This window comes from Cupressus sempervirens, chromosome 8 (assembly GCF_028749045.1).
Source record: "Cupressus sempervirens isolate cs-2001-9-10 chromosome 8, ASM2874904v1, whole genome shotgun sequence".
NCBI lineage: Eukaryota > Viridiplantae > Streptophyta > Pinopsida > Cupressales > Cupressaceae > Cupressus > Cupressus sempervirens.
This window is the reverse complement of record NC_143125.1, coordinates 84,959,804-85,031,892: the sequence shown is the minus strand read 5'-3', so window position 1 is coordinate 85,031,892 and position 72,089 is coordinate 84,959,804. Positions and strand designations below refer to the sequence as shown.

General features: G+C 33.0%; 2 protein-coding genes, 1 long non-coding RNA gene and 1 other non-coding gene across 4 annotated transcripts; 1 reads left to right on the top strand and 3 right to left on the bottom strand.

Moving 5' to 3' along the window:
- Positions 1 to 27,953: 27,953 nt before the first annotated feature.
- Positions 27,954 to 31,160, top strand: LOC149541749 (galactan beta-1,4-galactosyltransferase GALS1-like). The gene is made up of 2 exons (XM_089796865.1): positions 27,954 to 29,964; positions 30,354 to 31,160. The coding sequence occupies exons 1-2, from the start codon at positions 28,817 to 28,819 to the stop codon at positions 30,706 to 30,708; spliced, it is 1,503 nt and encodes a 500-aa protein (XP_089652991.1). The 5' UTR covers positions 27,954 to 28,816; the 3' UTR covers positions 30,709 to 31,160.
- Positions 31,161 to 32,843: 1,683 nt separating this feature from the next.
- Positions 32,844 to 35,465, bottom strand: LOC149541748 (uncharacterized). The gene is made up of 3 exons (XR_016355159.1): positions 35,251 to 35,465; positions 33,233 to 33,408; positions 32,844 to 33,100 (listed from the first exon to the last, which is right to left on the bottom strand). It is a non-coding gene; the product is annotated as an uncharacterized LOC149541748 (long non-coding RNA).
- A 4,737-nt stretch (positions 35,466 to 40,202) lies between these two features.
- On the bottom strand, positions 40,203 to 40,276 carry TRNAV-AAC (transfer RNA valine (anticodon AAC)). Its single transcript has one exon. It is a non-coding gene; the product is annotated as a tRNA-Val (tRNA).
- A 17,048-nt stretch (positions 40,277 to 57,324) lies between these two features.
- LOC149541746 (galactan beta-1,4-galactosyltransferase GALS1-like) lies at positions 57,325 to 59,488 on the bottom strand. The gene is made up of 2 exons (XM_089796118.1): positions 58,131 to 59,488; positions 57,325 to 57,893 (listed from the first exon to the last, which is right to left on the bottom strand). The coding sequence occupies exons 1-2, from the start codon at positions 59,270 to 59,272 to the stop codon at positions 57,536 to 57,538; spliced, it is 1,500 nt and encodes a 499-aa protein (XP_089652244.1). The 5' UTR covers positions 59,273 to 59,488; the 3' UTR covers positions 57,325 to 57,535.
- Between the last annotated feature and the right edge of the window lie 12,601 nt (positions 59,489 to 72,089).

Here is a 72,089-nt window from a genome sequence, read left to right as displayed (position 1 = left end):
TAGGGTGACCTATGAGCTTGTTCGACACATTCCATGATGACATATGTCCCTATGGGTCCTAGGACCCCTAGGGACATATTAGAATTGTTCTTATGTGGCGAAGGGGGTCATAGGGTGACCTATGACCCCCTTCAACCCATTACATGATGACATATATCCCTAGGGCTCTTAGGACCCCTAGGGACATATTTATATTCTATTTCATAATTCAAATTTATTCAAATTATATTATAGAACCATTAAATTCATATATTAAAGACCTTATAAAATTCAAGTATATTCAAATATAAAATTATTATTAGAATTTTATATTTTTAAACCACTCCAATTATTAAATTAAGATATAAAATATTGATTAAATTACATAATATTGGTTAAAACATAATTGAAATGACCTCTCAAACAACATGTAGTCACAAGCTAAGATTAAAAACATGTTTCTTATATTATCACAGTCTACAAAATCCAGAATAAGTTAAAAGATAGCTTATGAACAAGTGTTGAGAAAATTCAACAAATTTAACTATATAAATAATAATACTATTATAAAATCTTTTGTCTAATCTATCAAGAAATTTTGAACCATAAAAGGTCTAATGTCTCATTAAAAACCCTTTGGGTGACTGATAAATACATACACATGGGTTTTTAACAAATGAAGCCTAGCAACTGTGAAGGGAAGAAGTTTGATGCTAAAGTAGTCAACAAGATATCAATAAATAAACCAACCACACTTTATTTATTTACTACCAAAATTTCTCAATAATCAAGCATTTTACTTGCCTACAAATGGTTGTTGAGATTTTCAGTCAAAGTTAGTTGTGTAAGGCTTAAATTTTGGAATGCATGTCATAAAATAGAAATCTATAATGAAGCCTTGGATGGTATTTCCATTTAAACATAAAAATAAAATAAGGGAGATTGATTTTTGCATTGAGGTGCTTAAATTTCTACATGAATAGTAATGTTTTTTTTTTTTTTAAAGTTTAAAGAGGGGTAAACACTTTGACCTAGAGCTATGAACCAGTGAGGTCACAAATGGGGGACCTCATCACCATTAGATTTGAACATTCATGGCAAGGATAACAACTCAACAACTTAACCATCACAACATGCCACTATTGGCTACATGAATAGTAATGTTATTATAGTGGTATATATATATATATATATATATATATATATATATATATATATATATATATATATATATATATATATATATATATATATATATATATATATAGTGATTTATATATAGCAACCTTTGTTACATGTAATAGATATTTTGTTTTCAATATTAGTAGTAATTAAAACATTTGTTGTAATTTATTTTTGGCATGTCTTGATACAATAAATCTTGTTAATCTATATTTCCATAGATGTTATTTCATGTATGATTGAGATTATTTCACTATATTATTTTGCATCCAAAATTGATTTGGATCTTCTTTTCTATGCTTTAACTTTATATATCTAAATGATGTCATAAAGATCTTATGAATCTTACAAATTACACTTGTAAGCATCTGAAATCACACACTTTCTTTCATCCCTCTACTTTAAGCAAGGACTAGAGCTACAAGCATTAATTTTTATCTAAGATTTGAAATTGATATGCATGAAATTTCAGTTAATGACTGAGTCAGTTGGCCTTTGGGGGATATTGTTGGGAATGTGAAGTTCAACCATCATGTGACTATTCATTTTCATCTCTCTTCATTGATAGTTGCATATGTGTCTATAAATAAATCTGCAGTTCATGTACTAGATGTACTAGATATTTCATTAATGAAGAAATTCCCTGGTTGAGTGTGGATGTAGACGAGATTTACCAAACCATGTTAAACATTATGTTCTTGTATTGTGTTTGTCTTCTTTGTTTACTATATATTTCTCCACTTGGTTTATCTTTAAAATTTTAAATATAGGATCATCATCATGTATGCACATAAACTCATACAGTAATTGACATCAAATACAAAAATATCAGTATGTATCATTAAAGTATAACATCATCATCATGTATCAAATCAAGTATAATAAGTGTGATGACAGAAAACAAATTTACACACTCGAACAACATATAGACTACATGCCTAAGTTGAATAATATATCGACTTCAAGTCTACGTTGATCAACATGTTGACTTAGAGTCTAACTCAAAAAGACACATAGTCACAAATCAAGCTCCACTGACCAAGTCAACAAGGTCAAAAGTGGCATAAAACCTACAAAGTAAGAGTTACAAAAATAGGTCATGACAATGACTATCCTTTTGTGATTGACAATATTGATTGTAAGAGGTCGTGGGTTCAAAGCACAATGGTAGAACATTAATAAATGCTTCGCTAGGTCCTTTAAATGACAATAAGAAAATTGTTTCATGATTACAAGTGTTACATTAGAAGTTTGGCCTCCATAAGGATGAAACCAAATCCCAAACGTGTTAAACATCACACACTAAGCTTCATTCCAAAACTAAATGTGTTAAATAGTCAAAGTTGACTTAATTTTTCCAAGCTTAATTTTCTCCTTAGTATGTGATGTTTAAAGATGACACCCACCAATACCACCATGCTAGGATCATAAGTTTAATATCATTTTTAATCTAGGTTGCAACCTTTATTGATCTCGTCATCTAGTTGTGTGCACATGCCAAACAACCGAAAAATACTGAAATCCTTGAAATTTGGCTTTCTTCCACGCCAAGATTTCATAAGGTGTCTTCTTATGCTTTAGACAGCATAGCTGTAGAAACTGCCTTCGGTCAAAAAATATTAGATAAGCCACTACTCTTAAAGCATGCAGTGGATATAGCCACAATATTTTTCATTAAAAAATAGTGTTGAAAATGTTTCTAAGCATTAACAAAATAGCACAGGGAAGTTGTGACGAATCTTCTTTTATTTGTTCTTATATTATTTTCAGCTCAATTTAGTCAGACTTTCATGGAAATATTTAACTCTTGAGTTGGTTATACACTAGTGAAGCAAAATAATTCCATCCACGTGCTTAGAAAACAATGGTAGCTGCATTGCATGCCGCTAAAAGTGGGCTCTGTCAATGCATGTCCTTCATAATGAGCTACAGTCAATTTATCGTCTTTAACACAATACTGAGTAACAACGGGCAATGACGTTAGAGCGCGTCATGGGGAAGTTCATGAGAAATATTAAAAACATGGAATATTGACATTTAATAAATCTATTTCATGTTAGTTATTTTGAATAGGAGAAGACTTTGTATTTGAGGGATTCTAATAGTTGTGATAGTATTTCTTATATAATTTCTATGATATTGTTATTCTTGTTAAGAATTATAGATATGCATATTTATAAACTAACAAGAAATATGTGATGTTACATCAGTCTATTAATAAAACATAACTTATTTCATGTTTTAATGTACTCATTGAAGTACATTTTGTGCTTAAATTTAGTAATTTAAGTGTTTCTATAGAAATAAAATATTAGAAAAAGATAATCTAGTATCTTTTGTTATTTTAGTAGACCAAATATCTAGTAATTAAGTGTTTCCATAGAAATAAAATGTTACAAAAAGATGAGTTAGTATCTTTTGTTATTTTAGTAGACCAAATATTACTTAGGAAATTAAAAAATGCTTGGAAAAAGAGGTGGCGCTAGAAATAAGCTACCAAAACACTACCAGCTCCATAAATATTTTTCCCTTCTTTATTTTTTACAAATTTTTTTTTTTAAATTTTTTTTTTATTTTTTTATTTTTATGCACAATTTTTATTAAATTAACTAATTGAACTTTCAAATTTTCTTCTCAAATAAAAAAGCATACTGATAGAGCCACTAGCTCTAGAAATATCTTCCAAAAAAGCTGAGCAACTACTACTAGCCAAAACAAGTTAAACAATGGAATGGGAACATGTTCTTAGCCTACAAGTATGGATGGATCTCACTATTTTTTAGACATCTTTGGACACCTTGGCAAAATACATGGTGATGTCCTATTATAATTCATGTGAAGAGTGTGAAGTTAGGGTGCTCAAGATCCTCTTTCATATTTGTTTAGCTATAGGAAAAATGAGATTTTGAGATATTTAAATTTTAGATTATTTTTGTAAATGAAATGATTTGTAATAAGTTAAAATAAAAGTGATTGCATTTTTTTCTTTTGAAAAATATACATTGATATGAAATTACATCTCAAAATTACATGAATTGAATTATATATATACAAATAAAAATATGATTTAGAAAAAAATAGATGAATTGAAACATAATATTCATCTTTGAACATATTGTTAACAATGTGAAGCATGTAAGCAACAATAGATTAATGCTTATAGCCTTTATTCATATATGAATAAGTATAATAGAATCTGCAAATTTATCAAGTCTCCCTCTTAACATACATAAGAAATCAGTTTTTAATCATTAAATATAACAATATAAATGAAGTAACAAGAAGATCTAAGATAATGTGTATGGGAGATTTTAATACGCCCCTCTACCACTCAGAAAAGTTAGGGGGAAATAGAGACTACTCTGAAAGCTTGTAAGATCTTCATGATTTTATGGGAAAAATGGATTTAATTGATGTAGACTTGAGAGGTAACCCATTCACCTAGACTAATAATAGAAAAGGAAGTGATCTCATTCAAGTAGGATTGGATAGACTGATGGTGACAGGGAACTAGAATTAGCTGAGTGATTCCTTTTAGGAGAACCTCATTGAAACTGCTTCTAACCATTCCCCTTTAATCTTTCACTGGGAGGATGGTATAAAAGGAGGTCTGAAACCTTTTAGGTATGAAATAATGTGGGAATTCCACCCAAAATCTGAGGATCGAATCCAAGAATGGTGTAACATAAGGATAGATAGTACTACAATGTATAGACTAACTCAAAAATCAGATAATATAAGGAGAAATGTTAAGGGCTGGGCTAAGAGTTCCTTTGGAGATTTGTTCAAAGTCAAAAGAGAAGTGGAGGAGAAACATAAAAAATTGCAGGGGGAAATTGCTGAGGGTAATAATTCGAAAGAATCCATGCAAGAAGAAGAAGAGTATAGAAAAAAATGGAAGGATATCATTTTGAGAGAGGAAATATTTTGGAAGCAAAGATCAAGAGTTCAACGGTTAACTAAAGGTGATAGGAACACTACCTTTTTCCACAGGTCGGCCTTGAACCATAAAAGAAGAAACACGATCAACATGTTGGAAGGAGAAGGGGGAGAAGAATATAAAGACCAGAAGGAGATGGGAAGACATGTAGTGGATTACTTTAGTGAAGCTTATAAAAAAATAAAATAAAATAGGAAATCAGGTAATAAGAAGAATTTTGATAAACACAATCCCAAAGTGCTTGGAGAAGTGGAAAATAATAGCATTCTAGGAAACATCATAGAGGAGGAAGTGAAATAGGTAGTGTTTTCTATGAAAGCTTACAAAGCCCCAGGACCTGATGGTTTCCCCCTAGCATTTTTCTAGCAATTCTGAGAGGTTATTAAAAATGAGTTGATTTGGGCAACCAGGGATTTCTTTAAAATGAGGAAGATACTAAAAAGGATAAACAAGAATTCCCTACGACTCCAACACCCATGAGTCTCCTTGATTTTAGACCTATAAGCCTTTATAACACAATTTATAAGGTTTTACCAAAGTAATGGTCAATAGGATTAAGCCCTTCCTAGAGAACATTATAGGAACACCACAAAGGGGGTTTGTGCTGGGAAGACAATTACTAGATGTTGCAATAACCACTCATGAGATCATACATTCAATGGAGAGAAATAAAAATCCTGGTATGGCCTTCAAACTGGATATCTCTAAGGCATATGATAAGGTAAGATGGGACTTCCTTTATGATGTTCTTGAAAGAGTGGGGTTTAATGAACAGGTCATAAACATTATTAGGATGATGGTGAGTATTGTCCAATATGTAGTCCTACTAAACGACTCTCCTTGGGGTAACTTTGAAGCAGGGAGAGGATTAAGGCAAAGAGACGCGTTATCTCCCTACCTCTTCATTATGGTGGTAGAGGTATTGGGGAGATTATTCTCCAAGCTGGTAAATATAGGCTATGTTAAAGATATTAAACCTACCACTGCTACTGAAACTGAAGTGTTACAACAATTTGTTGATGACACTTTTCTTTTTGGAGAATCCTCTATAATGGAAGTTGGAGCATGGAAGAGTATCCTTAGAAACTATGAAGGCAACTCAGGTTAGCAAATAAACTACTCTAAAAGTAAACTCTATTTTTTTAACACTGATGTTATTATGTAGAGGAAGATCAAGAACATTTTAGGTTGTCAATCAGCTAACCTCCCGAATACTTATCTTGGTTTACCTTTAACCTTCATGTTTTAATGTACTCATTGAAGTATATTTTGTGCTTAAATTTAGTAATATAAGTGTTTCCATAGAAATAAAATGTTAGAAGAAGATAATTTAGTATCTTTTGTTATTTTAGTCGACCAAATATTTAGTAATTAAGTGTTTCTATAGAAATAAAATGTTAGGAAAAGATAAGTTAGTATCTTTTTGTAACACCCCGCTCCGGAACCCAAGAGAAATAAACCTAACATGTTACAATGTTTACTGAACTATTTTTTTTTTTTAAGTTTAAACAACATCAAGATAACATTAATGCGGAAGCAATAAGAACATACACATCAAATACACATAATCAATTATAGATATAGTTTCAATTCCTCAAGGATTCCTTTACTTTGAGTCACATTTAATAATTTTAAATTAATTAGTTTAAGTTCCAAGTACAATGTCTCAAGATCATAAAGAAATAACAAATACATAATCGCATAAGCACATGCATAAGTATAAAAAATAAAATGAAAGTACATCCAATCAATAACATCCATTGCACATGTCGCAGGGTATGTGAGAAAAGATACAATACATCAGAATACATGATAACATATATACATCATCTGAAAAGAAGTCTCTGCGATAAGAAATAAGAATGATAAAGGTACATCTTCTGCAACGAACATCCAACAGCTGGCAATGTGAAGGGGAACCCAAATGGTAAGAAGGCACTACCTCCCGACCACGTGGTTACCTAGTCAGGCTTCCACTCCCACCGTGCAGGGAAGATAATGAACAATCCACAAACGGCTATCAAATATAAAACATTCCTAGGCATGGAATACCTACTAGCCAAAACTATCTCAAAGGTAACACATACTACTCAAGAAGATAAAATAATCCAAAAGTAAGAACACTCAATCCAATACTGACACCACATAACCAAACATCATACACGAACCAAGTATAAACCAAATAACAAGATCATAAGATAAAGTCAACGAAAGATAATCATCTCAAGTCAAAAGCCACATGTCAAAAGTACATCATCCATGAATCACCAATCATCATCAATGAAAGTAATAACCACCATAAACACATCCAACAATAAATACACCACCAGAGGTACACAAATCTACAGAGGAGACTCAGGCTACATACTAGGGAGTGTCATCACATGGCTACTTGAGTTACCCTGGACTGATCTCTTAATAGACCCCGAACCCTCAAGTGTTGAGTTACCCTGGACTGGTTACTCTAAACCCCGGACCCTCAACATCACACATATGGAGAACTAGAAAGCCCTCTCAAGAAGACGAGGCACTCTTCTCATTCCCATCCTTAGTCTATACAAGCACTAAGGGCATGGGTAGATCAAATATCTCTAACTTATCTTTTTAGAGTGTTTTCCCCCAATAAATTTTAGTTACTAGATTATCACTTATTACATAACTTGCATTAGGTTACCCTGGCACTAACCACTTTGGGTCTCGGACCCCTATGCAAGCCACTCCCAAGTCACGTAGCTAGACAACCTCTCCTAAGCACATAAAAACGCAGTTGTGTCCCATACCACAACACCCATAAAGATCAAACTCGGTTCCTTAACAGGAAACCCGAAAGCAAATTGGTTCTCCAAACCCAAGTACACATAAATGTTCCATAGAGTAAACCTCATAAATATAACTTCAATTTGAATCACAAGACACATCATAACATCCAACCACAAAATGGTATCAAAGAAATTCCATAAAACCTCTGGTGTACGTTCTAGACTGGTCAACATCTAATCAACACCAAAATCCCAAAGCATAGACAGTATAAGCAAAACAATACAGTTTTTATAGTTTGGGTTTGCTTTGAAAGTACCCAATTGGGTTAAAAGTAAAGTTTCAGTTTTGTGTTCAATTTACGTTTTCAAGTGTATAAGATTCTCAGTATTACCCTTATAATTTAACCCGATTATTTATTCGAATAAAGTATAGAATTACCCCTAATCGATTCAAATCAATTTTCAGTAATAATTTAGTATAACTATTTACTTAAATGATTAAAGTGATACCTATTGATCTTTGAATAAAATAATTGTGATTTCAATAAAATCAATCCACATCTTCTTAAATAATTTCCATTATTTAAACAAACTCATATTCGATTTAATTAAGATAAAATAACAACTATATTACCATCATTAATTAATTATTATATTATTAAATGTTAATAAGATTTACCCCTAAATTTATTAACAAATAATAATTTAAATATAATCTAAACTTAATAATTTACATTTAATAATTTACAAATTTTTTTTTATATGATTTAAATTTAACAATTTAAATTTAATATAGTAACATTCAATAATTTAAAACTAATATAATATAAATTTGATAATTTAAAATAAATTAATATAATTAAAAATTAATAACATTAAACTATAATTAAAATAAAATTATTAAAAAAACAATGCATATCATATAATAAAGCGTTGGCTTTATATAGCCATGCACTTTATATAATAAAGTCGCTGGCTTTATTTAGCCATGCGGCCAACCTTAAAAAGGTTGCCGCAGGCTTTTCAAGCCACGTGACCATTAAAAATGGCGCGCAGGTACTGTGAAACGCAATATTAAAAGGTGCGCCCCCCCAAATCGCAGGCAGGTACGCTGCAATATGCAGGTACCCACAGGTAAGTGGTTAATTTATTAAATTTGTTTATTGTTATATTATTATTATTTTTATGTAATTTTATTTAAAAATTAACATGAATTATGTATTATTATATGTGAAATTTAAGAATTCTTTTATAAATTTATAATTTTTATTTTATTTACAATTTATGAAATACATTTCAATAATTCTATAATATATATATATATATATATATATATATATATATATATATATATATATATATATATATATATATATATATATATATATATATATATATATATATATATATATATATATATATATATATATATATAATATTTACATTATTACCTCGACAAGAAAACTAAGTCTGACCTATCAAATTTCAAATATCTAATTTTAAATCTTTCTTTTCCTTTAAACCCTACGTGATTTAATTAATTTCTTCTATGATTCTTCTGTATAAACAATGAGAAACTAATTTTAACCAATCAGATCTTGAAACAATCGAGATGATAAACATAATTTCAATCACCCAACAATCACGAAGCAAACAGATATTTCCAATTAAAATTGCATTCACGGGATTTCAAAACCCTACCTCGTACTGATGCTAAACTTTGACAATAAGATGAAAATTCCTACACAAAATCCTTCAAGCCATGAGAAATTCCTTTCTTTTGCAAACCCTCTGAGTTGCTCTCCAAAACCCTGTGTGTGCCCTAAAACCTGTGTCTGAAAACTTGTGTGTGTAATAATGACCCGAAAACCCCTCATATAGAATCTAATTACCTTTTAGGATTTATGTCTCCACAACTCTAAATTAGAATAATTATTTAATTTAATTAATTCTTTCATGCACAATTAATTTTCTTTTTAATTAAGATATTCTTTTATTATTCCTTTCATGCACGTTAAGTGAATTATTAAATTACTTTATTTAATCTTTCCACTAGACTTTAATAAATTTATAACTTTTTAAATCTTATGTGCACATAACAAAATATCTTAATCAAGTTCACATATTTTATCTTTTAATTAATTTCTTATATTTTAAACTCATTCATGCGAACTTAAATCTTTTCCATAAATTAATATCTTTTAACTTCTTAATTTATTTTTGAACATTTTAATTTGATAAATATTTATTAACTTAAATAACAATAATATTTAGCATTTATTTTAAAATGAACTCTAAATATATTATTATTAAATTAAATAAATATTATCTCGTTCTAAATTTATTCTTAAAACTTTTATCTTCAAATCCAATTCTTTATATTTAATTAATTTCTCAATTAATTAAAATGTCATAATAATTCTCCATTAAATTAAATCATTAATTTAATCTTTAAATTAGACTTAATTAATAGAAAATTCATCAAAGACTCACAAAACAACATACACACAAAATACACATGGGTTTTAAAAAGGGTAGACAATATGTTAAGAGTCCTCCTTGCAGGACAAGTATTATAGGTTATGGCTAGGATTGGACCTGATCATTATGTTCCCATTCTCACCATTTGAGTATTTGTAATAGGGCATGCTCATCTTGGCAATTCAGGGAAGTCGATGCCCGGTACCTGCATCCTGCATAAAAGACAAGCATGTACATGTATCTAATATATCTAAACTAAACAGACAATGGCAGGGAGTGGTTCATCATGTAGATCCCGACTAGCAAGTGACTACGACTCCCTCCCTTAACCACATCAAACACATCAGACAGAAAGATAAAATAAACACGCACACCATACACATGCAAGTATGGGGTAAGTATTGTAAAAATCACAAGTCTAACATCAAATGCGTACATGTAATAATGCATCTCTATCAATACAACATAATCATCATTAAAGACATCATGTTAACATTTCTATGAAAGAACCCACACTTACTAACTAGGAATCATCATTAACGTCATGTGAAATGAAATTAACTAAACAATTATAACCGATATATTTGTAATCAAAGTCATGAAATAATATCATAGTATTGTAAATCCAATATCTCTAAACTAATCAATGCATAAAATTAGCCTAAAGAATTTGACAATAATAACAGAAATGCGAACTAGGGGCAGGCACTACACTTTTGTTATTTTAGTAGACCAAATATTACTTAGGAAATTAAAAAATGCTTGGAAAAAGAGGTGGCACTAGAAATAAGCTGCCAAAACACTACCAGCTCCATAAATATTTTTCCCTTCTTTATTTTTTACAATTTTATTTATATTTTTTTATGCAAAAGTTTAATTAAATTAACTAATTGAACTTTCAAATTTTCTTCTCAAATAAAAAAGCATACTCATAGACCCACTAGCTCTAGAAATATCTTCCAAAAAAGCTGAGCAACTACTACTAGCCAAAACAAGTTAAACAATGGAATGGGAACATGTTCTTAGCCTACAAGTATGGATGGATCTCACTATTTTTTGGAGATCTTTGGACACCTTGGCAAAAGACATGTTGATGTCCTATTATAATTCATGTGAAGAGCATGAAGTTAGGGTGCTCAAGATCCTCTTCCATATACGAAAAATGAGATTTTGAGATATTTAAATGTTGGATTATTTTTTAAATGAAATGATTTGTAATTCATTTATTGATATTTTTGAAAATGATAAACTTATTCTATGGGAGGAGTTAAAAAGTAAATTTAACCTACCTAACTCTCAGAAGAAAACCTATAATATGATTATCAAAGCTAGTAAGGACATTCCCACTAATTGCCATGTTAATTCCAGCAGCTATCTAAAAATTAAATGGCCAGATGGGACCATCATCACCAAGCTAAAAGCTAAGAATATAAATTCTATTCTTAATCATAGTGAATCTATTATCAATCATGTTAATACAATATGGTACACTGATCTGGATGTTTCCTCACAGAAGAAATTATTTGATGAACTATGGAAAAGTTCAATTGATTCTAAAATTAAATTTTTTAAATGGCTTCTTATACTGGATAAGCTTCCTATTAGGAACAATTTCTCTAATATTAATTATTCTAGCATTTGCAGAACCCCGAAAATGAGAAGACATATATTCTTTGATTGCAGCTTTGCTAAAGAGGTTTGGTTGATGCTGAGTATCTCTATCCCTTCTAATATCAACATTTTTGAAATTATTAATGGTTTTATTATGAATGCTAAAAAGGATACTAACATGTTTTGGAACATTCTCTCATCTAACATTTTGTGGCAAATTTGGAAATGCAAAAATGAGGAAAGGTTTCAAAACATTCCCAGATTGCTTACTGAGTCTTTTTGAAGTCTCGCCCATTTTAAAATTTTCTCACAAGTTCTAGATACTATGAAAGCTAACAAAGTTAAATTCAAAAGACTCCTTAAAGATGGTCATGCCACTTTTTTTGCCAATGAGGTGAAGAATGGGTACTTCTAGAAACTACACATGGAAAACATTCAGACTTTCAATCACACTATTAACCTTCTCAGTTCAAGGAAATTAGAAGAAATAACCATGGTACCACCGGGAAAATGATCTATATGTGTAAACAGATTTAGGAACAAAAAAGCATATCTGGATGGAAGGCTCTTTGGGCTGGATTGCCTAGGTTGATACTTTTGAAGATGTACTCCACTAGCTATTGGGATTGTCTCTCTTTTTTGGTTCTTTGTAATTATTAGTTAGTTATCTCTAGTCTGAGGCTAGGCCTCTTGTGATTATGTTTTGATACTCTATGATTCCTTTTTATAATTTTGAACTCCTTATATTTAATATTAACAAATATATATTTAAAGAAAAAACTAAACTAATATAAAAAAATAAAAAATAAAATTTAAAAAGTAAAATCTAAATCAATTTAAAAAATCAAAAGTTAAATAAATAGAGATCACAAATAAGCTATAATGTGGAGAAGAAGTAATTTTTTTTAAAAATAAATAGAAAAAGAAAAACAATAGTTATAAGTGGAGATAACAAAGGAAAATGGCATCTAGGCAAGAATGCCATCCTCCAAGATGGAAGCCAAGGTTTGGTGGAGATGCCCTAACGGTGTCCTAGTTACGTAGAGATGGTAGAGTCAAAGGGAATAAGTTGTTTCAATCGAGGGCACAACGAAAAACTGGGTCTGATGGCGGGGTGTATGGAGGCTCAAGGTAATTTTTTAACTTCCCCCATGCTATACACAATAATAATAGGTGGCCTTCATGGTGGACTAGTAATCAATGGGGCTAGGTTTTTCAAAGTGATCAGAGGCCTGGGAGGAACAAGAATGGGGCTTCTCGGTGTTTTAATGGAGATTTGTTAATACCTCATCACTTTGATTTTGAGCAGATTGAACAGAAGTTTTGGCGACCGAAACATGTTCAAAAAGAGAACACGAAAGCAGTGGGTATGTCATCTTATGCTCCAAACAAAGATATATGTAGGGTTTCCACTCTCCGAATGCAAAATCCCTCCTAAAGCGAATCTGTAAAATGTCTTAAATGTAGGGCTTTTTTATGAAGTGTTTAGGACCTTGGCCTTCTATAAGGAAAATTTAGGAGTGGCTGAATGCTAATTGGGGTGAAAATATTGTGCTCAAGCCTTTAGCTAATGAATTTTTCTAAGTAATTTTTCCTACACCTGATGATAAGAGGCCATCTTAAATGGAGGCCCATATATGTTGGATGGGAAACATTTCTATGTTTGTGACTAGTGACCAAATTTTAATCCGGAGACTAAAAAGGTGAAGGAAGTTTTGATCTAGGTTAACCTAAAAAATTTACCATGGGAATACAAGGACGAGGAAACCCTAGAAATGATCGAGAATAGTTTAGGAGTTTTCATTAAATTAGAAGAATCATTGGAAAAGAATCATCTGTATCAGTATTCTAGGATTCTGATTAAGATGTGCAGGACTGCTATTCTGTGCCTAACCAAATTGCTATTCACACTCTGGAAGGGGAATTTGTAGTTGTCATTGATGTTGATTATGTTGATCATGTTACTCCTCAAGAGCATATTGGTAAAGGGAAAGGACAAGTGGAGAATTTTTTTTGGATTTGATGAAGTATATTGAGAGATAGAGGGAAATCATTCCCCCACGGTCTATTTCTTTTGAGGAGGAAATGATTTGCAGAGCTGAAATAAAAGTGGATTTCAATGATGGCTTGGAGAATGGCTCGCGTGATGGTGGTCATGGTCTAGGTGCAAATTCGAGTTGCGGGACTGTTGCCTAGTCTACACAAGTTGTGATAGAGACCCATTACTCCCAGCTATATAATATCTAGGGAGCCTCAAAAATTGTTCCTACCCCTTAGGGTCAAAATTTATATGTCCCAGATACCTTTGAGAAGAATTTTGGTGAGGGTGGTAAACAAGTTTTGGATGAGAGAGAGTTAGTGCCACAAAGGGAGTAGTGTGTCAATAAGGTGGTGGGGAAGGTTTCAAAACTGGTGGGCAAGGATTCAATGGAAGATGAAATCTTCAAAGATATACAAATATCCCCAATTAGAACTCTAGATTCTTTCTTGGATAGTGAGAAGGAATGAAGGTTGGATGCCTTGGCTTCTGAATCTAAATTTTCTTGTAATGAGGATACTGGGGCAGATGAGTGTGGGGTTATTGATTCATTGGTGATGGAACAAGAGCATTCAATTTGAATGACACCATTTGTAATTAGTAAACCTAAGGCCTCTAAGAAGGAAAAAAGGGGCCTAAAATCGGTGAGTGTCAAACTTGCCATTGTTGGTTGTGTAGCAGACCAGGCTAAACTATTGAGATCAAGAAGAGGATACACCTCTTCCTAGAAGCCATTAAGCTACTTTCGCAGAATGTTAGGGGTTGCAATGCCCCTAAAAAATTGTGCTTGGTCAAACATGTGGTTAATCAAGCTAATTCTAATTTTTTTTACAAGAGATGAAGTTAAGTGGTGAAGGTAGTGTTTTTCTTTCTAAGAAACTCTCATCATGGCAGTGTATGTTGGTAGATGCTGATGGTGCATCTAGTGGTTTAGTTTTCTTATGGAAAGAGGCATTAGTTTGTGTTTCTTTGGTGGATTCAGGTTCTTATTGGCAACTGGTGAATATTTCCTCTTTTCAGCTACATATGATTTTTTTAGCTTTTAACAAATATGGGTCATGTCAATAGACCCTTGAATCATAGTTGTGGTCACTCTTAATGGATAAATTAAGATAGTGGGATGAAAGGCTAGTAGTGTTGGGTGGTAACTTTAATGCAATTCTATCTTCGAGTGAGAAACTAAGCGGGTTGGTTAAATTTAATAAAAGTCATCAGGAGTTTTCTAATTTCATTTCAATGAATAATTTACAAGATTTACCTTTTTCTAATGGAGATTTTACATGGACTAATCGAAGGAAAGGATTCACCAATATTGCTAAGAAAATTAATCATTTTTTATTGGGTGGCAATTGGAGCAGCACAGAGTGGTTATGCCAAGCTAACATCTTGCCCCTTACAAGTTTTGATCACTTTCCTATTTGTTTAAATATAAGGAATGATTCAACGTCAGAGCATGCTCCTTTTAGGTTTGAAAAGATGTGGATGCATGAAGATGGTTTCTTTGATTTGATTAAAGGATGGTGGAGTATGGCTCTTAAACATAAAGGCACCTTTGCTTTTAAATTTTTTAAGAAATTGCAGTTTGTGAAGGAACAGCTAAAAGTGTGGAATAGGGTAGTGCTTGAGAATATCTTTGATGAAAAGTTCAAGTTAGAGAAACATTTGGCAGAAGTGAATGAGGTGGTGATGGCTGGGGGTATGGACGATGCTTTATATCAACAAGAGTTGAATTTGAAAAAAGAATATGATGTAGTTTTACAGGAGGAAATTTTTTGCAGGCAAAAGTCTTGAGAATCGTGGCTTAAGGAGGATGACCAAAATACTAAATACTTTCATAATTCAGTTAAGGAAAGGAGAACAGTCAATAAGATTTTCTCTATTAAGAACTTGGATGGGTTACTATTACAGATCAAGCATAGATTAATGGTGAGGCAGTAAGGTTTTTCAAGGATCTACTAGGTGCTCCACACAATGTAGTCTTAGAGGAGGATTGTCAAGGTTTGTTGGATGGTATTCCTAAATTGATTTTAGATGCCTAAAATAACATGTTGACTCGTCTGGTGTTGATGGAGGAAGTTAAAACTGCCCTTTTTAGTATGCGAAGGGATAAAATGCCTAGTCCAAATGGATTTCTAGCTCTTTTCTTTCAGGGAGCATGGGATTTTGTTGAGCAGGAACTTTGGGAGGTTGTAGAGGAATCTAGAAGGAAGGAATTTGTGTTTAAAGATTTGAACAATACATTTATCTCACTCATACCCAAAAAAGGGGAAAGAGAAACTTTTAATGACTTTAGGCCTATTTCCTTATGTAGCACAGTTTATAAGGTGATTTCTAAGGTAATGGCGAATAGGCTTAATTTGGTTTTACCCACAATTATTTCCTCAGAACATAGTGGCTTTGCTCCTAGAAAGTCTATCTTTGAAGGAATTATTATAGCCCATGAAGCCATACATTTGTTGAGATTGAACAAGGAGGCTAGGATGATGATTAAATTGGATATATAAAAGGCTTATGACAATGTGAACATGCCTTTTTTGTTAAAGGTTCTTGATAAGTTTGGTTTTAGTAGTTGTTGGTGTAAATGGATCTTCTCTTGTATTGATTCCGTCCACATCTCAGCTTTAGTTAATGGTAGCCCTCAAGATTTCTTTAAAATGGAGAGAGATATTCATCAAGGAGATCCTTTATCTCCTTTTCTTTTTATTATTTTGGAAAAAGTGCTAGGGAGAGCAATCTCAAAAGCAAAAAAGGATAGAAGGTGGAAAGGCTTGTACATTGCTAGAGGTATTGATTTGGTTACACATTTACAATTCATGGATGACAATTTTTTAATGGGTGAGGCAAGTGTTAGGGAGGCTTGTTGTATTATAAATGTTATAGAGGAGTATGGAAAAGTTTTGGGGCAGTTCATTAATTGGCAAAAATATGAGATCTTCTTTTTTAATACTGCAAGTAAGATTCAAGCTAAGATATGTCAAATTTTGGGGGTGAGGCATGGAAAGCTACCAAATAAGTACTTAGGTATACTGTTGTTTCAGGGTAGGAATAATTCTAATTTATGGAAAGAAATGATTGATAGTTGCATTAAGCACTTGGATGGTTGGAAAGGGAGGTGGTTGTCCTTTGTAGGAAGAATTTTACTTCTATAGATAGTAATTTCAGCTATTCCAACTTTCTCTATGAGCTGTTTGAAAATCCTGGTGGAGGTGTTAAGGTATATTGAATAGAGGATGAGGAAATTCCTTTGGAATGGTACTCAAAATGAGGAGAAAATTCCTTTGGTAGCATGGGAGTCTTTGTGCTAGTTAAAGAAATAGGGGGGAGTGGACCTTTGTAGATGGTAAGATGTCAATAAGGCATTGGGAGAAAAGTTGATTTGGGATATGTATGAAGCATCCAAAATAATTATGGGTCAAAATAATACAAGCTAAATATTTAGACTCTAGGGACCCTTTGAGTATTCTTACTGTTAAGAACCCTCTGAAGGGATCAGCTGTTTGGAATTTCTTGTTGGATTGTAGGCATGTCATCACTAAACATATCTCTTGGCACATCAGTAATGGGGAAAAAGCCTCCTTTTGGCATGACTCTTGGAACAGGTTGAGTAGGTTGGTTGATCTAGAGGGAGTTGAAGATCTTATTCCAGTAATGGAGGCTGCATGGGGTGACATAGTGAATTTTTATGTAGAGGTAGGCCCTTGCTGGGTCTAGAAGGGCTTCTCCAATTTGCAACTATTAGAGGAACATAAATTGAGATTAAAAGGTATTTTTTAGGAAAGGTAGATTAATTTGAGTTATAAGGAGGATAGGATTATCTAGTGTGCTTCCAAGAGTGGATGTTACTCAGCTAAGTTGGGTTATTAGCTTAGTAGAAAGGTCATTGTTTCTGATGGGTGGCCCCATAAGTTGTGTTGGAATAAATTATGTTTTCTCAAGGCTGGAGCATTTGCATGGTTAGCTTTGAAGGGCAGCATCCTAACGGATGATAGGAGGTATAAGTTCAAGTTTGTCGGCCCGTCTCATTGTGCTCTATGTCTGAACGCGATGAAAACTGTGAATCATCTTTTGGTACAATGTGATTTTTCTCAACAATGTTGGATGCATTTGAAGATGCACCTATGTCGGTCTGCTCCCCTACTAGATTCTCTTCAAGGCATGTTTCAAGGTTGGCTGGTAGCTTTTAAAAAATCTATTTACTCAAATATTTGGGTTGTTAGTCTAGCATTAGTCATTTGGGAAGTGTAGGAGCGTACTAGGTGGATCTTTCAAGATAGATTAGAAAGTGTGGATAGGGTCTAGGAAAGAATTCATCGAGTTATTGAAGAATGTATGAATGAAAATGGAATATTTTAGATTAAGGTAAAAGCAGGTTTTGAAGGGGCCCCGAAACCCTTTACATCAAAGAGAAAGATAAACCATTAAGCATGACTAGGTTTTAAAAGGACCTGAAACCAGCTAAACAACTAAACCAAGTTTTATAGGGACCTGTGACCAACAGATGTGACCAAAAAAAACAACCATAAAAATAGTGGAACCTGGACAGTCCATAGACTGGAGCAAAGCAACTTGACAAACCCACCTAATCCAGTATCCAGCAAACCAGAAACGCATCCAGTTTACCATCACAAAAAAACCAGTCAGGATAAGGGAACATGGGATTTTCCTTTTGATTTGAAGTTTCCCTTTCACGACCAAAGGATCATATCTAAAGGGGGAGCAGAAGACTTAGTCTTCTTCCTTTTAACCGCAATCCAACCATCCTCAAACTTTGCTACCTTAGCAACCCAATCCTCAGAAGATAAAGACCCATGGAACCCAGGGGACACAAAAGCTGCAGAAAACTCCCTGTGAGAATCAAACAACTTTTGGCCCCTAGGAGGAACATCCAAAACAAATGAAGAGACCAAAGCATCCACCTCAACCACTGGCTCAGAATGAACACAATCCTTAGCCACAGAATCCTCAAGAGCATCCAAGGAATGTTCCACCAAAGCAACCACCTCAACCACTGGCTCAGAATAGACTCAAGCCTTAGTCATAGAATCCATAGGAGCAACCCAGGGCTGTTTTATCATGTAGTGCTCAGAGGAGGCCCCTAACCACCAAGAAGGTGGTTGCCTAGATTTGGATCTCCCAGTACCACAATGAGCAGCAATATGGCCCGTCAAGAAACAATTCCTACAATGAAACGGGATACCCTCAAAATCCAACAATTGTGTCCAAGAACCCCTCAGGGAATCCAAGCAAATCACCTTAGGAAGGCCCTTAGAAACATCCAATTCAACAAGAAAGTGTGCATAGGTCAAATGGAGAATATCCAAAGTGTCAACATCCACATATAAGAAATTGCCAATAAAATTTCCAATAGTTTCAAAAACCGAATCTTACCAAAGATGTAATAGAAGATTAGGAAGTCGGACCCAGATAGGGAACTTATTAAAGGATTCTGAGAGTGGATCAAAATCCATATGCCACGGTTTGGCCATAAGTGGAAATCTGCTCAGCCAAGAAAAAATATTGTGACACAAAATAATCTTCCTATCACTGGAACTTTGAAACTTAGTTATAAAAAAACCTTTTGCACATGGGAAGATGTGGACATTATTATCTATAAGTGGCATCCAGTTCTTGGAGATCTAGACATGTAGATCAGCAAGAGAGGGCCAGTAACCTCGGAAGCAAAATATGGCAGCCAAAGATGAAAGCTCTTCAACCATATGAAAAATATTGTCAACAAAAAATGACAATGGAATGTTACAACACCCGAGGAGAATCTTTAATTGTTGAGATAGTAGGGTGCAAAAATTTTGGCCTAGAATTAAAATTAAATGGGCCAATGATGGAGGACTATAAGGTAAGTTGGAAGTTGATAGGAGGAGGTTAGGTGGTGCTCACCAATAAGGGACTGGATTAAAATTAACTTTGATGGTGCTTCAAAAGGGAATAAAGGTTTATCAGGTGCAAGGGCAGTGGCCAGAAATGGACAAGGGGATATTATTGGTTTTTGGCAAAATAGCTAGTGGATGGCACTAATAATGCGATGGAGATAGAGGCTGCACTTCTAGCAATTTTATTAGCTAAACAATTAGGTGTTAATTATCTTTACCTTGAAGGAGATTCAAAAATTGTGGTAGATGGTATTGTTAAAGGTTCTATGCAAGCATGGTTCTACCAAATCTGATACAGAAGATTAGAGAGGAGCTAGAAACTTTTAATAATTTTAAGGTGAGTCATGTGTATAGGGAGGGTACTGTAGAGGTGGACAAGCTGGAAAATTGGCCAACAACATTCCCCCAAATTAATACAATTGCATTTGATGACTTTTGAATGGTACGATTGGATGGGTGATTTGGTGCTGGCAATGGGTAATTATACTAGTCTCAGTCATTTATTGCTAGCTAGTAAACTTTTGTTGGATTTGATGGGGCTGTGCATGAGAAGATTAGTAAGAATGAAGTTTCGTACTTGTTTTTTTTGGATTTTAGATGTGTGTTAGTAGCCAATTTTGTTTTGGTGGCATTAGTATATGGGACTCAGTTTTGAATGGACGCTTTAAGCATGTGAGGGAAGCTCTTTTAGGTGAATTGAAGTTGGATGTTTCATTTACAAAATGTGGTGAAGGTGGTATTTGTCTCTAGTTATCTTATTAGTGCATGGAGAAGATGACTATAATGGAGGCCTCTTTCACTATGGACTCAAACAAGTAGCTTAAAGAATTTAAAGGGGCCACTAGTAAGGAGAGGTTAAAGGGCTTGCTAAAGATAAAAACTGAAGGGATGATCGATGCAGTTTTGGGTGTTATTGGTGCCCAGTTTCAGAAGCAAACAGTGAAACATCGCTCTAATCTTGATGTTATTGCAACGGTAGTGGTGTGGGGGCTAGAGTTAAACAAAACCACGGAGTAAGTCGGCTATGTTGCAAGATTACTGTTTGAGGAGGACATGTTGGGAGGCTTGGATTCCATCCTTGAGTGGTTTGTTCCAGGCATTGGTTTAGACTTTTCTGAGTGTTTTGAAGATGGGGACGAAGGAAGGTGCTATGGCTACATCCCCTTTCTATGATGGAAAGCAAAGGCAGATAAGCCTTCTCTATATAAGGCAACCAAGGATGCCTAAGAGAAGTTGCAAGAGGAGTTACACCAAGCAGAAGGTGGGGAGGATCAGCTAGAAAATGAGTGGGTAAATTTCCCACGTCGACAGCGCAGTCCATAAGGCAGGAGAGCTATTTTTGAAAGTCAAGGGTAGGCATTGATGGATTGTTGGTATGCTATGGGTGTTGCTGGGTTAGTTTGTTGTGGTTTAAAGTTATTTTTTGTTATTAGGCAACAGTTTGGTATGTAATTTTTGTGGCTTTGAAATAGTGTAGAGGGTTTGGGCCAGGAGTAGGATGGTTAGGGATATTTTGTCACGGTTGTTGTATTGTATCGAAATTCTAGTAGGTAGCTATAGGTTGGTGTTTATGGATGGAGGGATTTTTGTTAATGATGGTTCGATGCTCTTTAAAGGACTTGTATGTAACTATTCTATTTTTTATGATATATATATATATATATATAACCTTACCAATCCAAAAAAAAGTGGAGATAACAACTAATAAATATCAAAACAAGAGTTAAAAGTGGAGTGAGATAAAAATTGGTTAGTAAATAATTAACAGGAAGGATTTACAATTTCTGGCCAAACTGACAACTTTTCCGACAAAAATTCAATTTTTGTGAACAAAGTTCCTGTAAATAACCTATTGGCTAAATAATAATATATATTAGAAGTGTCATATAATGACTTAGTACTTGTCTTAGTTTTAGTTTAATTTTAGTATAAATCTAGTTTTCATTTAATAAATTTATTATAGCATACAAAATATTTAAATTAATAAAAATATTATATAGTTATAATTTTCTTTTGCATCTATATCATATGCTACTATTATAAATAAACTAGCAATCGCATGCTTTTGTTCATGTAACGAGTGTGCTGATAGGAGATGATATTTAAGATAAAAATGTAGAATGAACATTAAATAATGTAAATATAATTTTTTTTTAAAATGAAAATACAAAAATAAAAAAGTTGAAGATTAAAAGATAGATATAAAATTTACAATACTTAGGAAATTTGAATATTGCTTAAGAAACATGTTCAATAATTTCAAGATTTTACAATTAAATTCAATTTATCAAATATGAAAAAAATAATCATTTAAAAAAAAGCATAAAAAATTTTATTACGAATTTTTTTTTTTTTGGTCAAAACTTTATATTTATATTAATATAATCAACTAGTTCAAAAGCGGCTCCTAGAGAAAGAACTAGGAAAGAAAACTTCATTCATAACCCATTACAAAAAATATAGTACACCTAGAGCTACCCAAAAAGAGAGTTGGTGGGCCAAACTCTATTACAATATATGTGCCAAGGATGGCATGAGAGAAATAATAAGCACCAAAAACCTAATTTACATGATAATCATACAAAATGCTAAGTGATACATGAAATCCCAAAGGGATCACAACAGTAAACAAACTAATAATCAACATGTTCAAAAAGAGAAGATAGCTGAGAAACACCAAGCTGCATATCAAACTAGCAACAGAAGGTGAACCAAAACCTACATGTTAGGAGACAAAAAACCAAACATCATAGAGAAAAAGAAGCAATAGGTATAGAAAATCACCCTCCAAGACCAAATTGAGATGGTGAAGAAAAAAATAGTGAGCTCCATAATTGGTCGGCCTACTCTAGGATGAGATCAATAGCAGTATGGGAAGTGGGAGGGATAACAGGGAAGGAGGAGGCAACATTAGAAGGGGGACTCCCAGGCTTGGTAGAAGAAGACCTAAATGCAGCATCCGAGCATGTAGAATCATTATTGGAGTGAGCAATCAGCCTGAGAATAGCATATGTATGTGCAAAGGCCATTCGTTGGACTGTAGCATCAAGAGAGAACCGAGTAAAGAAATTATCCAAGGGCAGAATGGAAGCCTTTGAGATACATTCCTTAATAGAAGCCAACAACATAATGTGCTTGTCAGAATGCAAAAGGATTTGCCAGGAGAAAATATCACCAACATAAGCCACACCATACCAAAGATCATAATATTGCACCACCACTAGGAGAGCATTATCACAGAGGAATTGTGGCAGAATAGCCAAATTGGAGATGGAGACCAAAAGAGGCTAGGATTGTGATAAGTCCAAAATATTTGAGCAAACTATTGATACAATCTGAGATAGAAAAGTGATCCTGTCAAATCAGGGAGTCAACATCGATACTCCAACAAGTCGATGAATACAATGCAAACATTTTGGACAATGGATATGGAACATGGATAAAACGCATACATCATTCACATAGGTTTGCAAGGGAATTTGAGGTTGAGGAATCCAAAGACGAATACGAAGATTAAAAGGCTGAAATTGATTAGCGTAGAAAGCCATGCTTAACACGCAATGAGAGCCAAAGGGAATTTTTAAGAAGCAAAAGGAATATGGAATGCGATATAAAGGAGGGATCACATGAGAAGGGAAGAAATAATCATTACAGCAATAAATACAAAGATATGAAGTAAGCCAAGAAAAAACCTTTGAAGGACAAGAAGGTACAAGGATAACCTTGTGCAGGAGCAGATTTAAACAACTAGGAGAGAAAGATGACGTAGAAAAAATGCATTGAAAGATATGGCAAGATCCAATCAAAGTCAGCAAGGACGAGAATGTTAGGTGGAAACATGTCGTATAGCCACAAGTGAGAACTGTTGCCAGTACAATGCCAATGTAATTAAGATGATTCAGAATGAATCAAATAGAAAATTGATAAGCAGGTGTCTGAAGTGACATTATCAGATGGATAGAAAATAGAGCAACTATTCGCACCATAATTCGCAAGTAAATCGGCAATAGAGTTACCTTCACGAAAAACACGAGTAAGAAAAACCTCATCAAATGAATCAAACAGAGACCATATTTGAACAAGAACATAGTGGATGTGTCATGCAAAGGAAGATCACCTAACATAGGCATTAGTGATAACAGAAGAATCTCCTTCAACATGAATACAACAGAACTAAAACTTTTTTGCTATAGAGAGGCCCTTAAGAAGAGAAAAGGCTTCAGCAAAGTTTTTAGTAGTAGGAGCAATAGGGCAAGCCTCAAAACATAAGCCAATCCCATGATGATCACGAAGGACATAACCAATCCCTGAATTGCCTGAGTTTCCTTTGGAGGAGCCATCAAAATTAAGTTTGAAAAATCCATGCTAAGGAAGGGACCATTTAATATAGGCCCTAGCCTGAAATCTATCCTTAAGATAGAGAGGAAATGGGAGGGAAGGGAATTTTAAGCCTTCCCAATTTTTAGAAACAACATTATCCCAAGAGGAGAATCGACGATCCCCCCTGAATTTGAATGTATATGCATTTGTTTCAATAATGGAATGGAGAAGTTTATTAAGGATTGAATCTAGAGAAGAGGGAGAATTCTTAAAAATATGTTTGTTTTGTTCCCACCAAATAGCCCATAAAACCAAAGATGGAGAGCATATCCATATACATGCAAACATAGATTTGGGGTACAAAGTTGGCCAAGCTTGAAAAAGGTCCCAGACCTTCAGAGGAAGTGGCATGGAGTAATCAAGTTTACCAAGCACAAATGTCTAGCAATCTCAAGCAAAAGGACAATTAAGGAAAGGTGGTCAACTATTTCAAGAGCCTGGTTACACAAGACACAGAAAAAATCATTAGTAATATTAAGTCTTGATAATCTATCACTAGTAAGAATCTGATTCCTTAAAACCAACCATGAAAAACAACCAGCTTTTGGAAGGACATACCTATGCCAGCAAAGAGAATAAGCTCGTTGTTTGGATTTGGCAAGTTGGCTGGAAATGACCAAGTCATAACCCAACTTAACTGAATAGTTACCATCAGGAGAGGGACACCAAAAAAGTTTATCAAGTGAATGGGAGAAAAAAATAGATTGTTGGGCTATGAATGAATTAGCAGAAGATGCAGATTGAGGGTCAATAGGAAGTAGAGAGAAATCAAGCCAAAGAACCAAGCTAGAATATATAGAGACTGCTGAGACATATTTGACCATCTTGGAACCCCAATGAGAATGAGCAATCTCCCAAATATGGAGGAAGGGATGAATAAAAGAAAGGGGAGGTAAAACATTCCATGAATCCACCCAAAAATAAACCGATTCACCATCACGAACTTCCCAAGAAATGGAAGATGTGATGATATGATGAGACTTAAGGATGAAGTTCCAAATAGCCAAACCTTTGGGGGGATCCAAAACTGACAGAATTCTAGAAGGATCCAAAATGTCAAGATATTTTTCTTGCATCAACGTACACCACTAAATATGAGGTTGAGAAAAGAGTTTACAAACAAGCTTAGCACCAAAAGCTAAGTTATGAGTATGCAAATACGATAAAATATATGAAAAATAACGACATCTCTAACAAATATTCTATTGACTAAATAAATTATAGAAACTAAAAAAATAATATTTAAACAAAAAACTAAACTAATATTAAAAATAATTTAAATTAATTTAAAAACTAAAATACTAAAACCTAAATCAATTTAAAAAATTAAAAGTTTAATAAATAGAGATCACAACATGAGATCACAAGTATTTTTTTTTAAATAAATAAGAAAAGGAAAAAAAGTTAAAAGTGGATATTTAAAAATATAATCTTATGTGAACAAATTAGATTATTAATAATTTTTAATTTAAATAGCATAATATTTACTAAAATCTTTTAAATAGATTAATTAATATAATATTTATTTAAATTAAATTTATCAAATATTTAAAAAATAGTCATTTAAAAAAATCCATCAAAAAATCTATTATGAAAAATTAATAAGAGAAATACAAAAAACAAAGTCTACCAAATATTCTATTGACTAGATAAATTATAGAAACTATAAAAAAAAATTAAAATTAAAAAAAATTAAACTAATATAAAAAAATTAAAATTAAAAAAAATTAAAAACTAAAATGTAAATCAATTTTAAAAATCAAAAGTTAAATGAATAGATCACAACATGAGCTAATATGGAGATCACAACTAATAAATAGAAAAAGAAAAACAATAGTTAAAAGTGAAGATAACAACTAATAAATATCTAAACAAGAGTTAAAAGTGGAGGGAGATCAAAACTGCTGGTAAATAATTAACAGGAAGGATTTTCAATTTTCTGGCCAAACTGACAACTTTCCCGGCCAACTTGCAAATTTTCCATCAAAAATTTAATTTCTGGGAACAAAGTTCCCACAAATAGCCTATCGGCTAAATTATAATATCAAAACAAAAATATTTTATAATAATAGTATATAATAGTATTTGTTAAAAGATTTTATAATATAAATATATATAATATTTTAATTGAATGAAAAAAAATTGTTTACAATATGATATTTAAAATACAATATAAAACATTTTTTAAAATATCAAAGTATAATGTTTTACAATGTTAAAATTGATATAAATCATATTACTAAAAAGATAATCTTAAAAACTATCCAATCTATAAATCTGACCCATATAAGAGTTAAAATGATTCATCCAATCAAATCATAGGAAAGTATTTTATAGAAATAATTAAGTTAAAAATCTTGCATCTAACTATGCACAATACATTGATTTTATAATTAAGTTTAAAAATGATGAATTTAAACTACTCGAAAAATCAAGTTTTAATCATTGAGTTATTAACACATGAAATACAAAATACTAATAAGTGTTTGATTTTAATTTATATGCATTTTATTCTCATTTACACCAATTTGGATGCCTTCACATCTTAAGTTCATCATTATTTTACTTGTATATGTCCATATATTCACTCCTTAAATCAAGAACAATATCTTATCCTACATATCCATCTCGTTTATTTTCATAATACATATTGAATTAGTTCATGTAAGAAAGAACACTAAATCTAATGTTTACTTTCAAATTTCTTGCTCTTTTCTACTAGTTATTATGAGCCAACTTAAGATATTCTTGTGTGACGTTATTATATTATTATTTTAAAGAGAATTAATGTGTGATTGATTTATAATTTGAATATCAATAAAATTATAAGATGATTTGAATATAGATTATCATATAGACCATATGCTTGTATGAATATTTTTTCTTCAATATATTTCATTGTGCTAATTTAACTTTCCAAATAAATTTAATCTAAGTATTTATTCACTAATTAAGTTTAGAGTCTTATGGTAACTTTGAAATAGTGTCTACCTTATGAAAAAGATAAGTAACTGGGTTTTCAAGCATAGTTTTTGATAAACTAATCCTATAGGTCCCATATCATTTTCATATGAACTTGATCAAGATTAGAAGATTGAGCAATCAAAATCAATCTTATGACAATCATGATTAATTTGCACGAATTTTTAAGATAATACAAATTTTGAGTTAAGTGTGATAAACAACTTCATCAACATCGTTCCTTTATAATTAATTTTAAAATGCAATCTTATAACCATTTAAATATCATACTATTTTAAAATTATCAAAAAAAAAATTATATTAGATATTTATTGTTTAATAACATCTAATTATGACATTCTAAGAGAAATTTTAAGAAAATGAAAATGTATGATTGGAAATCAAAATAACTACAAATCAAAATTATAAACAAATGTATTATACATAAAATTAAATTTTAAGTCTTTATTTCTACATCAAAATTTAGCTTAAGCTAAGTCTTAGAATAGAGATTTGTTCTTATTTAATATCAAGAAACATTGTACAATAACAACAACAAAGAAAAAAATATATAATGAAGTGAATATATTTTAAAAAATCATACCTATTCTTTTAAATTTGACAACCATTTACATATGTAAACATTAATATTAATAACAATAAACATTACATTTTCCCAATAAATATCACATTTATATATGCGTTTTAATATGCTTTCCACACCAAACAGTGACAAAGACGAAGACACGTTCAGGCTGGGTGAAGGAAGAAAATGACAATTCCTCATCACCAAACCCCTCGACTCCGATGTTTAACCAAACCTCAGCATTTTCCTCCTACCATGTTCTCACACTGCAAACATCATTCACGGATCTCAACTGCTACCTTTCGAGAACAAATCTTAAAGAATTTTGAATTCCGACTAAAAACTGAGAAAAATTCAAAGCTCACGAAAGATTCTTTTTTTTTTCTGGAATAAAATCATTTCTTAATTCAGGTCGGCCGACTCCCGCGTTCAAGGATCGTAACAAATTGGTTCTGACGAATGCTAGAAACACTAAATTTCATGCATAAATCAACCATTTTCAAAATTTAATATGAACTAGATCTGATTTATTCGTGATCTGTCATCATTCAGTGTCAAACCAATTCAATTCTTGCGAAGCAAGCTAAACCAAAAACCCCCACGGTTTGGGGATTTTACATTTTAAATGATTACAGCCACTCAGCTAATCAATCGAGTGACGATTTTTGTTGTACGGTTAACGAAATATCTCGAATTTTTATATGTAATTCAACTTTACCTGCGATTTAATCTACGAGGGTGACAGATCTGACGCCATTGTTGATGTTTGCGTATCTGAGTTTGAATATTTTTGGGGTTGTTAGAAAGGGCTCTGCTTGCAGAAGCCTACTTTTTTTTTTGTTGCTGTCAAAACCTGAAAGGTGTTTTGCCTTTCCACAATTTTCCTTTTCTGTAATAAATTTCTCTGTTGAGAAAAGATCTGTAGGACTAGCAGCTTTAAGAAATATTTTTAAATTTCTGTAGCTTTACTTTGCTTTAGCGTTTCTGCAGTGATTTGTATTATAAAGGAGGATGGGAATGGGGAAAGAGAAATATAAGGACAGATTATTCGCCTTTGGATCTGGATTTAACTGTATGGAGAGCAAAATTTTCATTATGGCGATATTCGCTACGGGAATTATGGTCATCGCCAGCCAGATCTTGCCATTTGGAGGACTTAGCTGTGAAAATTTGTTAGTGAAAGTTTTACACGAAGAATCAGGCCTGCGAGTCAATTTGAGCAGTGTTGAAAAAATAGCTTTTAACAGCACTGAAGCGCCTGCTAAATCTGAGGAACCGCCATTAAAGGAGCCATTGAAGGAGGAAGAGAACAAGAATAGGCGGGAATTTAGAGCGTATGGCAGAGCGGCCTACTTGTTCATCCAGATGGGCGCTTACAGAGGCGGCGATAATACTTTTGCTGTGGTTGGACTGGCATCAAAGCCGCTTCATGTTTTTGGTAAGCCAGGGTTTGAATGCGAGTGGATTCCAAGGGATTCGACCCTGCGAACTGTTAAAGGGAAAGCCCTTAAAATCTTGCCTGATTGGGGCTATGGCAGGGTTTACACAGTAGTAGTCGTCAATTGCACTTTCGCAGAGCCTGTTGGCGCTGATGGCGATGGAGGGAAGCTCATTCTTTACGCCATCAATGGCGGAGATTCTGAGCGAATTGTTGCTCTGAATGAAAAGGAAAATTCTTTCAATTCCTCTGTTTTCACAGGGCCGCCCACCTTTGATTATCTCTACTGTGGATCGTCTCTGTATGGAGATCTGAGCCCGCAGAGAATGAGGGAATGGATTGCTTATCATGCTAAATTCTTCGGGGCGCGCTCCCACTTTGTTTTCCATGATGCCGGAGGCGTGAATTCTGAGGTTATGAAAGTTCTTCGGCCATGGATTCAGGCCGGGCGGGTTACGTTGCAGGACATCAGAGATCAGGAACAGTTTGATGGATACTATCATAATCAGTTCTTGATTGTCAACGATTGTTTGCACAGGTACAAATTCATGGCTAAATGGACCTTCTTTTTCGATGTGGATGAATTTCTGTACATCTCTGCCGGCCGGACCATCGATTCGATTGTTCAGGAATATTCCGATTACACTCAATTCACATTTCAGCAGTACCACATGTCGGATAAACTTTGCTTGGATCACAGAGATTCAACAAAACATTCTAGGTATATTTTCAATTCGAATGTTGCTAATTATTCGAGTTTACTGTTTCTATATAGGATTATGTGCACTATTTGTAACCTACAGTGAAATCCCCTGTTTGCTTTCATATAAAATTCTCGTCCCTGTGATGAACTAATTCCAGATTTATATCTGCTTTTCGTCATAGGAGATTTCATGTCGCAAATTCATATGAATATTTTCCTAGGATTCATGTTCCATCCATACCATTTTTACAGCTTTCATGTCAGATTTTTTTTTTTAATACCCAAATCAGATTGTATCATTTGAATTTCTTCTCATAAGATTTGATATGCCGCTGAAACAAATTTGATAGAAGATTGATCATTCGCCAGCAATTTTCTTACCCCGAATTAACTTCTGTGATGAGCAGAGAATGGGGATTTGAGAAGCTGGTATTCAGAGATGTGAAGAAGGGGATTAGGAGGGATAGGAAATATGCAGTTCAGGCAAGAAATGTGGATGCTACGGGCGTTCACATGTCTGAAAACTTCCATGGGAAAAAGAAGCATACAATGGGGGAGATCCGTTACTACCATTACCACAACACGCTTTCAACCAGAGGAGAACTGTGCAGGGAATTTGTGAAGCCCTCCATGAAAGGCAATGTAACATGGCTTCAAGGTACTCCATATGTATATGATGGAACGTTGAAAGCTTTAGCTTCGTCCATTAAACGGTTTGAGATAGAGCAAATTGGATCAAAGCTTGCATCACTTGCACAATGAATTTCAAGAACAAACCAGGTCGTTTCAGTTCGAACTCCCAGTGCCCATCAAGCATGAAATGAAGAAAAATGAGAAACTTCGCAGTTAACATAGAATCCAATTGACAAAACATTGAGCAAAGCAGGACATTCACAAAGCTCGAATCGTATTTCTCCAGAGCGGTGGGCGACCATTTGTGTGTATATATGTATTGTGAAAAAGGCGTAGTGAATATATTACAGAGGCCATGTTGGACAAGTTGATAATTGCTTAGCGACAGCAGTCGTTGTCTACAAATTTTTATTATTAGTCATCATTTGTACCAGATGTAATTGAAAATTTCTTAAAAACTAGCAATGGCACCTTAAGGGTGTAATAGGTATGTCGAATAAGTTTGGTATTATTGACTCAATTGTAATTAGCTGTCGGTAATAAATCATTTTGGAAATCAAGCACATTTGATGGGATGCTAATTATTTTTGCTTGTATGTAAACTTTTTATTATTAGTCATTATTTGCACTAGATGTAATTGAGAATTTGTTAAAAACTAGCAATCGTGCCTTAAGAGTGCAATAGGTATGCTGAATAAGTTTGGTATTAATATTGACTCAATTGTAATTAGGTGTTGGTAATAAATAATTTTGGAATTCAAGCACATTTGATGGGATGCTAATTATTTTTGCTTGTATGTTAAATATACGTCTATATTGTGTTTATAATAGAGAAATGGTAAACTTATATTACTGAATTTTTTAATTTTTTTTGCCGAAACAAAATTTAGTATTGTTTGGTTTTTGACGAAGTATAAAAAATAGTTGCTTAAAATTGAGATTTGGTATATCTAAATGAAAACAAAGTAGTCTATAATCGTAGTATGTAGTTTACATGAAACTCATCAAAGTGTATTCTAATTTGGTTGGATGTAGATTTGTGCTTGTTTCTTAAATAAGAATTTTTTTTCCCTAAAACTTTTAAGGCATGATATATTAATAAATAGCACTGGTTCAAGGTTAATGAGGAAAAAAACTAGCAAGAAAACCCTCAATCCTTACTGAATACAAAGGAATGTGAACTTAAAGCAGGTAAGTGAGACCTTATAAATGCCCTTACAACATGGGTTACAAGTAATATTACTCGGCTTGCATAAATTAATGTAGGCATAGTTGGAATTATATTTTACCCTTATGTAGATGCTCTTTGATCAGATAGTTGTTGCAAGCGTGCCTCCTCCTCTATCCTCCGAGCTACAAATGGATTTGTGCTCATACGTGCATATTTGTCAAAAGTTGTTGAAACATTACTAGAACCTATATACATATAATGGTTCCATTAAGTAATTATCTATTGAGCTGTCAAAATAGATGTTTTAAAAAATTGTTATCACAAACAAGTCTAGCTTCCATATTTTATGGTCTACTATAGCAATATTGAACTTAACTATTTTATGATCTAGTTTCAACAAGATTGAAGTTAACCACATAGTGGTCATCTTTATTGTTTTATAGCCCAACCTGTTCAAGCGTGAAAGTTTGTTTCTCTATTGAAAATATACTCCTCTATTATTTTATGATTAACTTGAGAATGTGCCAGTAATTTTTACAAATTGACAATTTTACTTGAAAGAGGTAACAAAAAAACATTTACATTTTTTAGATAGAGAAATATGATATGTCAGCACATTTGTTTCCAAAAAAGCCTTTACAACTTATACTATATTTAAAATTGTCAAAGCCCTCAAGAAAAATCAGTGGTGTTGCAAGCAAATTTTTTTAAACAACCCATCCACAAAACTCATAAAATAACATTGAAAGCCAAAATACCCCAAAAGCAAGAAAACCTAAAGACCAAAAAGGTAAGGAAAATGTTAATGTAAAATAAAATTGAAGCTTTTGTCAAATTATTCACAATTTTCATCTAAATAGCATGCGTAGACCCAATCTTTTGGATTAGATGCGATAGATTGTTACTATACGTTTCAACAACTTTTAGAAGGCTGCAATTTAAGCAAACAGTTGTTGTAGAAAAGCAGTGGATGACTTAGATTGTTCTGATTGTCTTACAAGCCTCAACATTGAGCATGAACTGTTGATGCACAAAGTGAATCGGAAAACCTGTAAGAACCAAATTTCTCAAACATTGCCACAAGTGCAAAACAACCATAAAATGTGGAAAACTTAAATTGAAAAGTCAAAAGTCGATTTTATTCATTGTTCAATATCAGAAGAAAACTATACATATCAACATCTAGTCGAGAAAAAAACTAAAATTACAATTGTTACTACATAACACTAAAATTTCTAAATACATCTATTAATACAATGTTGACCACATGTCGATACCATAAACAAATGAAAACATAAATGTTGAAATTGAATCGTGTGAACATGACATTTTTGTCAAAACTATGTTGACCTGCACGTCGAACATGAATATAACATCAATATATATATATATATATGTATGTATGTATGTATGTATGTATGTATGTATGTATGTATGTAAAACATAGAACATAGAACATATATAAATAACATGCCATCGAACCTTAGTGTCCATCTGCATGTAGTCCTATCTCCAAGCCATCAAAACAATGGCCATCCACTATCATGAGATGGAAGAGTGGTCCAAGCACTTTTACCGCCCAACCATGGAGTGGTTAGCTCTCTGAGGTTCTCCGGTTAAGAAGAACTACCCGACCCTGGCACGAGTAGGCTAGCAACCTGGCACAGTTGGATTGGAAAGATTTGGTGTAGCCAAGTGATCTAATCTACTTACACCTATGTCTAGTAGATACATTCACAAAGATATGGAAGAGGGAAAACAAAATAAAATAACCAATGCATTTCAATCATATGCATAATATTTTACCGAGCTTGGCTAAGCATCATGAACCAGTTTAGAGTAAAAGACTAGTAGGAAATACATATAGAACACTAACTTAAGTTTCCAATAATCACCCTCCTCTTTGATTCCATATTCAGTACCCTTCCCAAAGTCAAAAATATTACTTCTAAAAAAAGAATTTTAAAATAAGATATAAGATTGTTCAGTTCAAGAGACATAACGATATCGAAGAGGTTCACAAAGATACCGATTTTATTCACCTTGAGAATTTTTTTACATTTTATCTACTGAGCATGTTACAAGTTAAATAATGAAGAAAATATCATTTTCTTTCACTTCTCCTAAGATTTCCTCTATTTTATTCCTCCTAATAATCCTCTCTTTTACTGATTCTAGAAAAAACAATTTGAGATTTATACCAAGAGGTAAAATATGTTTTTGATTTCAAAATACTAATTGAAACATAATGCTTAGTAATTTAACATAATGCAATACCAATTGCAAATATAACTAAGTCTTCTTTAAGCACATTCTTTTTCATTCACCATTCAAACAAGGAATAATAATAATAATATAAATCTAGATTTTATTATAGTAAGAGTACAGTGATCACCATACTAAATTCAAAACATTCTCACAGCCAATTTGAGAAGTAAACATTAGCATGAGTTTGGGCGTAGAAAAATGCTCTCATATTCAAACCAATATTTTTAATTAATAAGTCATTGTTTCAATCTGAAGTTTGCAATCAAGTCAGTAGTTATATGAATTAATTATTTTAATTAAGTCTATAGTTTGTATGATATATCAAAAACATTACAATTGAGGCTTTTTTTAAAAATCTAAAAAATGCATTGGAGGTGAATCAAATAAATATTTAAATTTATGAGAGTTGGGAGTTGCCAAGCACTGGTAAGAAAGAAGCAAGGAAACTTAAAGATTTATAATGGTTCTCACGCATGGGAAAGAAGAAACAAAAAGACTGCAATTCATGGTAAAAATGTCATGTTTTATCAGTAGCAGTCATCTGAAAACAATTAAAATACACTTCCCAGCTATGGAGTGGTGGCGAAAATGACTCTAGTTTATTTACCAAGTACAAACATCAATGTTGTAAATCACAGAAATGACAATTTTGCAGAAAAATGTAAAAACCAAGCAATATAAATTTTAAGAGCTTCCCTCCTAGCAATGTTTGACCAAGCTTACAATAAGCCATTATCCTTTGTCTGGAGAGTTTTTATTTTTAAATAAAACTAAGCTATTCAATCTATGAAAAACTTTTATAATTCCTATTCTCCCATCTACAATATGTTAAATTCAATTTTCTAACAACACTCACCAAATTCTCAGGAACTTTGATTACTCAAGAGAAATTGTTTTTACAGAGGACTCTCTATAATTGTTTGCAATGACTTTCATAACTTTACAAAAATAAAAGTCAAATACGATATGCAACAGAAGATAATGGTTACACTATTAAGCATTTTCGTTTTTAAAAGTAAGCTACAAATTTTATGTTATGCATCTACTTCATAGATCCATGCTAACTGGAAACAATATGAATAAATTAAAACAAACTATGGCATCCAATATTTTTTTTTAAGATCAACAACTAACAGCCAAATTCAGACAATGTATCTTTCTTGTTCACAATATACAGGAAGTTCGAAAATGATTCAAATGTCAGAACGCAAAAGAGAAAAACTATAAGGAACCTGATTCTGCTTTCTTTCCAAACGCTTCCATCCAGCAGGCAAGAAGATGTGGGACGACTACCTCCACCAAGCAGCTCTATCTTAAACATGAATCAGCTGGAGATAGGGATGCCAATCAGCTTCAAAATAATACAAAATGCACCCCCCAATGTAGTTCTCTTTCTTTATTAATAAAACTTCATTTCCCATCTCCCTTCTCTCAATCGATCCTCTTCCCTTTTGAACAGTTCTTCTCCCCCACCACCACCCCCCCCCCCCCCCCCCCAAAAAAAAACAACCATTTCTAGCAACCAACATGAGGAAAAGTTAATGGAAGTCTCGCATCATTAATGTTTTAACTTACACATGGAAAAAGTAGTTTTAGAAACTTCAGTTAAATTAATTTCATCTTAATCTAATTTATGACCAGGCTTTCAAATTTGAAAAACAAACTATTCATTTCCACCAAAATTTCTCAACTAACTATTTAAGGTTTCAAATTTTAACATTTCTAAACAAATAATATTTATTCATTTAGGCTACATAATCCTAACAAAACATTTAATCCATTTAGATAAATTAGAATTCAAAGCAAATGATTTATATTCAAATAAAACAACTAAGAGTGTGTGTGTGTGTGTGTGTGTGTCTACACCATTTAAATTTTGAGCCAACCCTGCCAAGGAGCTAAACTCCTCTACCTCAATCACTCTTCTGCCTTCAATACCTACACACTCATAAACTTGACATGATCCATTGAGTCAAAAATGTCATCATCATGATAATCAAATAACGTCTTACATATGTATTTTAAACATTCAAAATACATCATCAGATATAAATATGTCAATGATACCATAATTTTTAAACATTATGTCACAAACCATAAAGTTGAATATAAAATAACATCACAATATTGACAACAAGAAAAATTTATCCATCTAATATTTTTGACTAATAAAGTCTAAACAAAAATATAAAGGTATTCGACTCAAGTCAAGTCATACATAGTCTTAGTCAAAAAGTCAATCAACATAATAAGTCTAAATAAAAAGCATGTCAAAATAATGAGTCGTGAAAAAACCTCAGTATAGTACACATACATAATAAATTGTAGATTGGTACTTTCAAATAATGGTAACTTTTATCTAAAAATTTTAGATGGAGGATTTAATATTTTTTTGGAAATTGCTATGTTAATTAATGTGAGAGTTCGTCATATTTTTGCACAAAATGGGTAAGTAGCAAGAAAGGTTTTTTAAGGGTGAAAATAAAATGAGAGAGCAGCAAGGGCTCTATTGTACGTCAAAATGGTAGGAGAGAGCGACAAGAAAGGGATTTCTTATAGGGTGGAAAAGGTTGGCCTTTCCATAACGACGATGGAGGAAGGGTTGCTTGGGATAGAGGCAAAGGCCATTTTTTTCATAACACAAAAGATAGAGATCACGAACAAACCTTTGGAATTGACAAGGAACTTATCCTTCTTAGAAGAACATGATAGCCTTTCTTGGTAGGAAAAATGTGGTTGCAAGATGCACAGTGTTTGGTGAAAAAGACAAACACAATAATTTAATTGGGATTTGAATCCAGTTCTCACAGAAAGGTTTAGTGGAGGGGGATGCTTGCAAAATAGGTTTAACAATGGTAAAAGAAACTGGCTTTTGGGGACATAAACCCTAACCTAGTTCCCATTCTACCAACAGTGAAGGTGGGTAGGCCTTTCAACCGTCCATTACTAATGAAAGTATGGACACAAAAGCACTAAGATATTCACAAATAGAGGCAAAGCATCTTGAGAGGTAACTACAACATGATTTTCAAACATGCTGGTCAAAGAGATTTCCTAAACCATCAAAGAGAAACAAGAGCACATTTCAAATGTCAATTAGGAACTTGAACATAATGCTACAAAAAGTTGATCTAGGGACACATATAGACCAACTGGAGACCTCTTCTTTGATGAGCACTTCGAAAGAGGAAAATGTGAGTACGTTACTTATTAGTGTTCCACTACAAGAATTACAAAAACAACCTTCTTCAAGCCTAGGAGCATTGGTCACAATCTTAGAGGTAATATTGGATGGAAGGAGATGTTTACTGCAACAACAAGCTATAATTTGTAAGTTTTAGGAAACTAACATTCCTTTCGTAGACTTCACAAAATGGGTATTTTAGAATTGGAACAATATTTTGCACATTAAATCAATAGATGTAGCTCTAGGATTTTAGATAATCATTTTTAAATCCAAGGAAAGTAGGGATATAAGATTTAAATGCAAAGGTTGGATTTATAACACCATAGGACTGCATATGCAAATATGGAGCCCCAATTTCGATAGAAAAAATCACTCAATCAAATGCATACCGATGTGGCTATTATTGAAAATATACACATAGAATACATGGAGGTAGACTTGGGCTATGCCCTATCAAATGGCTATACGAGAACAAAGATCTTCCTTCTAATGAATAAAAAGAAAGAAGTATTAGGTTCAAACAAAATCATATCCAAAATCAAGGTTGGGTTCAAAGTGTTATACATGATCATCTACATTTGGAACCTGAACCACACCCTCAAGACTCAACTATGACTAACTATAGTGATAATGGGTTGATAGTCCTCGATTGGAATCTTTGGTGTAACAATCTGGGATTCTACATAAAGGCTCTCCAAAGGGGGGGTTGAATGGAAACAAGGGAAGATAAACCATTCATTTTCTAGAAATAGATACCAAAGAAAATCTTAAGAAATTTAACTCTATTTTCATGGATTCTCTATTGGAGATCGACCAACACATATACTAAACAAAGATTAAAGGTTATATCATTCTCGCATCAATCAAGTGCAAGGAACTTCCTTAACAATCACAAATGAAGTCCAGCAAAATAAAGCCAATGGCTCCCACCAATGTGTTTATATCTTTGAAAATGGCACAGGAAAGTCAGGTATGCAATGTCTCCTTGGTATGCTGGATCAACTCCATGTATGTTGACTACTGGCAAGCTAGAGAGAATAGGGATACCGCTATTGGAAGTCGTTGCTTGGATTAGGATGTGTTGTGCTATTGCAAATAGACACGTGCGGAGAAGTAAGATCATCGATGCCTTACTGAAGGTTTGATCCCATAACCCACATAACTATGGATCCGAAAAAAAGATACAATTTGAGAAAGTCAGATTGAGACTAGGAATATCTATTCCAATAATAGAATTTTTTTTGAATGGACATATGCTCATTTTAGGGGCAAAATGGGAATATTACTCACCAAACAAAAAACCATAAGAAAGGGGTTAAACTTGAACAATATTAGAGAGTACGTCTTGCATAGTGAGCGCTCCACCATCTCGGCTACATCCCCTTATTAAAACATTCCAAATTCAACTAAATCCATTGACAATTAATATATAAAATAAAAGTCTACACATGCTTAGACCCTATTTCAATGCAATGGTGTTATTAAGCCGATAGACTTATATATGGGAACTTTGTTCTTGGATTTTATAAATTTATGCCGAGAAATTGTCAACCCAGTCGGAAAAAACTATTTTCGATTGTTTTAAGCCCTTTTCCAATTTTTTTAAATAAATTCTTTATTTTTTTAATTTCCTTTAGATTTCTTTCTATTCTTATATGTTACATCTTTAAATTTGCCTTCTACTAAAGCTCACTATGGGTTTTATTAGGCTGTTTGGGATATTTCCATTTTCAGTACTATTTTCTCAATAACTAAACTTGAGATATAGTTTTTTAAATGGGAGAGAAACTAATCATGACTAGAAGAGAAGATTGTTATTTGCGGAAGAAAAAAAATATGTAATGAGAGAAAATTGGAAATAATACAAAGTTTTCTGCATTCTATTCTATGTTTGAATAATAAATTACATTGCTCTTTTAAAACCTGTATCTAAAGTTGCATCTTATTAGGCATTTGCATTTCTTTTGTTTTAATTTGCATGAGTATACATGATAGCTCAGTTAGAATAAGATCTGACTATGATTAAAATTGGCTAATTTACATAAAATCAATTTGTCCACGTCGTTTATTGATCACATTTTGGACTGGAATTATCTGTATTTATTGAAAATGGGTGGAGGTATTGGGTTGTAGAAGCTGATTTTGGTGTTGGTGAAGCACAAAATTGATGCTTGAGAGAATTGATTTTTACATGAATTTGTTTTCCTTGCATCCATTCTATACAAATACATTCAAGATGACATGTCTTGATTCAAATTAGAGGAGATTTGTTTTGAGAAATTGTGTTTTTAAAATGTTTTTAAAGTAACAAGTTTATGTCATGCATTTAGAGTTGTTAAAATAGGAAAACTGACTATTGATTCTTTTAAGTTTCCATATTAAAGACATAAGTGCAGATTTTAAGGATATTGGCACATGCAGATTATTTATAGTAAGAATTTATGAGCAGATTATATACCATATATTCTTTACCTTAATGTTTCAAAGTGAGATAATCGGATCAAAGTTCGAAAGGGGATTTAAAAGCTCTATTTTATGAAAATGAAATTGATTAAAAGTTTTCCTTAAAACATGGATAAAGCAGTGATTTTTTATCTTTCAACCCAAGATAAAGTATATCCAAGTTATGAAATTATTTCTGATCACCAATTGTTTGACAAAAAAATAGGTACTGATCTACAATACATTACTCTCCTGCAAGTTATGAAATTATTTCTGATCACCAATTATTTGAAAAAAAAACAGGTACTGATCTACAATACATTACTCTCCAAGTTTTTTAATTAAAAAAATATTATTATTTGTATCGACTATCATCTCTATCGACTTATCGTTGCCTACCAGTTCGTTTTACAGGGCTTCTGTGTGAATAATCCTGCTGGAGATTGGCAGACTTACGAACTGAAGTCGAATATCTGTGTGAAAGCATCCCTTTCAAAATTCCCATTACAGAAATAAAGCTCCTTCAACTTAAACCTTAATCGAGAGAAAATACTATGGCGCCGCCCAGACTTGAACTGGAGACCTTCAGTGTGTTAGACTGACGTGATAACCAACTACACCACGGCACCTTGTCTTTCATTTCTGCAAATTAAAAATACTAACCCATAATTCCGAAACTAGAAACAACCTTAGAGGAAGCTGTGTGGGGGTAAATAGAAATAGTGAACGGTTTTTTCTTGTAGTGTTTGGGACGGTTAACAAGCGAAATCCCAACTTTAGAGAAACTGATTAGGCTTTACATAACAGTAAGACAATTGTTGATTACCAGTTGTAGATGAACTCTTGTATCATTTACCGAATGAAGTCGAAAGTTATACTTTGATATGGGAGGCTATGCTAAAAAAATTGTCAGCTAGCATAAGATCGATTTGTTAAGAACCAAAAACACAAAACACGCAAATTCATGGGCTTAATTAAATATATTTTATTGTTCAAACTTGTTTCCATAAACGATGAAGAAGTCTGGAGGCTAATTTATTTTGTGTGTTGAGAATCAAGATTAATTTGGATAATTTATACAATTGGTATCCATACAATGTGGAAAATAAGTTGCGTGCTCTACCTAAGAGACACTATAGTATTTTTATTAGTTTTGATATTTTAGGATCCATTGATTGATAGAGATAGATTGCTAAAAGTTTAGAGGCATTGTCATGAAGCTCCTTGGACAATAATGTAAAGAGAGGAAAAATATTAAAAAGCTCTGAATTTGTAAATCTAATCTTGCCCTCTATGAACTGAAAGATACACACTGACATTATTTGTGGCCGACACTAGTGGAGGAGGCAGGCTCATGGGGTTGTAATAATCAATATTATGTTTGTCATGAGATTTGGGAGCATCTCATGCGGCACCGACTACATTGTGTGAAATTTCGCAAGCTGATACCTTAGAGAAGAAGATACCAGACTACACCTCTCCCCTCTCCCATGTGCCTATGAAAAATGTGCAATTAATAAGATCGGATGCCTCCCAAGTATTCAAAATATTAAACAATGTGGTGCATGATAGAATGATGCCAAAATTAAATGATGCAATAAAATGGACCAAGATATAGGTGGGGGAAAATACTCAAATTCATTTATTATATGCAATCCAAGATTATAATAACAAGGATATGATGTTATATTCAAAAGTATAGATTGCCTCCAATGTTTGATCTTACCAAGACAATCTTGACATAGACCTTATTATAATGAAATAAGCCCTTGGCTCGAATACATAGAATGGCTACAAAGACTTGCCTAGTAGGATTACCCAATTTGCTCCTCTACTCCAAGTTCCATTACTAAAACCCTTCACTTCTTGAATGTATTCTCTCCATATGATGTCTTAAATGAATGAGAAAGTTCTCTTTGAATAAACACACATTAGGTATGCGTCTAGAACTATTCATTGCCAAAATAGGGGAGGACCTAAATGTCTCATCTCCTCAATCAATGCTTCCATTAATTAAGAAGCTTTAATAGCTACACTGGTCAGCTTTAGAAGAATAATATCCAAGATAACAAAAAGTTGCATGTCTCCATGAAGTGCTACCAAATTTTGATTTTGGAAAGACTTGGGACCCCAACATGGGACCCAAAATACCCTGGCTCCAAATAATGCAAATCAACCTCATATTCATGACACCAAATAAAATATGAAGGACCCTGTCAGCCCATATAAAAAAAAGATACCAAGTTAGATGTGCCAATAAGGAAAATGAGTCATCTTGATTGACTCAAAGTGCAGACCTAATACATCCTCTCCCACTAAACTAGTGGTGGTGCCCTTAAATCCTATGCAAGCTTTCTTTGCACCAAGAGGTCAATTTGTATGCTTAGTTCTACAAAGATGAATTCCTTCCACAAAGGAACTAAGACTCACAATTGACCTCCTAATCTAATTCACCCTCTCTTGGTATAGACTCTATCAAGAGAACAAGCCCGTCCCTAAAAGGTTCATAAGGTGAATATCTTTGGTCATCTCATGATCAATGATTTATGGCTTGTGAGAAACACATGTAGATCTCCAAGTCCTTCTCAACCCATTCAAGTTAGAAACATATGAACTATCTCCAAAGTATAACAAATCTCTATAATGGATGAACTTGCGATGATCCCATGTCGCCGAGATACCATCTTCATGAAGTTCATCATTAAAGCCAATAAAATATGGATAAGTGTTTATAGAATCAACACGAAGTCATGTTGAGTCATTACCAAGCTTCTTGAAGGTAATGAAGACTACATAAGGCTCCAACAATATGATGCTTGATTTGCATCATGAGGCAAAGCCCCTGACTCATCTTCATTAGCATCCTAAGGTTTGAGATGCTACAAAACCTTCATTGTCGTCCTCAATTCCATATTTCAAGATATGTAGAGTGTTCAGATCCATGCTAACACTTGACTCAAGTTAAATTAGATCAACCACTTCTTGTCCCAAAATGCTCATCACATCATCCAAGTAGATTACTCCATTTTATTTTATTAAGTCAAGAAATGAATGCCTATAGTTACACGTGAGCTCATGTGAAAGAAACTCAAACATTTTTTTAAGTTTGTGTAACGCCCCGCCAAGGGATCCAAAAGAATTAACCTAGAATTTCACTAAGTTTGCTAAACATTTTTTTTTTTTTAAAGTAAGAATGTATAACATACACATCAAACACATAGTAGTGGAAGCAATAACATGTAATCATCAACAAACATACATCACAAGTTACATTCCTTAAGGATCCCAAGATGTTGAGTCACATTTAAATTTAATTAATTCTAAGTCTAACAACTACCACATACATATGAAAGAATAATCAGAAAGTCCAATGTCCATAATATACATTTTCTCCGAATGCCTCTTGGCAAATTAATTCGGAATGCTCAATCATCCACTGTACATGTCACAGGGTATGAAAGGCTTAAAAGAATATACATATGTAAAGATAAAGATACATCATCCTCAAATCCATGATACAAAGTACAGTAAAATAAATGAAACTAATAACATACCTGATACATCCATACATCCATAATGATAAAACATCTATCATAAAATCTAACCATCCATCATAATAATCCAAGAACATAGTGAAGGTAAATGCCAACCAAGAAAGCTCTAGCCACGGTGACCACAGACGAATCTCAATTGGTAAGAGTAAAAGCACTACCACCCGACCGCGTGGAACCTAAATGGTCCACTCCCACCGCGCTGAGGAGATAGTCTCAAGTCCCAAACAAGGTATCAAAACACAAAACACAAGTACTCTCTAAGTCTGGGAAATCCTAAAAGTATACTAACTCAAGGGTTCCAACATAGATAGACATCTAGACCCAGAGGCACCACAAAGACATGTAGGAAACCTGCTATGCAAGCGGGAAAGTGTCATCGCAAAAGTCACGTAGAAGTTACCTGAGCAATCCCTTAGGAATCCTGGGTCCCTAGTGATTCCTGTGGCCACTAGTATCCTCTCGTACTGACGAGGCATACTGCGAAATGCAAGGTCGTAACCAAGCGTTCTCTCTACCCCATCCTAGCCTGTACTAGCACTCAAGGCATGGGAGAGAACATACAATTATCTTATTAGGTTCATTTAAGTCAGTATTTAGGTGAGATGTTTTCACTTGTTAAAACAACTTACAATGGGTTACTCCAGGCAGCCTCTTAGGGCCCCGATCCCCATTGCAAGCCACTTCCTGACACTACACATAGATAACCTACCCTAGGCTCATGAAATCACAAATCAAAGAATCATAATAAAATCACCTCAGTCCTATACAAGCAACTGAAAAACATCATAAAAGATAAGCCACAAAATTTACATCAGTTCTTCATGAGCAACAGGTAAGCATCAAATAATAATCATATGATCACAACAGTTCTCTATCAGCAACTGAAGGCATCAATGATAAATCACAATACTGATCAAAGACTCCAAAATGGTCAAGTCAACACATGACATCATCAAGAACATAACAAACACTTCAGTCCTCTCAAGCGACTGAAAGCAATCCAAGTATAACTAATTGAGACTCAAAAATGGTTATCAAATATAACTGATCGAGACTCAAAAATGGTTATCCAATATAACTAATCGATGACTCAAAAATGGTTATCCAATATAACTGATCGATGACTCAAAAATGGTTACGTCAGGTATCTTATATACATACACTTCAGCTTCGCACAAGAAGACTGAAAGCAATAACAACTAGTAAATACAATCATGTCATAGAGCACTCCATCACATTACCATGGTCGGATTAAGAAAGATCGAGACCAAATCATCATATCATCACATTCACAAACCCCGAGCCTCTGGTAACAACCTAAAACTGGTCAATGCTAAAACAACCCCCAAAACATAGATAACAGAAAAAGTCACATAGAATAGAATTATCACATAGTTGGACATTGAATGATAATATATTGTTGAGTTAATGTAAGGTTTTAAGTTCCAATTTCATGTATGTTTGAAGTATTAAGTTTTCGCAATTAACCCTTACCATTAACCCATTCTCGTATTTACAATTACAATACTCCCAACTCCATTAATTAAATTATAAACAATAAATGCAACTAACATTATTAATTGATATTTATTATTAATTCAATTAATAATTAATAATTATTTACTAATTTATTAATTAAGTAATAGACAAAGTTATTTACAAAATTCTTTAATAATTTAAATTAATTAATCTAATAATTAATATTTAAATTAAACCCTTTTTTTTAATTTTAATATATATGTATATATATATATATAAAACTAACGTTTACTAATTCATTAACTAATTAATAATAAAATTATTAATTAATAATAATAATAATTACTAAATAAATTTAATTAACCAAATTAAAATATTTTTAAATGAATTAATACTATATCTAATAATTATATAAAATTAATAATAAAACATCAATAAACATGATTTAACAAACTTTATTTAAAATTCATATCAATTTTTTAAAAAAATAAAATAAAATCACACACCCCTCACGGATTTATTAAAACTGGCACTGTTTTTTATTAACAGTCGCCGACATGTACTATAGGTCATGCGACCCATTTAAAGCCCCCTCATAGCAGCGACGTACACTGCGATTCACTGCAGGAGTTCGTGCAGACCGCCGACAGGTAGGTAAGGGTAAGTATATTTTTATTTATTATTTATTTTTAATTAATTTTAATAAAACTTGTTATATGTTATGATTTGTTACTCAATTTCTTGTGAAATATAATCTACTTTTATAATAAAAAGAAACTTTGTTATTATAGTAATTCAAAATAATTTTCTTTTAAAATAAATTTTATTTATTTTACTATAAATATGTAAACAAAATTATCAAACAATTTAATAATATATATATTTTTAATATATAATTTTGAAATTATTTTCCTCTAAACTCTAATAGAGAAAATACTACCAACCATCCAATTTTATTTATTTTTATTTTTATTTTTAAATTTAGAATTTCATCTTTAAATTCAAACCCTCCCAATTTTAATCCTACTTTCTTTAATCTACAAGATGGGATTTTTCCTAAATAGTTTTTAAATCTAGATTACAAATGAAATCGAATAGCAAAAGATCCAGAACGAAGAAATGATACATTCAAGAAGACAAGATTCTTACAATCACGAAGTAGACAGAACATATTAAATTTCTTAAATCATTTAGGGGTCAAAATACCAGACCCTACCTGAACCTGATGCTAATACGCAATCTCCAAAATCTGTAAGAGAACTCGCTCCTCTTCAATAACTTTCTTCTGAAAATCTTTCCTAGAATTCTCCTTCTGAAATTTGCTTCCAAAAACTCTCTCCAAAATTCTTGTCTCCAAAATTCACGGTCCAAATTCGTGTCCCCCAAAATGAACCCCCCCAAAGTTGTGATAAGGAGTTTTCTCCTCAAATCGGGGCACTAATTATGCGTTCACCCGAGAGGACTCTTTGCTCAACTGAGTTAACTCAAAATTATCTTTTATTAATCTTTGCTTTATCTTTTTAATGCATATTAAATGAATCATTAAATAACTTTATTTAATTTTTCCACTTGACTTCTATTTTTAATCTTTATTACTTTTAAACCCATGCACACTTTATGAAATTAAAATAACATTATAATTTCCTCTTATTTTATCTTTTTAATTAATTTCTTTATTTTCAACACATGCTTGCATCATGCAATCTTACAATTTTTAATAATTAATATATTTTCACTTTTTAATTTATTTTAGAAACTTAATTGATAAAATATTTAATTAACTTAAATAACAATAATATTTAGCATTTATTTAAAAATGAACTCTAAATATATTATTATTAAATTAAATAAATATTATAATGTTCTAAATTATCCTTAAACTTTTATCTCCAAATTTAATTCTTTTTATTTAATTAATTTCTCAATTAATTAAATATAATTAAATATTAAAATATCATAATAATCTTCTATTAAATTAAATAATTAATTAATCATTTTAATTAATTTCTTTTATATTTAAACTCATGCTTAGATCATGCGATCTAGAAACCTTTAATAATTTAATATCTTTTCCACTTTTAATTTATTTAAGAAACTTTAATTGATAAAATATTTATTAATTCAATTAATAATAATATTTAGCATTTATTTAAAAATGAACTCTAAATATATATTATTATTAAATTAAATAAATATTATCACATTCTAAAATTATACTTAAAATTTTTATCTCCAAATTTAATTCTTTTTATTTAATTAATTTCTCAATTAATTAAATATAATTAAATATTAAAATATCATAATAATTTTCTATTAAATTAAATCATTAATTAATTCTTTTAATTAAACTTAATTAATAGAAAATACATCAAGGACTCATAAAGCAACATACGAAAACCCATCATAGAAAAATACATACTAAATCAAACAAAAAGGGTTATAATCACGAAATAACATCATTTGATGCATTCGAAGGGTACTTAACTCAGATACTTGCCCTAATTATCAATTAGGACAATTGGCTAAAGGGTTTAGGAATTGGACTTAAGAGTTTATCTCCCCTCTCTTACCATTGAGATAATGTGATAGGGTACGCTCATCCTGGCAATTCAGGGAAGTCGATACCCGGTACCTGCAACCTGCATAAAATCTACACATGTACAGACACAATATTCTAAGCTAAACAGACAATGGCAGGAAGTGGTGCATCGTGTAGATCCTGACTAGCAAGTGACTACGACTCCCTTCCTTAACCACATCAGAAACACCATACATAAAGAAAACAAACACGCACACCATACACATGCAGTATGGGGTAAGTATCCATAAGAAAGCACATGTGATAATAAACCATATAACTACATCATTGATAATTGAAAACATTGAATAATCATCATACATGCATGAAATATAGAGTACCAAGTCATCTCATCATATAATAAATTGAGTGTAAAACAACATCTGATAATCTGAAAGTAATGCTACTAAACATCAAGTATAAAACTGGCCTAAAAGAGTTTGGCAATTAAAACAAAATGTGAACTAGGGGCAGGCACTACAGTTTGTTAGTCAAGGGTTCCAATATAACTTAACCATCTCAATGCCATCAATCAAGTGCTTCTGAGAATTTGGCCAAAAGTGTTGAGGCTTTCATGCATCCTCCAAACTATATGCTTTCTCCATAGCCTAGGATCATCAAATATCTCAAAGAGATTGATTCTCAACGTTCCCAACTATCAATGATATATATTGAGTCTAAGAAGTGGCATTCAATTTTGAAATCAATGTACAAGCATGTTGAGCCTCCTCTCATCCTCTTAAATATAATGCATACAGTATGAATTCTAGAGGGGTAATTGTTGGCACATTTCTCACACAAACCTCCAAGTTGTCTAGTTGCAACCATTTTATTATTGCCTATGATTTCAGCCTACAAAGGACTATGAGAAAATATGTTTCCATCCTGCATGGAAACTTCACCAAAATTTGATGCATCGTGCTCTTCAAAAGGTTTACCATATTTTGGAAAAGCTAAGACTGGCTCCTTAGTCAACTTCTCCTTCAAGGTATCAAATGCATGTTGTTTCTTGTCTCCCCATTTCCAACTTATGTGCTTCTTTAGAAAATTAGTGAGAGGATCCACTATCTTGAAATAGTTTGCTACAAAATTTTGGTAGTAGTCAGCTAGGTCGAGGAACTATCTCACCTCATGAACATTATGAAGTGGTTTCCACTCACAAATCATTGCCAACTTCTCTAGATCTAGGATGATTTGGTCATGTCAAAAAATTTGGCCCAAGAATGACACATCCACTTGTGCAAACATTCACTTCCCTCTTTTCACATACATATCATACATTTTGAGTAACTTGAACACTTCCCTAATACGTTCCTAATACTTATTCAAATATTTTTTGTACAAAAGTATATCTTCTAGATACACAACTATGCAATTATCCAACAAGGATCTAAATGCACCATTCATAAAAGTATTGAATGTTGTAGGGGCGTTAGTAAGACCAAAGGGCATAACTAAAAATTCATAACTCTCATACCTGTTCATTATGGCCATCTTTTGTTCATCACCTGGTGCAATTTTGATTTGGTGGTATCTCAAGTCCAGCTTACTAAACACTCGTGAATCCACCAAGCAATCATAATTGTTTGCAATGACGAGGAGTGGATATTTGTTCTTGATTTTAAACTTGTTCAATGCCTAATAATTGACATACAACCCAAGTGCCCCTTCCTTCTTGCACTAAAACAACATTGGGGCATCATACGAAAATCTAGATGGATGCAAGTATCCAACATCGACAAGCTTTGCCAACTATCTCTTAAATTTGGTCATCTTCGGTCCTGAAAGATGATAAAGGGCCTTGCTTTAGCTTCAAGCTCCATCCTATGATCCACATGTCTTCATGGTGACAATATTATAGGAAGCTTGTCAGGCATGAGATCCATGTACTCTAGCAAACCATCTTGGACAACTAAGGTACTAGAGGTCCCAAATGACTCTCCTTCATCCCATCCTCCAAGTAATGTGGCTACGTATAATTCATCCTAGCTACTTGTACAGATCTTCTTGTACCTACTCAAAATCCTTTCACTTCACTATGAGGAATATGCAAGGTCTGCTTGGATCAAGTACCAAAACACATCCCATGTGAGACAATATTGCTATTATTACGGTCCTTAAGAATTCATGTCCAAGGATGAGATCAAAATCACTCATCTCAATGAAAACCATGTCCACTGCACCCTACCAAGGTCCAACATAGATGACCTCATTTTGGATATTTTCACTTACCTTCTACACAAGTGTTGTAACAAATTTGAAATAAATTGAGGTTGGTTCCATTTTTAGGCCATGCTTCCTAGCTCATCTAGTCAATATGTACTTATAGGTCACACCTAAATCAACCATTTGGATCACTTTCTTTCCTCCAAAGAATGTATCAATATAGAAAATCTCATGCTTATGGAAAGCATATGTACTTGTGGAACTTTATATTGAGTTAAGGAGCTGCAAGATGCTCATCTTGCACATCTTCCTTTCCTCAACCAAAAGTGTATTGATTCTTCTCTGATCTAGATATTTTCATGCCCAATGATTAGTCTTTCTACAAATAAAATAACTAGGGTCATGATCTAGATCTATGGATCCTCTTCAAGGAAACAAACTTCTTCTTGCAAAGAGTGCACCTGATCATCCAGTTTAGCTAGCTCTTCTATCCATATATCTTCCAACCTTTCCTCCATGTTGGAATTTTCCAAAACTTCTAGTCTTGCTTTATGACACAACAACTAATCCTTATGTTTTAGATTCCCATTCTTACTCTTTAAGCCATCATGAGGTTGAGGATAGCATTGGTCCACATCAAATTGGCTATTTGCATCACCTATGCTTCTACTCAATCTCATTTGATCTTCAAGAAATTCTTTTTCTCTATGTTAACTCCCCCAACCAATATCGTCTTGATATCTTCTCAATCTCCAATAGAACTACTCTAATACCAACTTAGCAAAGTTCATATGGAATTGATACCTGGCTATGTGTAGGATCATGGTCAACCAAACTATGCCCTTAAGTGGCAATGAAAAATCAACAAATCAGGGTTATGTCAACTTGACGTACAATTTTAAAAATTTTATAAACATCATGTCAAAATGTTGAGAGAACAAAATCTTTAGGAAATTTAATTTAGTTTTTAAACTATTAGGCCTTATCTAATAAAAAAATTTTGATTGGTCGAATTTTTGAATTTTAATGCAATAGTACAAAAAATTTAGGACAAAAATAAGAAGTAAACATATGTCTGACCACCTTAATCAAAATCAAATAATAATACTTTTTAATAATATTCTAGATATAAGAAGTAGATTCATGCCTAGTTGTGACACATATTTTTGGGTATTTTTATTCTAAATAAAAAGTTAATTATGAATTTTCTACTATAGTATTTTCGAAATAAAAAAAGTCTCATGTCTGACCACCTTAACCAATTAAGAACTCTACAAAATTTCATTTTTTTCCTTATAGTAGAAGAAGCATAAAATCTAATGCATCTTTTGGATTTCAAAAATGTTGTATCATTTGAAAGTTATGGTTATTTTTCAATCAGTGTGTTAATTAGCACTCTATACGTAACTCCATTAGAAAATAAGTAATAATTATTTATTGAAATTGTAAGTTGAGAGACATTAGTTTTATGGAAAATTGAGAACATTTCAACCCTTTTCGTTTCAACAAATTTGGGTGAAAAAAGTTGTCAAATGCATGTTTGAAGTAAAAAAATACACAACATCAGGCAAAAAACACGTTTTTAGGACTTTTTTAAAGTTGATCATGTAGGGTTGGTATCTAAAGATATACTAGACCTTATAAAGGTATTAGTTTTTTATTTAGTATTAGGATGGGTGGGAAAAAATTTGGAATAGATTTTGAAATTCCTTGAGGCATTTCAAAATTACATATTTTTTAGATCACCGCTTTTTGGCACACCATGATCCTGCACATACCCACCTCCTCCATCAAATGGCTATGATACCAACTATAATCATCTTTGGGAGCATCTCGTGCAACACTGACTACCTTGTGCAAAATTTTGCAAGAGAATACCTTACAAAACAAGATATTTGACTAAGCCTCTCTAATGTACCTATGTAGAATGCATAATTAATCAAATCAAATGTCTCCCAAGTATGCAAAATCTTAAATAATGTGGTGCATGATAGAACAATGCCAAAATATAAATGGTGCATTAACACAGACGAAAATATAAGTGAGGCATTATAAGGAACATGATAAGGAACAAAAGGTTTAAGAACATACAGAATAAGATACCAGAGGATCTGTATAATAGACTTGTAAATAGGAAAAGGAGAATATCAGAGGAAGATATGAATATGAGGAACAATTGATAAAAAAAATATGTGATGTTGATTCTAAGGAGGAATCAGATAAAATTTTGAAGGGTATTGAGCCCTTGCTAAGGAACAAAAGAAGATCAATTCTTTTGATGGGAGGCAACTATGAAGATGTTAGGAAAGAAACCAAGGAGTAAATTATAAAGTATATGACTATAGTGCCTAAGGTGAGTGCGCAGTCTAAATCTGAGAGTCCAATTTATGGACAAGTACATACACCTTCCAAGGAAAAGGAAGAAGCAGAGGAAACAAAGCAGACACCCTTATTACCTCATATTTTTATGGGTATTAAATCCATGCAAGTGGATAGTACACACATAACTGTGGATACAAAGAAGAATCCTTTTGTAGCATTTGGACAATCCATTGTTGGCAATATTACTGCTTACTCTAGCTCTAATGATAAAGAAGAAGAAAAGAAGAAAGTGGCAAAGGCAATAAGAAAGGAAAGAATACAAAGAGAAAAGGAAGAGAAGAAAATGAAAAAAGAGGAACAAAAGAAGAAAGAAGCTGAGAAGAAGAAGAAAGTAGAGGAGCAAAAGAAAAGGAAATGGGAAGAGGAAATAAATAAGATAGAGGAAGAGAGAAGGAAGAAGTCAAATAAAGATTCTAAACTCAAGTAGAAATGGAAGGTTGTGATGCATGAAACAACATTCTTGCCCAATTTGAAACACATGGAGTCAGAAATGGGAAAAGTAGTGTTCCAACATGAGGTTGACATACCTTATGTAGCTCTAGCAACTATATCTACTACAGCATTAGCAACTAGTCCATCAACAATAGCAGTAGTAACATCAGATGATGAAGATAAAAAAGGCTTGATGAGCACATTGAGTAAGTTGTTTAAGAAAAACAATTCAGTAAAAATCTTTGGAGAAGACATTAACTAAAGTCTTAGACAAAATGCAAAAGGAAATTATTATAATTGTGGCTATTCCAAACTTGCAAGCAAAGGCCATTGAGTTGGTGGAAACCTTTGACAAGGAATTCACAACTTTAGTAGAAGTAGCTTCAGTGCAAGCTTAGGTAAGACATGATGCATCACTATTTAACACAATGTGCACCAATGTGTGCAATGATCTAAAGGCACTTGATAGAAATATCAAGGGATTGAGAAATAATATTGATAAAGGGAAAAGATTATTTGGACAATATGCGTAGTCATACAAGTAACTTGTAGACTTTGAGAGTCAGATAAAAGGTAAGCTAAGTAAACTTGAAACACTCTTTGTCAAGTTACAACTCCTAAAATCTAGTATTGAAGACTATGGAGTAGAAGTGGAGAAGATACAAGGTATGATGAGAGATTTGGAATCTAATAAAGAGAAAGAAACAAGGAGATTCTCTAGTCTTAGAGAATGTTTTTTTGTCAAGAGTCAGCATTTTGCAGAGGCAACTTGAGGAATGTCTTACAACTAAGGCTTCCTATGAAAATTTTGCCTTTACTAACTTGAGTGTAGTTGAAGTGACATCCTATGCACTTTGTCCACTAATTAGTATCTCAGAGACAATAATGGAGAATTGGAAGAAAGAGATAGAAAGACTAAAGGTTGTTTATACAGATTTCTTTTCCAGATTAACAAGTTGATCAGCAATAGAACACCCAAAGTTTTGTGGATACAATTTCTTGTTTTTGACACCTTTGCCATTGATGTCAGAGGGGGAGTATTATGTAGAAGGAAAATTGTATAGATGTATATGTATATGTAAGGGGGAGCTTATGTATGTATCAATGTAAAGGAGTGATAATGAATGTAATGATCCATCAAAACATGAATAAAATTATTATGTTTTGAAGGCAATTTTTGTAGTTACTTTTATTTGTTTTTGTTATGTATGACATCATTTTGGGAGAACTAGCCAATTTTGCCAAATGTTGTCATCGATGCCAAAGGAGGAGATTGTTGGCAATATGGTCAAATAGATGTCTTGATGGTTATCATTTATGGCAACATACATCCAACATTTCATTTATGCATTTAGAGTTAGAAAATTGTCTAAGTGTTAGATAGTTTACAACAACACAGTGAACAAATGTTAAGTGTATGGATGACTTGTTGAGAGTTAGCTCATGCGCAGTTGAGGAAAGCTTCATGACAGTATCATGATGACATGTTCCAGTCCATAGATGTGTACAGATAGTATAGCATAAGCTATGATTAAAATACTAGTACAAGTATTTAACAGTGTAGAATAGAGCATAGAAAATAATTGTATTGTACGACCTTAAGAATTATTTTGGTTATGAAATAATTACTAAGTTATGATGATCTAACTAAGTGCATATTAATCTATAAGTTATTTTATATTATGTCAAGTGTGTAAACACATGAAGGCTGATTGAGCATAGTTTTGCAAATATGTAAGGTATAAGTAAAGATCTTATCTTGCGAAGATAAGTGTGCTACCTTAAGAAAATGAACACATGTTTTATGATGTGAACTATTGTATAGAGAGCTTGAAAGATTTTTAAATCTTTATGTGATGCGAATTCTAATGTATGATCAAAAGAAGTGCGAAGTACAACAGACAACAAGTATTGTATGTACATCTATTCTTGTGAAGAACTAAATTGTATAATTGCATGTTAGGGTAGTGGATTCTTCTTGCATACATTTTATTTGTTCTACCAACTCCTAACAGGGTTGAAGCAACTCCTAACAAGGTTGAGGCTTCTAACAAGGCCTAGTCTCCTAATAGGGACTAAAGACACAATATGTAATTCATAGACTCCTAAAAGGGTCAATATCCTTAACAGGATCCTATTGTTTTGTGAATAATCTAGTGGGTATTATCCCCACCAAGGTTTTCCATTTGGCTAGGGTTTCCCTAGTTAAAAAATAATGGTGTTATGAGTTATCTATGTGCATGGTTATATTTATTGTTCAACATTGTTGGTCTACTTTCATATGCAAGTTATAAAGTAATTTACAATATTTAGTTGTGGGCAAAAGTTTGTAGAAAACTGATTCGCCTGCCCCCTCCCCCCTCCTCTTAATATTATCTATTTCTAACAGTTTTAAGTTTTATACAATTAATTTTATCTATTCTACTAATATTTTATAAAATATTATTATTTATTTTAATTTTTCAAATGATTAATAAAAAGATAAATTTAAAAACAACATACCTTTTCTATTAATGAAATTTTTATGGAGGTCCTTTTAAATTATTTAAATACATGATATTTATTTTTTATGCTAGTAAAAATATTGAAAGAATATTTATTTGATTTTTAATAATAAAAAATAATCTTAATTTTAGTATACTAAGTTTGTTTAAATTAATTAAGAAGAATTGCAAAAGTATACCAAAACTTGGAAATAGATTACTTATATTAAGAAGAATTAAATTAAAGAGGAAATAAACTTGTTGAAAAATATACATTTTTTTAATCCATCATGCTATTATTCTATCCAATGTTATTATTTATTTTAATTTTCAAAATTATTACTTAAAAAACAAGTAGTAATAATTATTTTATGCATTAGAAAATACATAAGATATGTTTTTTCAAATAAAATTAAAATTATATAGTGTTGTACATTATTTTCTTAATTAAAGTGATCATTGCAAAATGATTTTACGAGTTTTTCAAGGTTTTTTTGTGACTTTTAAAGTAGTTTCACTACATGAGACAAATTGTTTGAGTAAAAATTACAAGGGCAATTCACATTAAAAGCCTATCAGCTAATAAAATATAAAATATAAAATATAATAGATTTTGATTAGTAGAAATAAACAAATTTAATCACTAATTGAAAGAGGAAGATAAGTCAATCCCATAATCAAAAAATAATTTAACAAAAATATAAATATAAATAATATTATAATAAAAATATAAAAATTAATTAATTTTGATTGGTAGAAATAAAATAATTTAATCACTAATTGAAAGAGGCATGGTAAGTCAATTACACAATAAAAAAATATTTTTTAAAAATATAAATTAAAAAATATATTAAAAATATTTAAAATAAAATATTTTGATTGGTAGAAAGTAGCGTATACATACATACATACATACATACATAAGCTAGTAGGAGTAGCATGTTCACAAGGAAGAAGTAAAGAAATATTTGTTGACAATTTTGATTTTCCATAACTTATTTATTATTCGTTATACCTTATCTATATTCTCATCCCCATTCTCTATCTTATCTTTCTCCCTCTAATTATCTCTATTATAACCTTTTTTCCCCTAATCTCTCTCTCCTTTATGCCTTTAAAAATATTTATTTACCACACATGAATTTAACATAAAAGAATTAACTTTTATTACTATTTTTTATTTTAACTAAAAAATTTCTTTTATTTACCAAGCTTGAATCTAGCTATGCGGATCAAATTGTCAAAAAATGTATTTAAATTTACATTGAAAAAATTATATTTTATCTATGCAAATATCTTGTGAATGCATTGCAATGATGAATATTTAAAAGTAATTTCCTTTATTTCTTTTTTTAATAGTTATTTAATTAAAAAGAAGCATTCTAGAATGTTAGTGGTGAATATTAAGTTATCTTAATTGAGAAAAGACTTGTCAATTGGTAATAGAGCTCTTTAATTAATTTAAATCATCTCTATTTAATGGGTCCTTTATTTTCTAAATGTGCCAAGTAGTGGCCATTTATTTTGATTGTATAATGTTCCATTATTTTTTTTACTGCATGGAAACAATATTTTATTTATTTAATATTGTTATTCTTAGTATTTTTTAATTTTCTATCTTAATAGATAATACATAAGGATATATGAATGTATTTATATAAAATATATAAATTTACAGAAAGTCATTTCTAAGAGATTCTTAAGTTATTACTTTATTTTAAAAATATATATAAACTACAATCTTTGTCATATTTTTCACATATATAGACTCATTAATATCAATATCATAAACTTTAATGCTATATGAAAACCATCCCTGTGTTGTACAAATCTTATAGATTAAACTATAACACTACTATTTGATTTCAAAATTATACTATTATTTTTTAGTAAAATTTATTTATTTAAATCTTTTAAATTATACTTTTGATTTAGAAAAGGAAAAATCTTCAAACTATAAAAAAATTATAGAAAAAAATGTTTAAAACTTTAAGAATCTTAGTGATTCATTAATAACTTACATTATCTAGCAACAATTGATTATTCCTACAATAAACCTCTTGAAATACTTTATTTGCTTTTATTTATAAAGTTCAAACTATTATTCAATATTATTTTTATATTAGTTAATTAAATTGTAAACTATTCTAGAAATATTTTTACAATGGCCTAAGTTTCACACTTTTTTGGTGTTACGCGATTTCCAATCCTTCACAAATTTTAGGTCCTTTATATGATTGAAGAGTCTCTCCCCTAATTAAAAAAAAAAATCACTCATTGAAAGAAGATATCCAAAATAAAGAACTAATCGCCATAGAATAAATTTAGTTAATTAAATTGTAAACTATAATTTTAGGTCTTTTATATGATTGAAGAGTCTCTCCCCTAATAAAAAATCAATCACTCATTGAAAGAGGATATCCAAAATAAAGAACTAATCGCCATAGAATAAATCACCAATATATTAATTCAATAAATAATTAATGAGAAATTTATCAAATCAATATAACGACAATAACTCCAGCTATGAATTATAGTTTCACTGAGTGAACTTGTATTATTTATTTATTTGACTAATTTTCAAATTTATTTGTAAATAAGAATGACAAAAAGTATAAATTATAAATGCATTAATAGCTGCTAAAAGGCAAGTACTACTCACAATCGACTCTGATGTGACTGCTATAAAATTTAGAGCTTTTTCACTTGGCTCCTACATGAATCTGTATAGAAATTTTCTCAGATTTTGATCAATCAAAAACAAATCACCAGTTGATAAACCGGCCAACTTATACTGTTCTTGACTGATAACATTCATTGTGGAGTAGATTCAAGAACAGATCCTATTTGCTCTACCTCAAATTGTTTAACAGATGCAGCAATCTCTTTCAGTGTACCATCATAAACATACGGAGTATCTTGTACCAATCTCACGTCGCCTTGCATGGACGGCTTCACAAATTCCTTGCATGGCTCATCTCTTCTCGAAATCGTGCCATGAAAATGGTAATACCTGATCTTCCCATTCGTCTTGTGTTGGCTTTTTCCATGAAAATTTGTAGACATATGAACGCCTGTAGCGTCCACATTTCTTGCCTGAACTGCATATTTCCTATCCCTCCTAATCCCCTTCTTCACGTCTCTGAATACCAGCTTCTCAAATCCCCATTCACTGCACACAACAAAAATTCAAATTTCCCAAACATAATTACACAGATTTCATATCTAAACTACCCAGATTTTCTCAAACAGGGAGAAACGGAGAATGCAAATCTAAAATATCCAGGTTTTGTTCAAAGGTCGGAACTTTTTCAGATCTCAATCACCCAAACTTTCTCAAACATGAAATACAGAGAACTCAAATCTAAAATACCCGGTTTTGTTATCAAAGATCGGAACTTTTTCTTACCTTGAATAGTTCTCAGATTTGTCAAGCTCGAAGCACAGTCGATTTGACATGGGGAACTGCTCAATGGTGAACTGCGTGAAATCAGAGAGCTCCCCAACAAGTGAATCGAGACTCGAACTCCCGGGAACGTACAGAAATTCATCCACATCGAAAAAGAAAGTCCAGTTCGCCATGAATTTGTACCTGTGCAAACAATCATTGACAATCAAGAACTGGTTATGATAATACCCATCAAACTGCTCCTGGTCTCTGATGTCATGCAATGTCACACGCCCTGCTTCAATCCACGGCTCCAAAACTTTCCTCACTTCTGGATGAACTCCTCCCGCATCATGAAAAACAAAATGGGATTTTTTCCCAAAGAATTTAGCATGGTAAGCCATCCATTCCCTCATTCTCTGAGGGCTCAGATTCCCATACAGAGAAGATCCACAGTAGAGATAATCATAAGCAGGTGGCTCTGTGAAAACAGAGGAATTGAAAGAATTCTGCTTTTCAACCAAAGCAACGATTTTCTCAGGGTGTTCAAAATCGCCGCCATTGTTGGCATACAGAACAAGCTGCCCTCCGCTGCCACTAACACCCACTGGTTCCCCAAAAGAGCATTTTACAACCACAACAGTATAAACTCTGCCATAGCCCCAATCTGGCAGGATCTTAAAAGCTCGGCCTTTGACAGGTCTGAGGTTCGAATCCCCGGGGGTCCATTCACATTCAAACCCAGGCTTCCCATAAACATGCAGAGGCTTAGAAGCCAATCCAACCACAGAAAAAGTACTCTCACCGCCTCTGTAAGCGCCCATCTGGATGAACAGATACGCTGCATTTCCATAAGGTGTAAATACCCGCTTGTTCTTAAAGCTCTCTTCATTTTGTTCCTCTTTTAATGGCGACTCCTCATGTTTACCAATCCCTGCAATGCTGTTAATGGTGATATGCAAGTTCGAATCTTTGAGGCGAAATTGGTCTGCAAAGTTCTTGCAGAGCTCATTGCTGAATTCCCAAAACGAAACGTTCTGGCTAGCGATGAGCACGATTCCCATTGCTACTATTGTCGCCATGAGAATTTTGGTCTCCATGCAGTTAAATCCAAATCCCCAAACAGCTGCCCCGTCCTTGTCTCTCTCTTTCTTCTCACCCATCAGATCTCTCGGAGCTCAATAATCTGAAGAAAGATTTCAAGCTGCAATACTTTTCCACAGCCCCCAAAATCAGAACACACAAAAACGTAATAAGAATTGAATCTTTAGAGATGAAATCGTGGACCTGATTAAGCAACCACAGCTGTGAAATTACTTCTTAACAGAAATATGGGATCTGAATTTGGCACTGAAAGGGGAACAGATTTTGAAAACTCAATCAGTTGGCTTAGCTCGAACTCTCTCTTCCTTGATTACAGCCAAACATTTATTTCCTTCGAGTTTGGACGGAATTGAGGCCCGTGACTGAAAACATTTGGCTTTGTTTTCCGCCAAGTGTTTCTTCAGGACAGGTGCCGGCCTCGATTTAATTATTTTAACACATATGTCCATAATAAGAAACAGGACACACATAACTCTTACGAAATTTAACTTCTCCTAGACTATATTATACCTTGGAATATTATTATGAAAAATTATCTTGTTTATGTTCTTAGGAAGGGCTATATGTGTAAGTATTTGCCGTAGGCTATATATTATTGCAATTAGTTGTACTTAATTAGCTTTTATATATATATATATATATATATATATATATATATATATATATGCTGAGAGTTATCCTTTTCAAGGTGCCTATTTTGATAGTCTAACTCAGTACAATAAGTGCCTCGAGAAGGATAACTCTTGACTTTTTTAATATATATAAATATATATAAGCTAGTAGCAGATGCAACGCACAATTAATAATGTTATTTGTTTAGATATATTATATTTTTTTTTTTTAAATTTTTAAAAAATATTATTTTCATTTATAAAGTTTAATTAATTATTAGTATCAATTTTATATTTATTGGTATTAAATTTGATGATTATGCATACGAAAAGCTCAATTTTATACATTTTATTATTAGTTTTGATGATTGTGCATAAATAATATAGCATCTAACATATCAATGAGAGCATAAATTTTATACATAATATACATATCAATGTTAATATCAATTTATAAATATTATTATTAGTGTTGATGATTATGCATAGAAAATGTAGCATCAAATATCGTAAGTATACCTTTAAACATCATTTCAAGAGTGGAATTTATTTATTTATTTTTGTTGGTGTAAATAATTATTCACTATTTACACTTCCTTAAGTTTACTTGAGTTAATGCATTATTTTATTATTTATTTAGTGAGACACTTAGGAGTTTGCATACTTTTATGAGTTGTCATGTTGACAACACAAAAGTAAGCAATTCTAATTCAGCACATGGTGTCTACAACACTGGAGTTTGCATAATTAACTAAGTTATCATGTAGACAACACAGTTATTCGCATTCCTAATTTAGCACACAGTGTCTACAACATTATTTTGCGTGCTACACCTTTGTAGGCTTATCCTCTCATCATCGCACTTACTCCTGTGCTTAATGGAGGATATCCCACACCTAGTGGACATGTGCCTAGTTGTATGATTTATCATGTTGATGATTCCTATGCATTCTAGAAACATTCTAGAGGCCTTTATATATAGGCACTCCTAGTGTACTTTTACATTGAATTGAATAGCAATAAATCAATTGTGGATATTGTTATTCTGATCATACCTTGTTGGTCTACTGTTGTGTTTGTGCTTGAGTTCTTTGATCTTGGGTGAATTTTTCCCTAAGACAAATTCTTACATGATATCAGAGCTAGGAGAATTTCTCTTCACATAGTCGTTCGAGACCATTGTTGCTTCAGCACCTCGGCCCAAATCTAGAGTATTTCTATCATTGGGAGTGTCTAGAGCCAGAATGGACCTCGTCATTGTGTCCAGAACATTGATTCGGTGAAAATTGACTATAAATTTGCCTACCCTAGGCCAAAGTCAATTTGAGGCAAAATAATTTTGCAAATCAGCACCCGAAGGCCCGATTCGCCAGTTTGGTATGATTGTTCTACATATCTGTAATTTTATTTGATTCAAATTAGTATTTGTTATTTTCTCTACTATTTTTGAATAGAATTTTTGAAAACTTTTTTTCCACCAGTTCGCCTTACAAAGATTTTTTTTTTACAAGAACTGAGCAGTGATACCTCGGCTCCCACAAGGAATATTCCTTCATATTTTCAAAGGCATTTTACCAGCACTAAGCTTACCACACCAGCCGACCAACACACACACCGACTTTCCCAAATCTGGGCGTTCCTTCAACCTCCAAATTTGGGGGAGTTCCCTCCAACTCACGGCAACCACATAACATTTCACAAGCGGCTTGTTATTTCCAACCTGCAGGCACTTTCTTTTTAAACACCATGGAGTGCACTCACCGCAAGGATGTGGGATTAATCCCCAACATACTGCTGACACTCTCCTTTTCCTGGCACTGGCAATACTAACTTCTGGCTACTGTTGCCCACTGATGGTCTCATCTTCGGCATTCACAAAATCATAGGCACGTGCTTTGGCAATTTTCGGTGCCGCAAAACAAAAGTTTCTAGCATTCTTCCCTACCGGCTTGTCACTTCCCCGATGTGCATTTTCTTATTCTCACCCACTGTGACAGTCCTTTCTCGGCTCGTAAATAGGTTTCACGACCACCATCTTTAAACTTCAGCAGTAATTTCATTGATGATTTTGCACTTTTGTTCCTCCACGTGTCAGCCGCATACCTGACCCTGTCAGTGTCACATGGCAGTGACTCAGCTCATTTGACACATCATCCAACATGTGGATTGACACGTCCCTAATTTTTGTACCAGACATGTCAGATTCTTCCGTATGTTTCATACAATATGAACATGCCTAGTTAGCCAGTCATACACTGATGTCATATGACATGTCACCCAGGTGGCCTTTTTTTGCTAATGTCAACATTTCACAGTGTTAAAATTGATAGTCATCTAATCGTCATTTCCTCGCATTTTTTAACTATTGCGATGGTCATTTGACCCTCAAATTTAAGCTTGCATTTTTCTTCCTAGACCCCTCTCCAAATTTAGTTTTGATTTGACAGTTCGACTTTGGGAGGCCATAACTCAGTCATCCAGACTCCAAATCAAGTGAATTTTTTTAAAATTTTGGGTAGAATTTCCTGAAATCTTCATTGGTGTTATTGTCTTCTAGTTTTGGTGCATGAATTTGTCAAAAATTGTGTCTTTTGGTGACTATACCTATCTAATCCTACATTTTGCAAATTGAAATGCTCTGTACGGGCTCATCTGGACACATTTCCAAGTTTTTTTTTTTTGAAAGTGCATTTTTCGTCTAATTTTCAGTTCTACAATTGGATTATAGGGTTGTGTGGACAAAAATATCACTTTCAACATTAGGGCCTTTTCTGCATTGTATTTCTTTGATTACTTTTCAAAATTATTGTATATTTGAGATACAGTGCTTAGTGTCCGATTTCAACCTCAAAAGGTAGTTGTAACCAGCAAAATTAGAAGTCCACCTTGTACATTTTGACAAGTGGCCTCTTGTACACACACTACCTATAAAGCACTGAATCATACATTGGGGGGATTCTTTGATTTTATTTTTTGCATTTTGGGGGGTATATTGATTAGTACATCATGGAAGAGGAAGATTTAATTATCTTGGCACCAAAAAACTATCAGGAATGGAGTCAATTGGTTATCACATATCTTACTCAGCACAATGCACTGACATATGCGAAAGGACTTTCATACGATGGTGACACATTTTCCCTCATTTGTTGTACTCTTTTTCTATTTATGGATATGGAGGTTATGGATTCACTTGATGAAATTAAATCTACTAATCCATATTTTTTTGGATTCATCTTTGGGAGCTGTATGGAGATCCACAAATTCCTCCCTTCTCAAAAGATTTTTTTACCTCCAGTTGCAACTGCATCCTCTCTAGATGAGATGACACCTCCAGATGCTCCTAATACTACTTCTGATCCAGTTCCAGCCACAGATGCTTTAGATTCAATGCAATAGGAAACATTATGTCTTCCTACTTTAGCTCATGGGATGATTTCCTTCTAGCCATTGCAGAGCTATTCGTGGAGTCTCACATTGAAGATGTCAGAGACATCATCAATGATATTCATCTTCTTCTTGTTGAGGAAAATACTTCATCCATTTCCATAGTGATTGATCCAGCACAACAGAGTATAGTTTGTCTTCTAGTTCCAACATTAGTAATTGACTTCTTGGCAGACATTTCAAGTTTGTTTGTGGAGTCACACATAGCAGATTTGGGATACTTCTTTGATGATATACCGCTTCTCTTTGATGAGGCAAATCCTTCTCCAGTTGTTGTGAGGGCTCACTCTGACCCTCTTGTCCATTCTCTACATGATCAGTCTTCACAGATTGATGTGATTGTGGATTCTTATGGACATCAGTTACAGGAGGTCTCTTTATCATTTGAGGAGACAAATTGTTCTTTGGAATGGGTTATACATACATCCTTGCTAGATTTGCACTCTTCTCAATAGTATTAGAACGGGCGACTGATAGTATCAACACAAGGACAAGTGAGCAGGTTCTAGAGACACCGTTTATCATCCAGATTCTTTCTACACATAGGGGAAACATCTCACTAGTATCTCTACCATGATTTCTTTGAAAGGGGAGAAACATTATTTAGTGATCATGGATTAGCTTCTACATTGGAGCCACTCTCACTAATCGGCACATTACTTCTAGTGGGGGGGATGACTACATGTCTACTTCTTCTTTTCTTTCATGGTGGGGACTTTTTCCTCTTATGGGGTTTTGTCCTACTTCTCTTTTGTATATACTTTGATGTATGTCATAATGGTGGGGGGGGGGGGGGGGGGGGGGTCTTGATTACTCCATTCATCCATGCATCTTGTCTTTTCATCTCTCCTTTGAGGGAGGGTTTTCCCATTAGTTTTTCCATCTTTCTCCACTTTATAAGAGATTGCATTTCATTATGTACATGGGTACCTAACATGGCCTAGTAGCCAAGGCCCATCATGCATTTTCATCCTAGATTCGTAAGCTTAGTGCATTCCCCTAAGTTGCACTTAAGGGGGGGTGTTGGTGTAAATAATTATTTACTATTTACACTTACTTAAGTTTACTTAGGTTAATTCATTATTTTATTATTATGCATTATTTTATTATTTATTTGGTGAGACACTTAGGAGTTTGCATACTTTTATGAGTTGTCATGTTGACAACACAGAAGTAAACAACTATAATTCAACACATGGTTTCTACAACACTGGAGTTTGCATAATTAACTAAGTTGTCATGTAGACAACATAGTTATTCACACTCCTAATTTAGCACATGGTGTCTACAATATTATTTGTGTGCTACACCTTTGTAGGTTCATCCTCTCATCATCACACTTACTCCTGTGCTTAATGGAGGATAACCCCACACCTAGTGGACATGTGCCTGGTTGTATGAATTATTATGTTGCTGATTCCTATGCATTTTAGAAGCATTCCAGAGGCTTTTATATACAGGCACTCCTAATATACTTTCACATTGAATTGAATAACAATAAATCAATTGTGGATATTGTTATTCTAATCATACCTTGTTGGTCTACTGTTGTGCTTGTGCTTGAGTTCTTTGATCTTGGGTGAATTTTGCGCTAAGGAAAATTCTTACAATTTTTCTATTCATAACACTCACATAGATAAAATAAAAAATATGTGTCCATGACTTGAATAGTGAAAATAACTTATTCATGTTGTTGTTCATATAAAACTTACATAGATGAAATAGAAAATATAAGCCCAATTAGAAGTATTTAGATTAAGTATAGGAAATATGAGAAGAAACTAAAAAAGGAACATTTCTCCATAATGATGTAGCTGCTTCACATATTCCTCAGTGATGAGGATGGTGTTTGCGACCTTTATTAGAGTAATGATCATGGTAGACTTCTTTCATCATTTCTAGAAATGCATCTATTTTGCAGATGTATCACGCATAACTTTGGCAACATCCGCCATTTCTATTATTTCTAGTTTATCAACAGTATCAATTGACAATGCAACATTCTCCAAAGCTTTGATTATATGTGAGCACACTTTTCAGATTATTCGTTTACATTTATCTAAATTGGTCTCAAAGAAATTATTTGAGGTCACGAAAGTAGCAAGACTCATAACAATGATATTTGACTCTCCAACAGAAGAATCCATAGCTCAAATGATATGGTGCAAAATTTTAAACAAATATCAATATAAATATATATAAAACCATTATAAAATATAATGAAATATAGAACATACAAATTAAATTTAGTACTTATACTTAAATATAGACCAAATAAAGTCAATAGAAATATATTTTGTTTTTAAATAATACTATTATTTTATTGTATCATATCAGAGAAAAAGTTAAGTTCACTAATTTTAAAAGTATGAAAAAAAATCAAATAAATATTGGAGGATAATTAGAATAAGCAAATTATATTCATTGATTTTTCTTTGAAATTATATAATGAATCATTTATTTAATAGTTCAAATAAAGAAAAGTTATCCATAATATTGTCATCAAATAATCAAGAGACATTGAAGAAAAAGTAAATATAATTTGTAAACATAAACTAATATTACTGAATGAATCAGTACAATTATTACTTAAAATGTCACTACAATTAGTTAAGATATAATTATTGCTTAATACATAACTATAATTAATTAATATCTATAAAAATAAAATATCATAAAAAAGATTGGGTTTCTCAAAATAGAATAAATTAAAATCAGTTGGAAATGATTGAAAGATCATGAGGAAAGTTGTTAGAATGATCATATGGAACTGATAAAGAATGTTCTCAATCATTGTTTTGTCATTGATGTCAAACTTGCTACTTGCAGGAATGACAATTGCTTTAGTGATCCAAATACTATCAGTTAGTTGATTGACAAGAAGGAGGCAATCAATAAGATGTAACTAGTACACCAAGAGAAAGGTTGAAGTTATGATGTTGTAATGAAGTACAAGGATCAGCTAAGCCATTGATGAAAAAGTGTGTTGATGACATACTGTTAGGATAAACCACGGACAGAAATAAAAACTACATGCAAATATAACCAATAACAAAAAATAATAGAACACATAGAAATGAACACAAGGCACCAAGATTTAACGTGGTTCACCCAATCCCTGGGCTACGTTCCACCAAACAACAAGTCCGATCTTATTACAATCCGTAATCACTTACAGCTCAATACCGCCGCAAGAACCAATTTCGTATCACAACATTATGAAAAAATACCCAACCCTAAGCCCTTTTATACAATTATTAAACCACTTTAGGGTTATAACATGTCGGCCATATGGTCACTTTCCTGATCAGTCACCACGAATCTAACAATCTCCCACTTGGGGATTGATCAGGCTCCACACTAAACAACACATGACTATAAGACACAGAGAATGGGCACACCTGAAACATATCAAAGATGTAAGGTTTTTTAGCTAAGGACATCTGTAAAGCCTAATTAAAGTTCATTAGAGAGAGGGAGCCAAGCAAAGCTAGTAGGTGCCGAATAGATTCCTAGTTGAAGCCAAGCAAGTTCAACTTCAAGTGCCGAGTAAACTTCAGATGCCGAGTGATATAGAATTTATCAAGTGCTAAGTGAACTTCAGGTGTCGAGTGATACAATTTTATTTAGGTGCGAGCTATCTAGGAAACAAATGTCGAGCATCTAAAAAAACTAATAGTGTCAAGTAACACAGAGGTGTTGAGCACCAATAAATCAATAATGTTGAGTTGCTACATTATTTTGAAAATTGAAGATTCGCTAGATTTGAGCCGACAAGGTTGTTATCTAGAAGTTTGTAAATTAAATGGAAGATAAGAATGATAAGCTGGTGACACAGAACACCATGTAGAACATTTTTAAAAGATACAACTGACAAAGTTTTTAATAAGAACAAGATATGGGATAGATACATTGTATCCTACCTAATCCATTTGAAACCCTAAAATTGGAGAGGGAGAATTGAGTGGAAAAGGAAAATCAGATTTCTATTTAAGGAGACATAAGTTCATGAAGAAGAGACAGAGAGAGGCAGTCAAGCATGAAAGCATAAAATGCTGAAGGAGGTGCTAAGGAGGAAAGAGAGCATAGTTACTCTATTTCAATAAGAAGACCCTAGATATGGATGCATTGGTATGATGAGTAGGAAGACTCAAGGAGACGAAGCTTGAGAAGAAGACAAGCAATTAGAGCTGAAGTGATTAAAGCCAAGCAAAAGGATAGAACTGAAGTGTGATCTAAAATCTGCAAAGCATGTTGTAAGTTGTATCAGATCAAAAAGCCATTATTGTTACTCTCTAGCAATTGTAAACAAATAGTTTAAATCCTATGGACTTAGGTTGGTTTAATAGCTATGAGGTAAATCCTTTAACAGGGTGACATTCAAGTGAATGTCCAAAAGTCCTTTAACCAGGCCCATTCCTAATAGTTTGGTGAAATCCTCTAACAAGGTCACATTTAACAGTGTGTTGTAAGCCTTTAACAGGGCATCACTTTAGAAGAATTCTAACAAAAATCAAGATTTATTTTTTTATCATTATCATTGTATAATAGAGACATTTTTAAAAACATGGAATATAGTAGGAAGTGTTACAAACAAAATACTAATGTGTCCAAAAAGACTTTTAAAGACATAGCATTTAAGAATAACATATCACATCAACTATGTTCAAGGCACTTAAGTCTATTTTCTTCATCCTTGCGCTTGGAAGTTTGTCTACCCTTTTTCATTTTCTCATAATGATCATATGTGAAAGGAGGCATTGTTCTCAAACACTAGAGAGATTTTACATGTAAAACTACCACAAATGTTAATCCTGCACTTTCTCTCATGGTCCTATATCAATTGTTGCTTTGGGAAGAGTCAATCCCTAAGATTATCCCTAAGATTTGAGAATAGTTAATGCCCATGTCAACCTCAATGGAAATTGAAGTGTTCTACCCTTCTGTATTGGTGGTATTGGAATTATCTTTGGATTATGATCTTCGAATGTGTAAAAAATTTCCTAAGGGAAAAATTCACCCAAGAACTAAGTACTCAAACACAAGCACAATTGTAGACCAGAAAGAGAGAGTATGATCAGAATGACAATATATTCATTCAATATGCCATGCTAAGAGTACACTAGGAGTGCCTGTATATAAAGGCCTCTATGATACATCTAGAATGCCTCGAAATCAACTACATGATAAGTCATACAACTAGGCACATGTCCACTCAGATATGGGTTATCCTCCATTAAGCATGAAAGTAAGTGCGATGATGAGAGGATAAACCTACAAGGGTGTAACACACAAATCAGTGTTGTAGACAACATGTGCTAAAAAGGGAGTGCAAATAACTGTGTTGTCTACATGACAACTCAGTAAATGATGCAAACTCCAGTGTGTGTAGACACCATGTGCTAAAATAGAGTTGTGTACTTCTGTGTTGTCAACATGACAACTCAAAAAGGTACACAAAATCCTAAGTGTCTTTAAAAAATAAAATAAAAAAATAATACAAAATAAAAAAATAATGCATTAACCTAAGTAAACTTAAGTAAGTGTAAATAGTAAATACATATTTACACCAACACCCCCCTTAAGTGCAACTTAGGGGAATGCCCTTAAGCTTACGAAAACTAGGATGAAGATGCATGATGGGTCCTAACTACTAGGCCATGTTAGGTACCCATGCACATAATGAAAATGTAAATCTCTCATAAAGTAGAGAAAGAGGGAAAACCTCATGGGAAACCCCCCCCCCCCCCCCCAAAAAAGAGAGATGAATATGGATGCATGGATGGATGGAGTGATCAAGACCCCCCATTACAACATACATCTAGTATATACATAAGCAAAAGATGAGAACAAATAGACCTCATAAGAGGAAAAAGTCTCCCCCATAAGAAAGAAGAGGAAGAGAGACAAGGTTGTCCCCCCCTCCCCCCCCAAATGAAGAATGCCTATTAGTGAAAGCTGCTCCAAGAAAGAAGGTGGTCCATGAGTGTTGAATACTATTCCTCCCCTTTGGAAGAAACAATGGCAAAGGTAAAATCTTAAAGATGTATGGTGGTCTTGAAACCTACTCAAGTATCACTGTGCTAATGTTGATGCTTGCCCCTTCCAACTATGTTGAAAAGAACAAATGTAAATCTGGCAAGGATGTTTGTTGAACCTATTCCAATGAACCATCTGTCTCCTCAATTGAAAAAGAGACCTTTGACAACTGTTATTCGTAAGTATCCACAATCATCCCAACCTATAAATATTGATCAAGTAGAGAATGGACATGAGGGTCAAAGTGAGCCCTCACAACAACTATAGAAGGATCATCTCCATCAATGAGAGAATGTAAGTCCTCAAGGCTATTGCACAAGTCTATAGTGTGCAACTCCATGAACAAACTTGCAATGTTTTCCATGAAGTCATCAACTAAAGCTAAAGCTGGAAGACAAGATGTACCATGCTATGCTAGACCTTTCACTGTGGCAATGTAAGCATGTGGACTAGACTGATGATGTGACCTCTCATTAAAATTGTCAATAGAACCCCACGTGTTTGAAGCTATTGAAGCACTATGGCTAGTGTCACTATCACTTTCCACAATATATGAAGTGCAGAGGAGAATAGAGGATAAGCTAGGTGAACTTTCCTCAAAGTGAACATCTTTCTTCACAAATATCTCATGAGTCTTAGGATCCATAAGTCTATAAACTTTAGCATTGTCTTCACACCTGATGAAATTACAAAGCCTAGGTGTCGATGCCTTGCAACCCCTAGATGATAAGTTTTCCCATGTTGGACAACCGAAGACTCTGAAATGACTCACAACTAGTTTTCTACCATACCATGCCTCAAAAGGTGTCTTACCAGCTAAGGCATTATGAGGAGACCTGTTAAGTATGTGAGTAGCACTGCTAATGGCTTCAACTTCTAATGTAGGATCAAGAGACTTGGCCTTTATCATGCAACTTTCCATGGATTTGAGAGTTGTAATCCTTAGTGCTACAACATATGTTTTATGCAGTCTGAATGCTGGTGAATTTTGAAGATCAATTCCTTCAAGCTTACAAAAGTGCCTAAGTCTTTGGTCCACATATCTATTCTCATTGTGCACCTGTAGTACCTTGATGGCTTTCCTGGATTTATGTTCAACATGAGTCTTGAAGGCTTGAAGCTTATGAACCACTTCATTCTCGTGATGAAGGAAGTAGATCGAAGTGAATTATGAAAAGTCATAAACAAAAGTAAGGATGTAGTGACCTTGGTTGACTAAAGTCACTGTAAAAGGTCTTGCTAAAACCATGTGAACCAACTAGAGAACAACTAGAGCTCTAGAAAACTTCCCTTTATCATACTTCTCTTCGAGATGCATATCTACTAAACATGATGAACACTCTCCCTTAGAAAAGTTGATGGTAGGTAGAACTTTGACTATGTGTTTTGAGCAAAGCTACTGAAGATGGAAGAAGGCAAGATGACCAAACTGCTCATGCCATAAGTTGATGTGTGAAGTAGAGTGAGTCAACAAGGCTTGAGAAGGAGACTTAGGCACAAAGTGGGAGAATGGATAAAGCCTCTTGTCATGATTGACTTTCCCCACTACAACCAATGAATCATCTCTTAGACTTCTCACCATCACTGAATCTGGAAGGATCTCAACTTTATGACCATCTCCATGGTGAGTGATTTAGTAAACTGAGAGGAGATTGGAGCTAAGGTTTGGAATGTTGAGAACATCTTTGAATTCCCCATTTTCCATTTCCACATGTCCTTTCCCTTTAACTTCCATTTTAGTATCATCTCCCACAAAGATGTGCAGTACCTTTGACTGCTTCAATGAAGAAAAGTCTCCCTTTGAAGAACCCATATGGTAGGAGGCACATGAGTCAAGTATCCATTCCAAAGAAGAACTTGAGTTTGCCATAAATGCTTTCCCTTTTCCCTTTGAAGAGGTTGGATTTGAATCCTTGGAAGTACCTGGCACTTGAATCTTGTTCTACCTAAGTAGATTTTCTAACTCCTCGATTCTTTTAGTCTTGCAATGATGCTCATCATGATTTGTCTTTTTGCAGTATGTACAAAAGAGTTTGTCCTTCTTTTCATTACTTCCCTTCTTGTTGGAAGAATAATTGACTTGCTGTGATGAGGATTGTTGTGTCTCAAATTGTGATTTCTGCTTCCACTGCTTCTTCTTCTTGTTGCTTTTTCCTCCTTGACTTGAGTGGTGCTCATCACTAGCCACTAAGGCTTTGGTCTTTGATGACTTGAGAAGTCCCAAATCCATCAAGTGAGATTGCTCAACAATCAACATCTTTGCAAATGCATCAAATGAAGGCTCCTGGTAAGTAGTTCCCATGGTCAACCTATGAGTATTGAAACTTGAAACAAATGAAGCATACTCTGAAGGTGGCCTCTTTAGGATATGATGAATCAACTTGTCATCCTTCATGAGATTTCCACAATTTTTAAGAAGTTCCCTATACTCATTGGCTTTGTTAATGTAATCTTGAATTGTGTCAAAGTTCTTTGGATCCAAGATAAGTAGATCATCCTCAATCTAAAATCCATTTTTTTCATCCACCTTACCATACAATGATTCAATTTTGTCCCAAGTTGGTTTGAATTCCATGAAACTAGCAATGTGGAAGAAGAGATCTCTATGTACACAACTCCTAATAATTCCTAGAGCCTATTGGTCTTGTTTTTTCCATTCAATGAGTTCTTTAGAATTGGTAGGTTTGGTAATTGTACCATCAACATAAAGACTATATCCTTTTTCCATTAATCTACTCCATGCAATATCTTTCCATGTAGATTAATTGTGTGAAGTTAG

Coding starts and splice junctions, on each gene's coding strand:
- LOC149541746 (XM_089796118.1), bottom strand. CDS start 59,272: ATGGGTGAGAAGAAAGAGAGAGACAAGGACGGGGCAGCTGTTTGGGGA. Junction 57,894..58,130: donor AAATCTGAGAACTATTCAAG/GTAAGAAAAAGT, acceptor TGTTGTGTGCAG/TGAATGGGGATTTGAGAAGC.
- LOC149541749 (XM_089796865.1), top strand. CDS start 28,817: ATGGGAATGGGGAAAGAGAAATATAAGGACAGATTATTCGCCTTTGGA. Junction 29,965..30,353: donor GATTCAACAAAACATTCTAG/GTATATTTTCAA, acceptor TGTGATGAGCAG/AGAATGGGGATTTGAGAAGC.